Raw genomic sequence first — 72,089 nt, forward strand, 5'->3', positions numbered from 1 at the left:
ATAGAAGTGAATGGGGTTGCGTGACAATCGCAAGCATCCGCAAGCAAGTGCGGATGCGGTGCGATTTTCACGCACGGTTGCTAGGTGACGATCGGGATGGAGACCCGATCATTATTATTATTTTCCCTTATAACATGGTTATAATGGGAAAACATTGAAAACTACACAGAGGTAAATCCGTTTATATATCCGTATTAGCCGTTTATTACACGTAGCATATGGTGCAGTTGCCTCGGTCAACACAATACAAAGACTAAAGCATGTTATTTTTAATTAGTTCACATTATTCAGAGCACTAAACAGATTAACTATATTAGATTGTAGTAGCAGGATGTGTTGCAGATATGAATATTTTATAAAACTCTGGCCTTATTCAATCACTGCTATTAATTGTAATAACAACTCTATGGCCTTGGAGCTGAAGAAAATTCTCAATTGCATTTTCCCTGAATGTGATCATGGGGAATATGGCTACAGAGAATTCAGGCTATTAATAAAGATACCAAATGGTAGGTGGGGTAGGGGGATTCTGAAGTGAAAATTGATCATGATGCTGACAAAAGGGAAAGTAGCAATGTTTTATTTAACCAAGATCTCCTACTTGTAGCAAAGAAACCATAGGGGACATTTATCATGAGGGGCATAATTAAAGTCAATTTCACAGAAGTTTGCATTGCTGTAATTTGGGCCAAATTTATCCGATGTCACATAATGTTTGATGAATATAGTGTCCTTTAAGTATAACACTTCTGTCTCGAGATGATACTCCACTTTCTAGTCCATCGCTCTACTGGAGTGTAGTCTATGGTGGCCGATTGCATGCAGGAATGGTAAGACAGCGAACAGGCGAGTTACATTTTCTTTGATTGGGTGCAGGTTACAACCATTTTGGTTGTCAGCTCCTAGGCAGGACAACCCCTTTAAACCTACTAACTCTAACATGTAGCAAGATATTTGACTATTTTTCTCATAGGTATGTTGTGGTAAACCTACTTGTATACTATATACTTCTTAAAAGAAATGTGCCATCAGAAAATTATATTGTTTAAATTACGTTCTTATGTGAAACCGGTTTTATTTTATGAGTTTGTCTAATTTTCCATGCCTCTATGTATTTTTAAAAATGTATATAATCATGCAATGTTTCCACTTGCCGCTAGACTTAATAATAGGTCATGATTTCCTGTTCTATACAGGTAATTTTTTATTAGCTATGACATTATCATCACAAGCATGATTACAATGACAGATAACACCTCTGTATAGATAACATAAGATCCACCATTCACAATAGGTGATATCACAGCTTATCTACTGCTTCCTTCCTGACCTCTGCCTATGTCACAGAGAATGCCTAGAAAAAGAGATCCCAGAGAAATCTATGAGGCTCCTTCCTATCCATTGTGTCTATGGCCCATGTGGCTGCCCTTAAAGAGCAGGAAGTCTTGACATATTTTAATTCTAGTGGCCAGTGTTAAAACTGCATGATTTTAGGATTTGTATTTAAATATGTAAAGTGACAAGGAAAAATAAAAACGAAATCAGTAAAAAGTTCCTTAAATATATGTTTAACGTAAAAGCTTTATTTAACCCTTTAATGAACAAGCCAGATTTTAGAAATCTGGCATATGTGACTTTATCAGAGAATAACTCATTAAAGGTATTAGGGCTGCAACGATTAATCAAAGTTATCGATAATATTCAATAACGGGATTCGTTGTCGACGAATCCCGTTATCGAATAATAGGCCGATTCGTTGCTATGCGGGAGCGGGCGGTCAGGCGCTATGCCTGCGGGTCCTTAACCGGCAGTAACTTTTACTTGAACTTTAAATCAGCGCATCTTTATTACCTTACAATGAATCTCCGGTAACAGGCAGAGCGGGCGGCTGCGTAACGTCACTTACTCACGTGATGCGCCTGCTTCATTCATAAAGTGCGCGGAGCAGGCGCGTCACGTGAGTGAGTGAAGTTACGCCGCCGCCCACTCTGCCTGTTACCGGAGCTTCATTGTAAGGTAATAAAGATGCGCTGATTTAAAGTTCAAGTAAAAGTTACTGCCGGTTAAGGAATACTCTTTAGATATGAATAATGATGTGAGCGGCTGGGCCGATGTATTGGGAGACACTGTTATGGGGGAGATCTGTGGATGACACATATAGCATAAGATGCTATATAGTGTCATTCATAGATCCCCCCATAGCAGTGTCATCCACAGATCCCCCTCCCGATAACAGTGCCATCCACAGATCCCCCTCCCCATAACAGTACCACTGCCATCCACAGATCCCCCTCCCCATAGCAGTGCACAGATCCCCCTCCCCATAACAGTGCCATCCACAGATCCCCTCCATAACAGTACCATCCATAGATCCCCCCATAACAGCGCCATCCACAGATCCTCCATAATAGTGTCATCCACAGATCCCCCATAACAGTGTCATCCACAGATCCTCCACAATAGTGTGTCATCCACAGATCCCCCATAACAGTGTCATCCACAGATCCGCCATAACAGTGTCATCCACAGATCCCCCAGAACAGTGTCATCCACAGATCCCCCATAACAGTGTCACCCACAGATCCCCCATAACAGTGTGTCATCCACAGATCCCCACCATAGCAGTGCCATCCTCAGATTCTCTCCATAGCAGTGCCATCCACAGATCCCCCATAATGGTGTCATCCACAGATCCCCAATAATTTGTCTTTTTTTTACATTGTACTGCAAATTTTGTTATATTTATGTAACTCCTAAATTTGTTTTAGTATGGCCTTTGAACATAATTTTTCAAGTAAAATCATATAAACCCCTTTTTTTTGTTATTTTGGTGTTTTTTTGAAATGATCGACAACTAATTGATTATTTAAATAATAGCTGCAGCCCTAAAAGATATTGTGGGGGATTAGCTCTTTTCCAGGGTCATTCTCATAGATACCTTGCCAGACAACAGATTCTCGTGTCCAAACAGCGCTTTTATTTGGCACCTCAGCAAAACAAACATAATACAAGACAAACACCTGCCCGGCTGGGCTCTAACTAAACATAAATAATTTCCCTACATCAGCTAAAGCGCCGTTCACACCCTGTAAACCAACATGTGACTTTTCCAGCCTCTCAGGTAGTGGCGAGTGGAGTTGATACCAAAAAGTTCTATTTTCGTCTCATCTGACCACATCACCTTCTCCCATGCCTCCTTTGGATCATCCAGATGGTCATTGGCGAACTTCAAATGGGCCTGGACATGTGCTGGCATGAACAGGGGGACTTTGCGTGCCCTGCAGGATTTTAATTCATGACAGCATAGTGTGTTACTAACAGTAATCTTTGAGACTGTGGTCCCAGCTCTCTTCAGGTCAATGACCAATGACCAGGTCCTCTTATGTGGTTCTGGGCTGATTCCTGACCTTTCTTAGAACCATCCTTACCCCACGAGGTGAGATCTTGTATGGAGCCCCAGAAAGAGGAAGATTAACAGTCATCTTGTGTTTCTTCCATTTTCTAATAATTGCACCAACATTTGTTGCCTTCTCACCAAGCTGCTTGCCTATTGTCCTGTAGCCCATCCCAGCCTTGTGCAGGTCTACAATGTTGTCCCTTAGACAGCTCTTTGGTCTTGGCCATGGTGGAGAGGTTGGAGTGTGATTGATTGAGTGTGTGGACAGGTGTCTTTTATATAGGTAACAAGTTCAAACAGGTGCAATTGATACAGGTAATGAGTGCAGAGTAGGAGGGTTCCTTAATCCCTTAGTGCTATATGACGTGTAAACTCGTCATGGAGCACTGCTTAGTGCTTCATGACGAGTATACACATCATGGCATTAAACTGTCAACTGTTAAATGTCTGCAGACATGGTGACAGTGCTGAGACCCCAGCTGTTACACACAGCCAGGGATCTCAGTTTACCAGGCTGAGGGCGGTCCCAGGCCGGCGAACGCTGTGATTGGCAGGTCTGGCTCTCACAGACCTGTTAGTTTTTCATTAACCCTTTAAGACCTCTTTCACACGAACGTGTGCACTCCATGGCCGTTTTGCGGATCCGCAATATACCAAAAGGTAGTGACATCCAAAACCGTGAGGAAGTGCACAGCCGCAGTAATATATATAAGTAAACAAAACAAGTAGAGAGGGGTACACATGAAAAAACCACAATGTGGTGCACCCCCATAAATCATTCCATGTATCAAAATGTACAGACCCGCATATATGGCACCTCCACGACGGACTCCCTGAGGAAGCATATGCGAAAAACTATTTTTAAACAAATATGCCATTTTACTGCTCAATATGTTGTGCCCATTGTGTTGCAAGTGTGAAAAATTAGGGTCTTATTATTATGCCCTCCTTCCTGATTTTAGAAACACCTTACATGTGGCCCTAATCTTTTGCATGGACATACCATAGGGTTCAGGAGTAAAAGAGCCCCATGAGCATCTGAAGCCCAACATGGTGATTTACACATCTTGTGCTGACAACTGTAGAGGCTCTGGAGTGAAATAGTAAATGGAACCTCGAGCACTGACCCCCTATTTTGGAATCTCCTCCCCTCACAGTATTAAGGGGTGGAGTGAGAATTTTGTAGACATTAATGCATAAAGAACCATAAAACATTAAAATTGCTATTTTTCTATAGGTATGGCATTTCAGCATGTGCCATCTGAGACATACTATTCCTATTAAATTGTTAGGGGGGTTCTACTGGGTAAGTAAAGTGGGAGCAAACTGTTAAACAAGCACACAGAAGGAAAGGAGCGCCATATGGCTTTTGGAGTGCAGATTTTGCTGAAATGGTTTTCATGCGATGCATCACATTTGCAGAGCTCCTGAGGTACAGTGAAAACCTCTAATAAGTGACCCCATTTTGTAAACTACATCTCTCAAGTTATATACAGTCCTGATCAAAAGTTTAAGACCACTTGAAAAATGGCAAAAAATCTTATTTTTCATTGTTGGATCTTAACAAGGTTCCAAGTAGAGCTTCAACATGCAACAAGAAGAAATGGGAGTGAGACAAAACATTTTTTGAGCATTCAATTAATTGAAAATAACGATTAAACTGAAACAGGCTGTTTTTCAGCTGATCCAAATTTTAGGACCACATGCCTTTTAAAGGCCAAATCTGTGCAAAGATGTGGATTCATTGTCATTTTCTGTCAGGTAGTCACACGTTGTGATGGCAAAGGCAAAAAAACTCTCCCTTTTTGAACGTGGTCGGGTTGTTTGACTGCATAAGCAGGGTCTCTCACAGCGTGCCATCGCTGCTGAAGTGGGACGCAGTAAGACAGTCATTTGGAATTTCTTAAATGATCCTGAGGGTTATGGAACAAAAAAGTCAAGTGGAAGACCCAAAAAAATTTCATCAGCACTGAGCCAGAGGATCCAATTGGCTGTCCATCAAGACACTGGATGATCCTCGACCCAAATTAAGGCCCTTACTGGTGCTGACTGCAGCCCCATAACCATCAGACGGCATCTGAGACTGAAGGGCTTCAAAAACAAAAAATGTCTTCAAAGACCTCGTCTCTTTGAACGCCACAGAACTGCTCGTTTGGACTTTGCAAGAGAGCACCAAACATGGGACATTCAACAGGTGGAGGAATTTTTTTTTTCTCTGATGAGAATTTTTTTTACCTTGATGGTCCTGATGGTTTCCAACGTTACTGGCATGACAAGCAGATCCCACCTGAGATGTTTTCTACGTGCCACAGTGGAGGGGGCGCCATAATGGTCTGGGGTGCTTTTTCCTTCAGTGGAAAAATGGAGCTTCAGGAAGTGCAGGGGCGTCAAACGGCCGCTGGCTATGTCCAGATGTTGCAGAGAGCATTCCTCATGACTGAGGGCCCTCGTCTGTGTGGTAACGACTCGGTTTTTCAACAGGACAATGCCCGCAGGACAAGGGACTTCTTCCATGAGAATAACATCGCTATTTTGGCCCATCCTGCGTGTTCCCCTGATCTAAATCGGATTGAGAACCTTTGGGGATGGATGGCAAGGGAAGTTAACAAAAATGGACAACAGTTCCAGACAGTAGATGGCCTTCGTGCGGCCGTCTTCACCACTTGGAGAAATGTTCCCACTCACCTCATGGAAATGTTCTGGTTCTGGCCAAGCTGCCAGTTCGGTTGATGTACTGTTCCAAATTAATTAATGTTAAAGTATACGTATACTGAGAGATCAATACTGAGACAACACACAGCTGGGTTATAACAGGATCTCTGGTTTATTGCAGAACAGTAGACAGTATATAGGACGGAAAGGAGTGGGGGGTGTAAGGTGGCATGTATCTTTTCTATTGGCTATAAACCCTGTATTTTCTGTCACATCGATGACAAGAGGAAGTCCCCCCCCCCCTCCCCCCTTGCTGGTGGGTGAAGCCGTTACTTCTTCTTTCTTTGAAGCTGCTTGCTTGAGCTGAACGGAAACCGTCTTGTGACACATGATAAAGCAAAGAGCAAGATTCTTGTTATAGGCATTGGCTGGGTACCTGGCCGCCATTTTAACTACAGTATAGTTCTCAACAAGCAAGTATCCATTTTGTATCAATAGTCCATAACAGTCCCCCCTTGGAAACTTGATTGTAGACTTTCCCTTACCTAATGAATCCCCTGGCATACCATTCGTATCCTCTTCACCCACAGTGGCGACAACCTATCCCTAATGGATAAGTTCCCGGTTAATCGGACTTGTGGTAATACCTTGGGATTCATCTCACCCTATCTCAGCCAGGCATCTTAGTGAGGAGGGGGAGCTGTGTTGAGCGATATTTCCTTCTGTTCTTCCTCATCGTAGAGAAGCATGATAGGGTGTTCATCAGTTTTCTTCATTCTTTTTAAAAGGCGGGTCACACAAGTAAGAACAAGCTTAATTACTAAATATATATCACCAATATTATTAGGGCTACCTGTAATATTCCTTGGACAATTCCCATGAGCCAACCTCCAATACCTTTAAACCAGTTGTCGGGGTTGAGGAAAGAGAAGGTATCAGACCATCATGTATCTTTATCAGCTTTATGTGAGTCCAGCCATTTGTCCCTTAGATCCGCCATTTTCTCTCTACCCACCTTAACTTGCAAATTACCCTGCGGGTCTATGTAATGGCAGCAAGAGGGTCCCACAACCTGGAACATACCTCCATCTTTGGCCGTAACATAGTCTAGAACTAATGTGTGTTTGTTAATGACAATGATCAACTGGTTTTGCACGATGTTCGAGGTATTCATAAGTCTCATCACTTCCCATATTTGATCATCTAGATAATCAGTTGCCACCATCAAGTGATCCCACATCTGCACTATCATAGGATATATGAAAAGGCTACTAAGAATTTTGTTGGAAATGCTCATCTCTACTACATGTGGCTTGCCATTTGGTCTGGGTGTGTTATCTTTGGCCCTATGATACAAGGTGTGTTTAGATACTGCATTTATGTCAATTTCAGAGTGTGGTACTATGAAGGTGGCAGGAGTAAGCCTGGCGATGGTGCACAGTCCTGTGACATTCTCGGATAACCATTTGTACACTTTGTGTCCACAAATTAAGTATATGTCTTCTGAAACTGCCACTGCTGTGCTATTGAATAATTGGGTAAATAATTTGGCTAATTGTATCCCTTTCGCCAGCTCATATCCTTTTAACTGACCTTCGGTGTTGCTAGCTAATATACCTGTGATAAGGTCCTGTACAGTATGGTTGTTACAGGGTAGGTCTTTTCCGTTCACAGTATCTACACCAATACACTGCACGTGGCTGTCTGTTTTTGAGTCATTGCAACCTGAGTGTATGTGTGGCCACTTCCCTGTCCTTGTGTTTACTGGATTTAACTTGGTATATGCTAGTGAGAAAGATGGTAGAATTAGACAGGTCAATCAGTTCAGAAAGTTCCAGGGGTATTGCAAAATAAGGCATACTGGTCGAACTCACGGGACTGTGGGTACAGATCCAACAATCTCTGAGTTTCAGTCTCTTCCAACCTCTGGACTAGAATTTTATGGTACCGTATCAGTGAATTGTCCCATTCATCACCCAGTGGCGTGAACACTGCTGATATGCCTACAGTCAAAGTTATAAGTAGGTGGACCCTCATGGCTTATTGTTCCAGGGTTGTCGGGACAGCCTTTACTCTTTTACAATGTGAGGCGTGGATCCAGGTAAGCCTCCCTTCGAGTTTCACAGAGGTCGGGATAGTCAGCAACATCTGTTAAGGCCCCTTGTATCGTGGTTCGAGGGTGTTTCTGATGTGTTTCTTGACCACCGCCCACTCTCCAGGTTTGAGAGTGTGGCTTCCCTCTAGGGAGTCAGGATCTGGAATGGAAGAGAAAACTTGTGCACGTATGTTAGACAATTGTTTACTCAGGGCAATCACATATTTTGCAACAGATTCATAATGTATTTGCAATTGCTGTGGGAAGTACTGCCCCATCCTAGGCCCTGTCCAAAACAAAATTTCATATGGAGTCAATTTGTGTGGAGGCCTAGGGGTGTGTCTAACTGAAAATAGTGCTATTGGCAGGCATTGTACCCAACTGAGCCCTGTCTCCCTAGTCATTTTCAGCATCTTGGACTTCAGTACCCCGTTCAGTCGTTTGACTTTGTCGCTGCTTTGGGGTCTGTAGGGTGTGTGATAGGCTAAGTGTGACCCTACCATCTTCCAGACTTCTTGGGTTAATCTAGCAGTGAATGCTGGGCCCTGATCACTTTCAATGACCTCAGGTACTCCGAACCTACAAACAGTTTCCTGCATTAAATTCTTAGCAGTTGTTGTGGCTGTCTAATTTCGGACGGGGTAGGCTTCTGGCCACCCAGAGAACAAGTCTACCACTACTAGCACATATTGAAACCCTTGGCACATTGGCATCTGGATGTGGTCAATTTGACCGTTGTAACGGGTACTGGGCTTTGGGGAGACATTTGGTTGGTGTAGGCTCAGTTCTTCCCGGGTTGCACTGCGCACAGATGAGGCAAGACTGAGTATGCCTCCCCAGGACAGGGGTTATCCCTGGGGCCACCCATATTTTGTCTATTAGTTCTTTCATGATGGTCTTAGATTGGTGGGTGGGCCCATGAGCAATTGAAGCTATCAGAGGATAGAGAGCTTTGGGCAGAGATGCTCTCTTTCCTTGGGTCCACAGTCTAGATTCTTTCTCTTCTTGTGCTGACTCTTTTAGCCAATCCAATTTTTCTTGTGGCGTGGCCTGCTTCTGTAACTGGACTAGCAGATCCCAGGAGACCTCTTTTGATTTCTGTGTTAGGTCTGTTGTGGACTCTGTTGCCATCAAGACTTGTGAGGTCTGTTCTTCTTCCTCTTTCACTGCTACTTGCTTTGCTGCTTGATCAGCTAGGGCCTTTCCTCTGGCTTCAGAGGTGTCAGCTCGAGTGTGCCTGTAGATCAATAAAATCTTCAGATTCTCCAGTATACTCCCCCCTTGGAAGAGGGAGAAGAGCAGCAGGATTGAGGATGTGACATCTTTGAATAGTGACATTATCAGGTAGGAGCAGGCTACCTTGCAACCATAGGTGACGTTGATTAGTCAGATGCCTAGGTTGTGTTTGTTGGAGAATGGCAGAAATGTCATGTGGTGCTAGGATAGTGAGGGGGTGGCCTAGTACCATATCAGAAGTGTTGGCCAGCAGGGCACTGGCTGCATGTACAGCTCTGACACAGGAAGGGGCTTCCCTGGCTACTGGGTCCAGTCTCTTTGTATGGTAGGACTTTGGGGTCCTTCAGGGTCACAGTGACTGGTGGGACATTGAGGCATCCGATATCCTGGGGTCCTCTGGCCCAGAGAGTATCCGGGATGAGGTGCAAAATGGTTTGCAGCGAATCCCCTTGCTCATATAAATGAGTGCAGAATTTTATTGTTAGACATCCGGCAGCTGTGGGTTTCACATAATTTGAGCGAAAACCACAAAGACCAAGAAGCAAGACAGTTTCTTATAAGAAAGAGGATCTTAAACTAACACAGCAGAAACTAACATTTCTGTGAAAAGAAAAAAGGTGGGGTTCAACTGATCCCCCGTAGCTGTCCTGCAATGTGGTGGAATGATCTGCTAATTTTGCTTTTGTCCATTTGTCTGTAAACCGCTGCAAAATATAGTAGCGCTATATAAGTGCATAAAATAAATAAATAAATTATCAGTGAGCAGTATTCAGCAGTCTTATTCTCCACTATACTTTGCAAATCAGACCATGTACATCCATAGGTTTGGTGCACTTGAGACAATTTCCTGTAAAATGGCACTGGGTGGGTCTCAGGGTCAGGCAGTAAATTCACTATGGTGAATAACTGTTGTAGAGTAAAAGACACATAGTTGGGCAAGCCCTGGGGACGTGTTAGTGCCAGGGCTTCCCTAAGGGTTTTGTAATTGCCCCTCTCTAGATCGTGCATATTTCTTTGCAATGCAGTAATCTGAGACTGGCGGTGTTTGGGTTCTGTGCATCAGTGCAACTACCCCCGTTCCATGGTGCCAATTGGGGAAAGGAAGTCCTTGTGCCCGACACAGATTCTAGCGCCTCGTCAGGCTGCGTTTGATCGGGCTCTTCTGTTTGACCTCCCACCATTATGGGTGTGGGGGTCATGATCTAACGGGGAGTCATAAAAGTGCCATCCGGTTTTATCATCGGGTACAGCATAGAGATCACCGGGACACTAGGGGTGACATAGGAGTGACGGGGGGGTCCGGACCGAATGATATTAAAGGTCCGTTCATGGGCGTTGGCTGGGGACAAGATGGCGCTGTAGCTAACACGGGAAGTGATGGGACGTGCTGGGGAGTAGTTACCAAGGTGTGGTTTTGTGGGTGGGGAGCCCCACAGGCAAGGCACATATCACGGGAGGAGGGATTCTGTTGACCACATGTTTTGTAGGTCCACCCACCTGCTTTCTTCCTGGCGCCATTATAGGGCGGTGGCAAGTCATGTATCAATGCAACACCAGGTTTACAGAAATATCTATGTCTTTTCTCATCAAAATTTTGTTCTCCCCCCGTCTGTTCAAATTCTTTACTACAGTCCAACCACACACGGACCATGTCTGTCAATTTATCATCCTCTAACTTCTCTCTTTTCTCATTCAACAATGTCTGCCACATAACAGGGCAGTGTGCCACCTTTTGTTATGTTATACAGATGTAGCAGGGTTAGCACTCAAACTCGTAACTCAAATTTCTTAAATCATCATGTTATCTTGAAACAAAAGCCATTGAAAAGCAATTGAAGGTGTTTGCTTCTCCGGTCCGCCACGTACTGTTCAGGTGAACAGTAGCCCTTCGGGACACTTTCCTCATTTCTCATCTTCTGGATCCTTTACCTTGTTCTGGACAACACAGAAACCCGATATAACACGTTGAGCCTAATGTCCCACACACTCCGGGTAGACACTGGCCGGTCTCCTCCCTTCTGTCGTCTCTCGGTCACAACACCGGGGTGACCGATTGACACAGGCACTTTAGAAGACCTTTGGGTTTCTATCAGTCTGTGTTTCCGTTACAAAGGGTCGCACATTAAAAACAATAAACCACAATACATCAAGGAAGAACCCTTGCGTACTGTCTAATCGTCTCTCGCACCTACTGGAGCCGCCTTAAGACCTCTGTATAGAGTAATCACTGGACGTGAAGACCTTTGAGTCCCGGTCAGCACACTCTGGGCTACCGCGGACCGCTCTCCCCCCTTCTGTGATCGTCCCCTTTATGGAGATTTGAGTCAGACGCCGGCCTGAACTCCGATACAGGCACATAGGAGAACTCCGTGTCTCAGTCAGTGATACTTGTCAACAGGGTCTTCACAACTTATAGGCACAACACAGTACATCAAGACTTTAAAAAACAAATGGGGTTCTTACTTTCATGCCCTCGAGGACGTCCCAGACTGCTGCCGCACCCCTCCCTCAGACGAACTCCAAGAGGCTACACCAGGGGACACTTTATAGGCAAGATGACTAAATTTTCCTACCTCGTATTACGGGTCGCTATCCCGGTGTCCGTTAGTGTGCCTCTCCTCGTCTAGTCTCCGGGGGTACGGGAACAGAGGGTCCAATCCTCGAGCCCCATGATTGGGCGTCAAATTTGTTCTGGTTCTGGCCAAGCTGCCAGTTCGGTTGATGTACTGCTCCAAATTAATTAATGTTAAAGTATACGTATACTGAGAGATCAATACTGAGACAACACACAGCTGGTTTATAACAGGATCTCTGGTTTATTGCGGAACAGTAGACAGTATATAGGACGGAAAGGAGTGGGGGGTGTAAGGTGGCGTGTATCTTTTCTATTGGCTATAAACCCTGTATTTTCTGTCACATCGATGACAAGAGGAAGTCCCCCCCCCCCCTCCCCCCTTGCTGGTGGGTGAAGCCGTTACTTCTTCTTTCTTTGAAGCTGCTTGCTTGAGCTGAACGGAAACCGTCTTGTGACACATGATAAAGCAAAGAGCAAGATTCTTGTTATACGCATTGGCTGGGTACCTGGCCGCCATTTTAACTACAGTATAGTTCTCAACAAGCAAGTATCCATTTTGTATCAGTAGTCCATAACAGAAACGCTTGCATCAATCATGCCGAAACTAATTTCTGAAGTGATAAACAATAACGGCGGAGCTACTCATTACTGAGTTCATGTTTGGAAGTTGGATTTCTGTTTTGGGGGGGTTTAGTTTTTTTTTGGAGGTGTGGTCCTAAACTTTTTATCAGCTGAAAAACAGCCTGTTTCAGTTTATTCGTTGTTTTCATTAAATTGAATGCTCAAAAAATGTTTTGTCTCACTCCCATTTCTTCTTGTTGCATGTTGAAGCTCTTCTTGGAACCTTGTTAAGATCCAGCCATGCAAAATATGATTTTTTGCTATTTTTCAGGTGGTCTTAAACTTTTGATCAGGACTGTATCAAGGGGTGGAGTGAGCATTTTGACATCACAAGTATTTTGCAGAAACTGGAACACTGATCCGTGTCCTTCATCAAGAAATCAAATCCTGGCTTTCTCCGCAACAACTCAAAATTGGAAACATGGTGACCGACAACAGGAAGAACATGGTGTCGGTGCTTCGTCAAGGAGGGCTGAGCCATGCGCCCTGCATGGCACACATGTTCAATCTGGTTGTCAAGCGGTTCCTGAAGTCTTTCACCCATCTGCAAGACATCCTAAAAATGGCCAGGAAACTTTGCATGCACTTCAGCCACTCATACACCGCAAATCACACCCTCCTTGAGCTGCAGCAGCAGAACGGCATCCCCCAACAAAGGCTGATATGGAACATTTTCACCCGTTGGAATTCCACCCTCCATATGTTGGACTGACTATACGAACAGAGAAAGGCCAAAAACAATTTCTTGATGATCCAAGCAGACAGGAGTACTCCCCTGTGTAACTTCGATGTCAGCCAGTGGCAGCTCATGCATAACACCTGACATTTGCTCAGGCCCTTTGAGGAAGCCATGTTATTTGTCAGTCGCCAGGACTATGGGATGAACAACTTCATTCCACTGCTTCATGTCCTGGAACAGATGCTGGTAAATCTAGCTGGTCAGGGGACTGGAGATGTGGTGCCTAGATGTCATGGCCAGATGAGCCCTGTGGGGGCTGAACTGGAGGAGGAGGACATTGGAGCACAAGCAATGTGTAGTGAAATGGGTGGTTTTTATACAAAGGTGACAGGAGAGGAGGAGCAGGAGCAGCCAGAGGAGCTACAGGGCAATGAGGAAGACGAGGCAGAGGACCCAGACACACCGTGGCAGTATGCAGTGGAGATGGAGGCAGGTAGTCCCTCTGAGTCACTTGCACAAATTGCCCGATGCATGATCACTTGCTTGCGTAGTGACAGACGAATTGTCACCATTCGGTAGAGGGATGACTTCTGGCTCTCCACCTTGTTGGACCCTCGCTACCAGTCCAAAATGGGGGCCTTTTTTTACACCCGCTGAGGGAGGAAAAATTGAACTACTATAGAGACATCCTACAGTTGCAAGAAAAAGTATGTGAACCCTTTGGAATGATATGGATTTCTGCACAAATTGGTCATAAAATGTGATCTGATCTTCATCTAAGTCACAACAATAGACAATCACAGTCTGCTTAAACTAATAACACACAAAGAATGAAATGTTACCATGTTTTTATTTAACACACCATGTTAACATTCACAGTGCAGGTGGAAAAAGTATGTGAACCCCTAGACTAATGACATCTCCAAGAGCTAATTGGAGTGAGGTGTCAGCCAACTGGAGTCCAATCAATGAGATGAGATTGGGGGTGTTGGTTACAGCTGCCCTGCCCTATAAAAAACACACACCAGTTCTGGGTTTGCTTTTCGCAAGAAGCATTTCCTGATGTGAATGATGCCTCGCACAAAAGACCTCTCAGAAGACCTACGATTAAGAATTGTTGACTTGCATAAAGCTGGAAACGGTTATAAAAGTATCTCCAAAAGCCTTGCTGTTCATCAGTCCACGGTAAGACAAATTGTCTATAAATGGAGAAAGTTCAGCACTGCTGCTACTCTCCCTAGGAGTGGCCGTCCTGTAAAGATGACTGCAAGAGCACAGCACAGACTGCTCAATGAGGTGAAGAAAAATCATAGAGTGTCAGCTAAAGACTTACAAAAGTCTCTGGCATATGCTAACATCCCTGTTAGCGAATCTACGATACGTAAAACACTAAACAAGAATGGATTTCATGGGAGGATACCACAGAGGAAGCCATTGCTGTACAAAAACAACATTGCTGCACATTTACAGTTTGCACAGTAGCACCTGGATGTTCCACAGCAGTACTGGCAAAATATTCTGTGGACAGATGAAACCAAAGTTAAGTTGTTTGGAAGAAACACACAACACTATGTGTGGAGAAAAAGAGGCACAGCACACCAACATCAAAACCTCATCCCAACTGTGAAGTATGGTGGTGGCGGCATCATGGTTTGGGGCTGCTTTGCTGCGTCACCTGGACGGATTGCTATAATCGAAGGAAAAATTTATTCCCAAGTTTATCAAGACATTTTGCAGGAGAACTTAAAGAGGACCTTTCACCTGTATAAACTATGTGAACTAAGTATGCTGACATATACAGCGGCGCCCGGGGATCTCACTGCACTTACTATTATCCCTGGGCGCCGCTCCGTTCTCCCGTTATGCCCTCTGGTACCTTTGCTCTGTAAGTTATAGTAGGCGGGTCTTCCCTTGTCCTGTGGGCGTCTCCTTCTCCTAGGCTGTAGCACTGGCCAATCGCAGCGCACAGCTCACAGCCTGGGAGAAAAAAAACTCTCAGGCTGTGAGCTGTGCGCTGCGATTGGCCAGCGCTGCAGCCTAGGAGAAGGAGACGCCCACAGGACAAGGGAAGACCCGCCTACTATAACTTAAAAAGCAAAGGTACTGGAGCCTATAACGGGAGAACGAAGCGGCGCCCGGGGATAATAGTAAGTGCAGTGAGATCCCCGGGCGCCGCTCTATATGGCAGCATACTCAGTTCACATAGTTTATACAGGTGAAAGGTCCTCTTTAAGGCCATATGTCCACCAGCTGAAGCTCAACAGAAGATGGGTGTTGCAACAGGACAACGACCCAAAGCATAGAAGTAAATCAACAACAGAATGGCTTAAACAGAAGAAAATACGCCTTCTGGAGTGGCCCAGTCAGAGTCCTGACCTCAACCCGATTGAGATGCTGTGGCATGACCTCAAGAAAGCGATTTACACCAGAAATCCCAAGAATATTGCTGAACTGAAACAGTTCTGTAAAGAGGAATGGTCAAGAATTACTCCTGACCATTGTGCACATCTGATCTACAACTACAGGAAACGTTTGGTTGAAGTTATTGCTGCCAAAGGAGGTTCAACCAGTTATTAAATCCAAGGGTTCACATACTTTTTCCACCTACACTGTGAATGTTTACATGGTGTGTTCAATAAAAACATGGTAACATTTAATTCTTTGTGAGTTATTAGTTTAAGCAGATTGTGATTGTCTATTGTTGTGACTTCGATGAAGATCAGATCACATTTTATGACCAATTTGTGCAGAAATCCATATCATTCCAAAGGGTTCACATACTTTTTCTTGCAACTGTATGTAGTCAGTTGGCCGCTGCCTATCTGCGTCATCGTCCATCCTCTCACAGATCTGACTGGGGGGCCCTCTGCGTTCACATTGAAGATCCGCTGGACTACTGAACAGCCAAACTGGATTTGTGGCCGCAACTGGCAGAGTTTGCACTGGAAAAGCTGTCCTACCCGGCCAGTAGTGTGGCATCAGAGCGGGTGTTTAGTGCGGCGGGGGCCATAGTTACCCCAAGAAGAACTCGCCTGTCCACCCAAAATGTGGAGAGATTGACCTTTGTCAAGATGATTCAGACATGGATCAGCCAGGATTTCCACCCACCAATGCCTGATGCATCAGACTAGGTCATCCATGGTGCCACACCAACACTTTGACAAAAGAGACCGGTTTCTTCTGGCTACCTGCCTCAGCTACTATTCTGATGCTGCCACCTGCCTGATGCCACACATCTGATGCCAAATGCTCCTTCTTTCACCCACCATCTTCAGCTGGTACTGGTATTGCCACCCACCATCGCACTCTGTCACCGGGTCACTCTGTGGCCTCCTGATGCTGATGCCACCTCCACACTATGTCACCTTGCCACTCTGTGGTCTCCTTATGCTGCTGCCACCTTCACACTATCACTTTGCCACTCTGTTGTCTCCTGATGCTGCTGCCACCTTCACACTACGTCATCTTGCCACTCTGTGGCCTCCTGATACTGCCGCCACCTCCACAGTCATTGTGCCACTCTGTGGCCTCCTCCTGATGCTGCCACCACCTCCAGACTCTGTCATAGGGTCACTCTGTGGACTTCTCATGTTGTTCCCACCCTCCCCACTTCATGACTGGGCCACTATTTTGCCTTTCAGCCTGACTGAAATCATTTATTGGACCCTTCTTCTTATCTGTCAGAAGGAATGAAAAATGAGACGCACAATGGATCCTGTCTGTGTAGCAGCTGTAAGGCCTGTATGGTCCCATCAGAAATGGCTTATGATTTGGTAGCCAAACGCAGGAGTGGGTACAAAACACAGAAGACATGCAAATATTCAGTTCATGTGTCATCTCTATTTTAGATCCACTCTGGTTTTTTTTGGGCATTAGCAATACTGATGGATTACTGACCAAATGCTGACCGAGTGAAGGCAGATGCTCCACAGACAGGATCCATTTTTTGGGGGTTATTGTTCTGACGGATCAGACAAAGGGCAAAATAATCAGTGACGTCAACACAAACTTACTGCTGACACCCTCTCCACTCTGTCACGGGGGGCTCTACTTGTATAGTGGCAATACCAAATATATATTTTCTTTAATTTTTTGCTCAGTTTTAAACAAAAGCATTTTGAGAGCCATATTTTTTTATTTGCATGCTGATTGTCTGTGGGGGCTCATTTTTTGAGGATGAGATGACGTTTTCAATAGTAATATTTTCGGGTACATTTGACTTTTGACTTTTTGATTGCTTGATATTATGCTTTCTGTGAGGCCAGGTGACAAAAAACTGACTGTTCTGGCATATTTTTTACAGTTTTTATCAGACGGGGTAGATCATATGAAATCTTTATTGAGCTGGTCCTCATGGATGTGGCAATACCCAATATGTGTAATTTCTTCTTTTTTTTTTCAGTGTAAATGGCTTGATGAGGAGAAAGGAGCACTTTTTTTTTACTTGAAACTTTTTTTTCTAAAATATATATATTTTTTACTTTTTTTATTAGAATTTTTTCCCCACTATGGGACTTTAACTTTTGGCTGTCTGATCCCTTCTACAATACATTAGAACACATGCTGTATTGTAATGCACTACTCTGTCAGTATTACACTGTCAGTGGGCCTATGAGACGTAGCATGGGGGGTGGATCTCACAGGTTTCCGTAGCTGGCAGGCTCTGATGCCTGTGTAAGGCTATGTCTACATGACGACATTTGTCGCGCGACAATAATTTGCGCGACAGATTGGGCACAACTACACTGCAACATTTGTAGCGCAACATTTTGTTGCACCAATGTCGCGCAACAATTTTCATAATGGCAGTCTATGGTGTCGCACTGCAACATGCAACATGCTGCGACTGCGTTGCAACAATCGCAGAAAAATCCATCTCAAATGGATTTTCTGTGACTGTTGCGTCGCAGTCGCAGCATGTTGACTGTTGCAGTGCGACACCATAGACTGCCATTATAAAAATTGTCGCGTGACAAATGTCGTCGTGTAGACGTAGCCTAAGGCATCAGGGCTGCCTTAGCAGCCATCGGCCTCCTGTCACCACAGTGCGAGGGGCCGATGTAGTCGGAGAGGGAGCCCCCATCCCTCTGCAAACACCATATTGATGACTGCGGCATATAAAGGGTTAATCTGTCAGCATCAGTGTTTTCACTGCTGGTGCTGGTGGATACACCACAGGCCTGTGCACGCTGATTGTGCAGGCACATCTACTGTGCACGCCTGTGACCAAGCAATGTACTGTATATATACAGCGCTTGGTCTCTATTGGGTTAAACAATAGGTCATTTTCTGATGGCACATTTCCATAAATAGTAATTTCTTTTAGGCCATTACACAGATGTTCCATTCATGAATAGGAGTGTTCTGATAATAAACAAACATTTCTACTGTATGAACTGTTTACTGACCTTACTTTACATGCATTAATGTTATGTGTATTATATGTGCGCAAAGTGATAGCTGCTTTTCTTTTGGTAGAGGCAATGGACAACTTTGGAGGCATTCTTTATTATTGATTTATAGAGCTGAGTGAAGGTTTGAAAAATTAGATTTGACAGTTTGCCGAAGTTCCCCAAGAAATTAGATTTGTTACAAATTAATTAATCATGAATCGCTATAAATCAGGTATACCCAGGCCACTCTGCCTTATGGTACGGCCACACAGAGCCGCTGTGCTGCAGGCGAGTTGCGGCCATGCTGCGGTGAAGAACCGTGAAGCCAAGTGGCCTGCAACTGCCTTTCATTTAATAATGAAGACTGCACTGTATAGTCCATCTTCATTATTAATAGCCATACGGTACCTTAAATGCACCTTTAAACAGGGGCTGTTGCTGGTATGGGGTTTGGCTGGTTAGGTGCTGACATACCCACTTCTCCAACCTCAGTGCTCTCCTGCCCTACTGGTGGGAGCCCTTGTTCTGCCGTCTGATTTTCCTCTTTGTCCACATCATCTAATATCCATAAGAATATGTCATCGGGAACATCCAGATCCTCCTCTCTCTGCATCTTGCTGACTTTTCTAGGAAGTAAAAACGGCAAAATATGAGGATGGTCATCATTAAGACCTGGCCCCCCTAAAGGGGGGGAGATGGATGTATTGGTTGGCACGCTGCGAACTGGAATAATAAAGGCTTCCATCTTATTGGTATTGAATTCTTCTATTAATTGTTTTCAGCAACACTGTCCCTAGCGCAAAAGCGCTTGCCACGTATCTCCCTATGCTCAGCTCACAGGACAATGGCAGAGACCGCGTAGGATGATCTCTGGATCCATGTGAGGTGCAGGGCTGGTTCTAGCTTTGTTAAAAAGAGGTTGTTATGTACTATATGATGTCTGAATTAAATTTTTTACTTTAGTCATGGGATATCCCCTTTAACCACTTAAGGACCACAGGTTTATACCCCCCTAGTGACCAGGCACTTTTTTACAAATCGGCACTTCACAACTTTAACGGTTTATTGCTTGGTAATGCAACTTGGTACCCAAATTAATTTTACCTCCTTTTCTTCTCACAAATACAGCTTTCTTTGGTGGTATTTGATTGCTGCTGACATTTTTTGTTGTTCATGGAAGATTTTTTTTTTTTTGGCACAAGTTAGCGGAAAATGATTATTTTTTCATTTTTTTTCTTACAAAGTCTCATATTCCACTAACTTGTGACAAAAAATAAAATTTTACATGAACTCGCCATGCCCCTCACTGAATACCTTGGGGTGTCTTCTTTCCAAAGTGGGGTCACTTGTGGGGTATTTATACTGCCCTGGCATTTTAGGGGCCCTAAAGCGTGAGAAGTAGTTTGGAATCCAAATGCGTAAAAAATGCCCTGTGAAATCCTAAAGGTACTCATTGGAATATGGGCCCCTTTGTGCACCTAGGCTGCAAAAAAGTGTCACACATGTGGTATATCCGTACTCAGAAGAAGTAGGGCAATGTGTTTTGGGGTGTATTTTTACATATACCCATACTGTGTGTGAGAAATATCTCTGTAAATGACAACTTTTTACAATATTTTTATACAAAGTTGTCAATTTACAGAGATATTTCTCTCACCCAGCATGGGTATATGTAAAAATACACCCCAAAACACATTGCCCTACTTCTTCTGAGTACGGCGATACCACATGTGTGACACTTTCTTGCAGCCTAGGTGCGCAAAAGGGCCCAAATTCCAATGAGTACCTTTTAGGAGGGCATTTTTAGACATTTGGATTGCAGACTTCTTCTCACGCATTAGGGCCCCTAAAATTCCAGGGCAGTATAAATACCCCACATGTGACCCCATTTTGGAAAGAAGACACCCCAAGGTATTCCGTGAGGGGCATGGCGAGTTAATAGAAGATTTATTTTTTTTATTTTATTTAGTTTTTTCTCACAAAGTCTCCCTTTCCGCTAATTTGTGACAAAAAGTTCAATCTTTCATGGACTCAATATGCCGCTCAGCGAATACATTGGGGTGTCTTCTTTCCAAAATGGGGTGTTTCTACTGCCCTGGCATTTGAGGGTCTCCACAATCATTACATGTATGGCCAGCATTAGGAGTTTCTGCTATTCTCCTTATATTGAGCATACGGGTAATGAGATATTTTTTTCCGTTCAGCCTCTGAGCTGAAAGAAAAAATGAACGGCACAGATTTCTTCATTCGCATCAATCAATGTGGATGAAAAAATCTCTGCCAGGACATAGGAGCTCCGCCTAACATCCAAACCCACTTCAGCTCGTATGCCCTGGCAAACCCGATTTCTCCATTCACATCAATCGATGTGGATGAATAAATCATTGCCAGAATTTATTGAACATAACAACAGCATATGAACACCGCCCCTCAGCTCATAAGCCTCGGCAAACGTATCTTTTTTACTGCAGAGGAGAAATCTCGTCTTGCAGCGCCGCATACACCGACTTTGTGTAATCTGACAGCAGCTCAATGCTTCTGTCAGAATGCACATCAGTGCTGCAGCTGGTTGATCGCTTGGTCCACCTAGAAGGTAAAAAAAAAAAAAACAGGCAGCAACGCAATAAATTTATTAACATCAACTTTTATAAACTTTATATAACATTTGAAACAGAACATTAACTTTTTTGCTTACCTGTGATTTTATTTTATTTTTTACCTTTAGAGGACAAACCTCTCCTTCCCCATGGGACAATGTGCAAAGCGCAAATCGCCCAGAGATGTGGCGAAGTACATTATGCACTTTGTCCCAGGTGAAAGGAGAGGTTTGTAGCAGCTCTGTGTGAAAGGGCCCTAAGACCCCTGTGTACCTGTCCTGTGTCACGCGATCCCTACACTAAAAGTGTACCTGTGTGAGGTACTTGCGGAAACACTCCTCTATGCATAGGGCAGGCTGGTCAGGACAGTCAGGACAAAAAACGGTGGTGTCACGCCTTATTCCAGCCCTGCTACAGACACAACATCTTTTTCTTGGGGAACGCTGAGTTGGGGTACCAGGATAGACACTCGGGAAGTGTCTGTCTTGTAGCCGGCTAACTACATCAGGGACTTGGGGCACGGACCCTCCTGGATACAGGAGTTCCGAAATGATCTCTTCCTGGAATTTTAGGAAGGATCCCGTTCTCCCAGCCTTACTGTAGAGAACAAAACTATTATAGACAGCCAATTGAATTAAATAAACAGACACCTTCTTATACCAGCGTCTGGTGCGGCGGGACACTAAATAGGGAGCCATCATCTGGTTATTGAAGTCCACCCCTCCCATGTGAAGGTTATAGTCGTGGACAGAGAGGGGTTTCTCAATGACTCCAGTTGCCCTTTCAATTTGTACTGTCGTGTCTGCGTGAATGGTGGACAGAAGGTAAACGTCCCTCTTGTCCCTCCACTTCACCGCGAGCAGTTCTTGGTCACACAAGGCAGCCCTCTCCCCCCGTGCAAGTCGGGTATTAACGAGCCGTTGGGGGAAGCCCCGGCAACTAGGTCGCGTGGTGCCACAGCATTGAATTCCGACTATATGTAAGTGCCGAAAGAGGGCCACGCTTGTGTAATAATTGTCCACGTATAAGTGGTACCCCTTGTGGAGTAAGGGTGACACCAAGTCATAGACAATCTTGCCACTGCTCCCCAGGTAGTCAGGACATCCGACCGGCTCCAGTTTTGAGTCTTTTCCCTCATAGACCCTAAAACGATATGTATAGCCCGTGGCCCTTTCACAGTTTGACCCCATACCGGGCGCGCTTGCTGGGGATGTAATGTTTGATGCCAAGGCGCCCGGTAAAATGTACAAGGGACTCGTCTATGCAGATGTTCTGATTGGGGCTATACACATCTGCAAACCTGGATGACAAACGGTCTATGAGGGGCTGAATTTTGTGAAGGCGGTCATAAGCAGGGTGGCCTCTTGGATGACAGGTTTTATTGTCAGTAAAATGCATAAAGCGCATGATGCCCTCAAAACGTGCCCTGGACATAGCAGCAGAGAACATGGGCATGTAATGTATTGGGTCTTTAGACCAATAGGACTGCAATACATTTTTTTTTTGTTAGACCCATGCTGAGGATAAGGCCCAAAAATATTTTAAATTCGGAAACTGTGGCTGGTTTCCACCGGAAAGGCTGGGCATAGACGCTTTCCGGATTGGCGGTTATATACTGTGTGGCATAGCGGTTGGTTTCTGCCACAACAAAGTCATAAAGATCCGCGGTGAAGAACAGCTCAAAAAACTCGAGGGCTGATCCTAAATGAGCTGTCTCCACGCGAACTCCAGACTGGGCGGTGAAAGGGGGCAATACAGGTGCGGCGGAAGCAGGGGAGTGCCAATTTGGGTTGCCAGCACCTCTAGGAGACTAAGGGCTCTACAGGCCTGTGAACGTGGTGGCTGCGACGGGGGAGTTACTGCATGTGCCGCCATACCAGCTTGAACTGCCCTTCTGGTGCTCGCCACTTCACCAGGGAATACGGCAGTGCTGGTAGAAGGTCCAGGATGTGCTGCGCTGCTGGTGTATGCCGCACCATAAAAAAATCAGCGCTAGCACCACTCTGCTGCAAATGAGGCTCATCATGCGGGGTATGCAGAACACTGACATGGGGTCGGGTACGCCTGACCATAGCAGGGACCTCAACCTCGTCATCTTCACTAGCGGTTAGAGTGCCACTGCTGTCTACAGGTTCATATTCTGCACCACTGGATTCAGCGGGTGAGGCGTCCCCATCGCTTTCATCCATCAGGGCCAGAATCCTGTAGGCCTCTTCAGCGGAATACCCCTTTGACATTTTGGGCTAACTAAATTTAGGGGGTATTCCTCTGAGACTACCCAGGAAAAAGAGCACACCTGCCTAGTAAAAAGGAGTGCTTGCGAAGTAAAGCTGTGATCTCTAATAAAGATCCAGAAAGCTCAAAAGTGATCTTTATAGTGCCGCAGCGATTTTACAGTGTTTTTGCAGTGATCAGAAAAAAAAAAATTCTGTCACTGCGGTGGGGCGGACTGAACGCAAGTGTGCGCACAAGATCAGGCCTGATCGGGCGAACACTGCGTTTTTTGTAGAGCCTAAGGTGACCCTAATGTACTGATATAGATCTGATTGCGATCAGTCTTGATCACTTACAGATACTATATAGTACTAGTGCTGATTAGCGACAGCGATGACGCTAATCAGTGACTGTGGTGCGGTGGGCTGGGCGCTAAATACCTAACAAGTAGCTAAGTAACTGGCGGTGATAAGGGACCCTTACAGGGGGGCGATCAATGACAGGGGGGTGACAGGGGGTGATCAGGGAGTATATATGGGGTGATCAGGGGTTAATAAGGGGTTAATAAGTGACAGGGGGGTGTAATGTGTGTGTGTGGTGATTGGTGCTACTTACAGAGCTGCCTGTGTCCTCTGGTGGTCGATCCAAGCAAAAGGGACCACCAGAGGAGCAGGTAGCAGGTATATCAGACGCTATTTACAAAATAGCGTCTGACATACCCATTTGATTGGTTATTTTAAAAATCTACAGCCTGCCAGCCAATGATCGCTGCTGGCAGGCTGTAGTTGAAATTGTGAACTGCGCGATCCTGTGAACTCTCAGGTCTCACGAGATGACGCCAATAGGCGTCGCTGAGGCCTGAGAGCGTTGCCGCCCGGACGCCTATCGCCGTTACGTGTGTGGCAAGCGGTTAAGCAAGTGTAACGCATGTTCGATCGGGGTGAGCTCTGGTGATTGACTCAACCATTGCAGAATATTCCAGTTCTTTGCCATAAGAAACTCCTGGGTTGCTTTCTCTGTATGTTTTTGGTCATTGTCCATTTGTACTCTGAAGTGCCGTCCAATTAACCTTGCTGCATGTGGTTGAATCTGAGCAGTTTATCCTTGTAAGGCCTCATGCACACGACCGTTGTTGTGTTCCATTCCGCAAAATGGGGTTCCGTTGTTCCGTGATCTGTTTCCGTTTTTGTTTCCGTGTGTCTTCCTTTATTTTTGGAGGATCACCAGACATGAAGGAAAGTAAAAAAAAAGTCTAAGTCGGACGCGTATGACAATCTTGTGTGCCTCCGCATTTTTTCACGGTCCCATTGACTTGAATGGGTCAGCGAACTGTTTTTGGTGAAAAAAATAGGACAGGTTATATTTTTTTGACGGACTAGAACCACGGATCACGGACGCAGGATGACAAACGGTGCTTTAGCCGAGTTTTCAATGGACCCATTGAAAGTCAATGGGTCCGCCGAAAATCACGAAAAACGGAATAACGGACACGGAATAAAACAACGGTCGTGTGCATGAGGCCTAAACATCAGAATTTATCTGGCTGCTTCTGTCTTCAGTCACATCATCAATAAACATTAGTGACCCAGTGCCATTGGAAGCCAAGCATGCCCATGCCATCATACTGCCTCCATCATATTTTACAGAGGATGTGGTGTGCTTTGGATCATGAACCGTTCCAAGTCTGGATGTTGTGAAGAGGTTTTTCTTCACCATGGTAAAGCTTCTGTGATCATCCACCACTGTTGTCTTCCGTGGACGTCCAGGCCTTTTTGAGTTCTTGAGCTCACTAGTGTACTCTTTTTTACCAGAACATTTCCGCTTTCTGATGGATTTCTCCTTTTTTTCAGCCTAATGATGGTCTATTGCACTTCCACTGAGCGCTCATTTGACCACATGTTGTGGGTTCAGTAACAGCTTCCAAATGCAAATGCCACACCTACAATCAACTCCGGATCTTTTACCTGCTTAATTGATGATAGATTAGTGAATAGCTTATGCAGCCCATGAAATAGCTTTTGAGATAATTGGCCAATTACCTCTGGTCCCTTGAAAAAGAGGCAGACATATTAAAGAGCTGTAATTCCTAAACCCTTCCTTCAATTAAAATGTGAATACCCTCAAATTAAGGCCTCTTGCACACGACCATATGGCTTTTTCAGTATTTTGCAGTCTGTTTTTAACGCATCCGTTTTTCCATTTTTTTGTTTCAGTAGTTTTCCGCTTCCATTCCATTATGACGTTCCGTATTACCGTTTGGTTTCCATTTGTGATCCATTTTTTGCAGATCGCAAATGAAAACGGAAGCATACTGTTGAGGAAGGGTGGCAGGTATACATAAATATATATGCATGCCTACTGGGCATGCATATATATATGTATATGTTAGCCCCTCAGAGGACGATGTGCGCAGATGTGCCCAGCACCTGCGCCCATCTGCCTCTGGTATTCCCCAGGGGCTCATTCATGCCCCTGTGGGAATTCATATAATGTGATATATGCATGTGCCCCCTTAATAGATATGTATGTATATGTTAGCCCCTCAGAGGGCGATGTGCGCAGATGTGCCCAGCACCTGCGCCCATCTGCCTCTGATATTCCCCAGGGGCTCATTCATGCCCCTGTGGGAATTCATATATGTATGTGCCCCCTTTAATATCTATAATGCCCCCTGTATCCTATAATGCCCCCTGTATATCATATATATATATATATATATATATATATATATATATCCCCATACCATATAAACCCCCCCCTACATGGACACAGATGCATCAATGTAAATGTGCCCCAAGCATTTACATTGATGTAATCTGGGTGAAGGCGCCAGAATGACCGAACAAGGTCCGGTCATTCTGGTGACCTCAAAAGGATTCAAATTCAATAGAATTTGAATCCTTTTGTTCTGAAGATAATTAAGCATAATAGAGGGAGAGGAGATACCTCCGCTCACTCTATTATGTGCATTCTGGCATCGCAATTACCATTGCGATGTCCAGAATGCTAAGAGCTACAGACGGGAGATCAAAGTCATCTCACCGCGCCGGCCCACGTGTCCTGCACTGTGGTGCGCGCTCGCGCGCCGCTGTGTGGGCGGTACGGCAGTGCGGGCGGCCGGACATATAAGTCCGGCAGGCCTGCACTAGTGAGGAGAGAGCCGGCCGCCCACCCACCCTGAAGGAAGGAGACCCCCTTGGACTGACGAGCACCCCTAGACGAACGAGCGACCCCTGGACAACGAGCATTAACCCTAAGTATCGCTATATTCCCCCCCTGCACTCTCTATACCCTCCGGACCCCCCCCTGCACTATCTATATACCCTCCGGACCCCCCTGCACTCTATATACCCTCCGGACCCCCCCTGCCCTCTATATACCCTCCGGACCCCCCCTGCACTATCTATATACCCTCTATATACCCTCCGGACCCCCCCTGCACTATCTATATACCCTCTATATACCCTCCGGTCCCTCCTGCACAATCTATATACCCTCTATATACCCTCCGGTCCCCCCCTGCACAATCTATATACCCTCCGGCCCCCCCTGCACTATCTATATACCCCCCGGACCCCCCCTGTACGATCTCACTCCCCTGGTAACCCTCACTATATACCCTGCGGCTATCCCCTGGTATATATCCCCTGGACACTATAACCCTACCCCACATACCCCTGGTAACCCTCTGTATCCCTACCCCTTTACCCCTATTACCCCTGATCCTGGTAACCTTTTATACTCTAATCCCCTCCCGTGGTATTTGTGCTTGGTGGTCGGCTTGTAAGACCACCGTCTACCTTCGTCTACCCCGTAGGGATAGTATACAGTACTAGGTGGGTGGGCTGTTAATATTGAATGTGTGTATCATATAGTTAGTTTATGGGTGGAATTGGGAACGTGTAGTGTAGATGAGTACTGTATAATTAGTGCTGTAATGTTAGTGTATTGCGTAGTGTATTGTTAATAAATACTGTTATATTTGTATCTGTGTAACGTGTAATTATTGGCGATAGTTAGTTAGTAAGGCGCATGCAGCTAGCATAGTGATTAGTGTAAAGCATAGCAAAGGTATTGTTATTAGTATATAAAGGTATAAATAGGCGGAGTTATCAATAGACGGTTCCTCCTATTTATGAATATTAATTACCGATATTTGCATAAATATTGGTGATTAATATTCCCCCTTTACATTGGCGAGCCAGGCCCACTGCGTGGATTTTGCGTTTATTTTTGGTCTTAAGGTTGAGGGTCGCTAGTACTGTGAATTAGCGGGCAGGAGAGACGCGGTCAGCAGAGTGTCTGAGCGTCTAGGACCCGATAATTCGTACAGGAGAAGCGATACCTCCCTTACAGTACCAGAAATAGAACAAAATCTTTTGCAGAGAATCTATAATTGTTCTGTGAATTTATATTTTTGTATTTGCTTTACACGGTCACCGTCGCTGGGGTAAGAGAAGAAGGATACGTCACGGAAAGAGATCCATCTTCGTTGGAGGTACATAAAAGTCCAGCTGGTCGGAAAGAAGCGATCCGGAAGAAAAGGACTTCTTTCAAGCAGCTGCAAGGGACAAGAAAGTACAGCACCAACAAGAAGATGGACGCTCAGCAAACGGTGAGTATGAACTTCTCCACACTCCAACACTTAGCCAAAAACAGCACTTTTAATCCCATTGTTCCTACTACATATAAATCCGCTGAGCTGCTGTGGTCTGCTTTACTGGACCAGGTGTACGCTCATGACCGGGTTTGTATTAGTAGGAGTGTCTTTAACAAGACCACCAAACGCCTCCAAATGCTAGCCAAATTGGTTCTTTCCTATGAGGATACCATTTGGAGGGCGGAACACACAGAGATACTTGCCAGCACAAGAAAGGCAGGGGAGGCTGCGGACAAAGCAAACTTCCACTGCAATTGTTGTGTTGATAACTATAGAAGAATTCACACACTAGAGGTTCAATTACAAGACGAAGCCCAGTGTACAGTCGAGAGGGGCAGAGAAATCTGTGTGTTAGAGTCGAGACTCTCGGATAAGGACAGTCTCTACTCTGACATGGACAGAGAGCTACTCCGGCTGTACACTGAGATTAATCAGTACAGGAACAATATAGTATCTACGGATTCCCTGATTGTTCAGATGAGGGAGGACCTGGCTGCAAAGACGCAAACCATTGCAGATTTGCAGCGGGCAATCTCCAATTTGTCCAGGCCTAGTACCAACGGTATGGTGCCCACGAAACAAGTTTGTGTTTCGGAAATGGCACAGGGGGAGACAGCGGCGGCAACGCCAGGGTCTTCGACGGATAATACATCCGCATTGGTAGACACTAGGGGACAGGTGGAACGGTCTCTACAATTCACCCCGTCATCCGGGGAGAATAGGGGTAGCAACCGTTACCAGGACAACTGTTGGGGAGAGGAAAGTGGAGGGGTATATTCCACTTCCAATCCGCCAACACGTCCGGAGAAACAGGAAGAGGTGTATCCTAACCATTCCAGTATGGAAAGGATAAACTTCCTGTTACGGATCTGCAAGGAGATCCCGAAATATGATCCCCATGTAGATCCGTTCGCTTCATGCGATATTTTTGAAGGTCACTGTAACAAATATTCAGTGGCTCCGGAATATCGCATGGAGCTGTTCAGATTATGGTTACCAACACACCTTAATCAAAGGTATGAGGTAACGGGGAGGATGCGACCCACGAATGGCCAGTTTCATGATAAGGAGGAGCGCCTCTCCATACTCACGAGACTGGCCACGGGTCATTGGGATGTCACTCCAGAGGTCCTGTCAAAGTTTAAGCCTACTATACATGATGAACCCTTGTCATTGTGTAGTCGGTTTGAAGCGATGTACAGGAGGGTTACCAAAGATCAGGGTATTGGGATTCCACAAGGCATGGTGCGCATGTTTGTGGAAAAATTCCCATATCTTGATACTGCAATCCGGCTGAGTGCAGCTAGGGAGCCATCCCTCACGGATGCAGCCATGATTATTGAGCAGTGTAGACAAGACATACTGCTCAGTAAGAAGTCTGTGAAAGTGAGGGAGCGTGTGCCTGTATACGGTAGGTCGCAAGACGACCGGGTACAACACACGAGGTATGCATCAACTGTCCGCCCCACGGCCCCACCGCTGGAAAGGGCAGGAAACTTTCGTTGTTTCCTGTGCTTACAAGAGGGGCACATAAAAAGAAATTGTCCACAGTGGTTAAAGATTAACCGGACAAATTCGGAGAAAAACGGCAATAATAACGGTTTCAGGATGAAGCCTAATTATGCCAGACCTGTGGGAGAACAGGTTGATATGAATCTGGGACATTCATCAGGACAAGCACCAAAATGCGTGGCGGTCATGAATGTCCCAGGGGGCATGGAATCAAGAGATTCCACACCTAAGGATCAGGAACAGAGCGCAAGAGTGGCAGTATGTACCACACAAATACCTACTGGGAGTCTGGTGGATATCGATTGAAGATTAGGGGTCCCTAAAGAATTGGCACCAGTATGTCCAATCATACTGGATCCTTCAGGGAGACCCCATATAAAAGCCACGATAAAAGATAAAGAAACGGAAATCATGCTTGATACTGGGGCGGAAATATCCATTACCAATATCAAACATGATCTACTCCCCAACAGCCCCCAGTGTGTGGTGATCGGATTTGATCACCAACAAGGGGGGGTGAAGGCCCACAGAATTGATGAGGTAATCGTTCAGATTACCAGGTGCACTAACCTCAGGATACCCATGTGGTATTACCCCGGTTCTGATAACATTATCGGAACCGATGTAATGACACAAAATGGGTGGATCCTGGATCTGGCAAATTGCATTGTGTGGAAGGGTCCCAGACGAGCCAAGGTGTTTGTCATTCAACGCCAGTGTCTGGGACCACCTTTGCCAGCAGTAGATAACTCTACTGATGTGCTGGAACACAAGTGGCCTGAGGTCTCGCACAATCCAGACCTTTAGCCTATTGTGTATGAGCACCCTGATCTGTGGGCCCAAAATAAGAATGACTGTGGCAGATTGATTGGCGTTTTGGTGGACATACAGGGTCCTGACCCTCCACCTCAAAGCCAATATCGATTTCCACCAGAGGCCACCCATTCAATTATGGACACTGTCCTTGAATTGAAGACTAGGGGTGTGGTCATTGAGGGCAACTCGAAGTGCAACAATGCCCTCTGGCCAGTTAGGAAAAAGGACACAAACGCATGGAGGCTGACCATAGACCTCCGTGTCCTTAATAAATACACCCCAATGTCAGCCCCAGTGGTGGCCCAAACTCCCGACATCATGGCCAGAATAAGTGGCGAAAGCCGCGTATTCTCGACCATCGATGTTTCCAACGGGTTCTTCTCCATCGAACTCACGGAGTCGTGTCGGTACAAATTCGCTTTTACGGTGGGGGACAAACAGTACATGTTTGCTGTACTGCCCCAGGGGTTCCATAGCAGCCCCACGTATTTCCATCAGGCATTGGCGGCTGTGCTGATTGTGTTCTCACGGCCAGAATGCCTCCTGCAATACGTGGATGACCTGCTTTTGCATACAGAAACCTTGGAGGAACACTTGGTTCTGTTGAAAGAGCTGCTGGGACTCCTGGCAAAGTCAGGACTCAAACTGAGTCCCCATAAGGCAAATTTGGCTAAAGCGGAGGTAACTTTCCTTGGGGTCCAAATTTCCTGTGGAACCAAAGGAATCATGACGTCCCGGGTGGAAGCCATGGTAAAGTTACCCAGGCCTGGCACCCTTCAGGATTTGAGAAAATTCCTGGGGGTTGCCAACTTCATGAGTGAATTCATAGAGGATTTCGCGGCCAAAGCGAAACCTCTCTACGAACTCCTTCGAGGAGAGGAACCCTCAATCAAAGGGTGGTCCGATGCGCAGGAGGAGGCCTTTTCAACCCTGAAAAGGGACCTCTCCTCGGCGCCTGTGTTGGCCACTCCACATTCAGATGGGGATATGGCCATACAGGCGCATGCAGGGATGGAGTCTATCTCAGCTGTCCTGGTACAGAAAGTAGGTTACGAGACCAGACCGCTGGGATATTTCTCCAGGCTGCTTTCGCCCGTCGAACGAGGGTTCGATGAATGCGCCAAGCAATTGGCAGCCATACACTATGCTGTTAAGACCACAGAGCATATTGTTGGCTTCCGGCCCCTCACTTTGCAGACTCCACATTCACCGCTGACCCTTTTGCTCCGTGATACTCTCCCTGGAGTCTCCCAACAGAGATTCGGGAGATGGATCATGGATCTCAGCGGCCGGAATCTGCAGGTGGACCACAAGGCCAAGTATGTTTTGTCCCAGTTGCTGAACCTGACTGGAACTGAACATGACTGTGGCCCTCCAGTAATGGATGACTCTCCACAGATGTTCAGGACTGACAAGCATCCAGATGACAGAGTCATCTTTGTTGATGGCTCTCGGTTTTATCTGGATGGGGAATATGTCACAGGTTTTGCTGTGCTGGATGAGACCACTGGTACCCAGAGTCTTGTCCGGTTACCAGGTCACATGTCAGCACAGCGGGCAGAACTGGAGGCTGTTAAAGAGGCCCTGCTTCTTCACCCTCCAGGGAAACGAGTTATATATAGCGACAGCGCATATGTAGTTCGCTCCCTCACATTGCACCTGGACGTTTGGAAGAGAAGAGGATTTGTGGACAGCCAAAACAAACCTCTGGCTCATGTGTCAGTCCTGAAGGAGCTGTGGGAATGGGGTATGGCACACGTGGCGGAAGCAGCCATCATAAAAATCCCGGCGCATCAAAAAGGGGACGAACCTTTGACAGCAGGTAACAACCAGGCAGACGAACTGGCAAAACTAGCAGCAGTGTCTGGGACCTTTAGGGAACCAGGCACTGAGCCACTGTCCGCATACCAGATTGCTGCGCATACCCATCTGAGTGACAGCCCGGTGTCATTCGAGGAGGAACAAGCTAAGGATCCTCTTCTAATGACACACATCCAAGTACCACAGCATCCCTGGTCCTTACAACAGGGGATCCTGTGCTACGACACCGGTACTCAGTCGCTTCCTCTCCCGGTGGTTCCACAGCATCTGCAAACAGAGCTGACGCGGTTGAACCACCAAATGTTTGGACATCTTGGCCGGAATAAGCTCTTGCCTCTCCTGAGAGACAAATTGTACTGGCCTGGAATGTCCAACACAGTAGAGGACGTTACGCAACAGTGCCTGGTGTGCGCTCAGGTTAACCCAAGGGCGTCAGCCCTGAAGCCATCGCCAGAGACTTGTTTCTTCAACAGGTTCAGCAGAACCTGAAGGAGTTACTGCCTCATGCAGCTATACGGTTACACAAACCGTATCTACAGGGGGAAACGCCTATGCCCTCTGTAGGCGAAATGGTAATGGTGAAAGTCTTTCGTCGGGTCGGCCCATGGGACGCAAACTGGGAGGGACCGTACAAGGTCCTTGAAGCAATGGGGGACACCATGCTGAAGGTACAAAGGCCTATCACGAGCAAGAAGAAATCCCGTAGACGCCAGGAAGTTTTTTGGATTCACATCGACCAGGCCAAAGCCACCCGAGCCTCCCCAACTCAATAACGCATACCGTTCCGAGTTGGGTGAGGGGGGGAGAAAGGGCTTGGTGGGTCGAGTGTGAATCCAATCCACTTAACACATCCCATCTCATTTCAGAACACAAGAGGGAGACACTCCATGGGACCACACTGCCAGGGAAGAGCTAGGCATCCTCTGAATGAGATACGTACCCAGCTTGTGACACTAGTGGTAAGCATGTTGATGGCGGGCTCAGCCTCTTCAGGGGAGGACCTGGGGACTAATATTGGTATGGCCAGCATATCACTTGATGGACCCGGCCTTTTAATGGTGGAATGTTTGGATGGCAAAATCCTGGAACCATACAAGAACGTTACCTTTACACCAGGTCAATGGTATCTGTATGGTTTCCAGAGAGAGGGTTTTGCCAATGGTGTAATTCAGCATTATACCCCGGTGGAGAATGTGTCTGCCATACAACATGACTTGCACGCCCTCTGTCTCAAGGAATACAGGCATTTTCAGGACTTGGACCCTGTACCTAGCAAATCCTTGAGATGGGTGTCTAGGAATCCACACTTGCACCCTTACCAGCAAGTGAGAGCCAACACTACCACAGTGTTGTATACCAAGGAGGGTTTGCTGAGTCCTGAAGATGTCACTGGGGCAGAGTACAGCGGTTGGTATATCCTGAAAGCTACCTTCCTAGGGAAGGATAGCAGAGACGGGTTGAGGGTTAGGACATATTTTGATAGGCCCATTCCGGTAAAAGGCACCCTGAAGGCTTATTGTATGTTGAGGGATTCCCAGATGATTATCACCAGGGAATCCAGTTATGTACAGGGCCATGTATCCACAGATTACGTGCGAACCAGCATAATGATGTTAAAGTTAAACTGCAGTGACTCTGATCAGGCCATTTGGAATGATCAGAGTGGTCCGGTAAAACTGGAGGGTTTGTATCGAGCCACAGTTTTAAAAGTACGGACCGATGCCAAGGACCCAAGGTATGCGCAGTTAAAGGGGTCTCCATCCATACGGTCTTTCATGATCACGATCATGAGAGACAACTGCGTTCCTGAGGTGACGGGATACTATTTCGTCACCTATGCCCACTGGGAACAGGATACCCAGATGGTGATGTTGGACACTAATCCCTGGAGGTGGGATTTAGTGTGCAATGGGGTGGACACCCCTACAGTGGATGTATGGATGGATGGTACCCCTATGACTGAGGAATACCGGGGTAGGTATGTGTCTTCCGATTGGACAGACCCCAGGGGCAGGGACATTAACTTTGACATCAATATAGATGGTTCATTCAAGTGGCCTTTTTGCGAGGCAGCCGACGAAGGGTGCTGGACCTTTACTCAATGGGTCTATCTGTCTCAAACCAAACCCGTAGGGAAACTAGTGTTACAGGCTGGAGAAGACGATCAATGGTATCCATTCAAAGGACGGGGACGGGTCTGTGTTACTATAGTAAGGGTCCCCTACGAAACAGAAGGTCTCCAACCAGTAAGACCACATTCAGACTCTTGCACCACCCCTATCCATCAATTGGCAGACCCTGTAGCTCCTCAACTATCATCCCCCTGGAAGATCATCACGGATGCAAAATTCATCCTGTTTACCTGGAGAATTTCCGTAGATGACTTCCGAGTTGATCACTGGGATCATAGGTGTGAGGAGTTCGTTAGGAACCAAATTGACATGGTAAGAGGTTGGATAGAGGCGGGGCAAGAGGTCAGGAAAGACGACTCTCGACTCAGGAAGAACAGGGGGAGGAGAGACCTGGTGGCTATGGGACTGGGCGGAGGTCCTTTGGGAGTGGGTGCCCTGAACACTATGGACATGGAAGTCTTGAGAAGTAAGCTTGGGGAGGTTGCGCGACACGCCGGGGAAGGATTCAAGACCCAGATTGATGTAGACCACGTCTTAGAGGGTTTACAACACTCACACATTGATGCCACTACCTCTCTATCTTCTGCTATACGTGAGAAGTTTAGGAGGTTAGTTGTGGGTCTTTTGGAGGAGCAGGATCGGGCTCAGCTTGCTCTGGCGTGTACGCAGGTCCAGAGCGAACTCTCGGACAACCTTAAACATATTGTCACGGCACTTCACAACGGCCACTTCCCATTCAACCTCCGTCAGCGAATAAGTCCACTGATTTCTCCTTTTGCTATTAATCACACCAATTGGTGGGTGGTTCAGTGGCATGGATGTCAAAATTTAACCTGCACTGCTTCGTCCCTGGCACCTGTATCCGGTCGCATCAGACAAGGATACAGTGCCATCAATCTAGGAACGATGATTAACAACCAGACGGTGCTTCATCCCCAGCTCCCCTCGGGCGTTCTAACCTATGAGGAGGGCCATCCCTCTTTGTTTGATACAGAGGGATGTCGGATAAGGGAGAATGTCATCCTCTGTCAGGGTAGTCGGGAGCGGATGCTCAGACACCAGTGTTGGAACACCGAGGGGTCCTGTGAGATGAAGGCCAACCCAATGCCCTCATCCTCTTTGAAATATTTGGGGCAGGGGTATTGGTGTTGGTACCAAGGGAGTGACCCATCGTATGCAATTTTTGGGCTTAACTGTACCGAACGAGGAACACTCCGCCCTGGAGCGTACTGCACCCTTAGTCCCGTTTTAGGTTTGAACGTCGCAGAGCAGCAGGGAAGAACCCCGATTACCCCAGAGAAAAGACTTGACATCCGCCCCGATGTTCCTGTAAGACTTCAGAAGATTCCTCTTGGCTTCGGCAAAGAACTTAGACATCTCCTGATGAATTTCGGCCAAGAGGAAGAGATCATACAACGTCTTCGGGAGACGGAAAAGCAAGCCACCATTCAACTCACCCATGACCGAACAAAGATTATCGCGGTTGCCACCGCATTGGACAAGGACTCAAAGGTTTCGTGGTGGGAGAGTCTTTTCGGATACAGTCCAAAGGCAACGTCATTTTTCAATTTATTGATTCACCCGGTGATAGTGCTTCTGGTTCTGGTTGGACTCATGTACCTTGGACTATGGTGGATGTATCGGAGAGTCAAGAGACTAACGGACCAACTAAACCAGAACCAGACGGCACTTCACGAAAACAACCGCCGAAGGCTCAGGACTTGACGTCACAAAAAGTCCTGAGGCCTAATCGCCCAAAGAACAAGACAATTGGACTGAACTCTTGGATTTAGGGGGGGTTGGGGGTTATTGTGTAAATAGGTGGTGTGAATGGGGATAAGATTAGGGCACGATAGGGACAGGTCCCCTCTGGTTTCCATTTGCCACTTTGACCCCTGAACGGTAAGGATCATAAGGGAATAACCTGGATGTGTAGTGTAACGGAGGTATTCCCGTTGTTAGAATTTAGGTACCGTGACATCACCTCTATTTGAAAGAAAAACCTATATATATATCTGACCTGCCTTGTAAAGACCGATTCAGCTGTCCATGGGAGAACCGCACCCATCCTTCGATCAAGATGGAACAAGACGGGCTTAAGAAGAGTTGGCGCAGAATAGAGACTGAGACTGTAAGGGTGGACCCACTCCAGATTCCTTGGGCGTGGACGACACCTGAAGATCGACAGCAATGCCGAGACAGCGAGGTTGTGGTCATTCTAAACTTATCAGGAGTGACCGACACCGGAAGAGTGAGAGAAAGACAAGTCAAAGACAGCGAGGGTGTGGTCATTCTAAACTTATCAGGAGTGACCGACACCGGAAGAGTGAGAGAAAGACAAGTCAAAGACTGCGAGGATCAAGCCACTCCGAAAGTCCAGAAAGAAATGACAATAGGAGGGGCTAACACCTTAACAGTCAAGGCAGAAGAGAGTTCCTGGGAAACAAAGACGACGGTGTATCCTGTGGATGGAGGAGTCGGTTACAGTGAAGGGCAGGTCGGAGGAAGTCGTTGGGTTAGATGATGTCTAGGTACCTAAGAGACAGGGTGCACTCCGGTTTTCCTGGACCATCACCGAGGATGGGGTTGAGGGGGGGCAAAAGATGCCTCCACCCTTCCCCCTAGATATTGTCGTATCACCGACAACAGGGGGATTGTTGAGGAAGGGTGGCAGGTATACATAAATATATATGCATGCCTACTGGGCATGCATATATATATGTATATGTTAGCCCCTCAGAGGACGATGTGCGCAGATGTGCCCAGCACCTGCGCCCATCTGCCTCTGGTATTCCCCAGGGGCTCATTCATGCCCCTGTGGGAATTCATATAATGTGATATATGCATGTGCCCCCTTAATAGATATGTATGTATATGTTAGCCCCTCAGAGGGCGATGTGCGCAGATGTGCCCAGCACCTGCGCCCATCTGCCTCTGATATTCCCCAGGGGCTCATTCATGCCCCTGTGGGAATTCATATATGTATGTGCCCCCTTTAATATCTATAATGCCCCCTGTATCCTATAATGCCCCCTGTATATCATATATATATATATATATCCCCATACCATATAAACCCCCCCCTACATGGACACAGATGCATCAATGTAAATGTGCCCCAAGCATTTACATTGATGTAATCTGGGTGAAGGCGCCAGAATGACCGAACAAGGTCCGGTCATTCTGGTGACCTCAAAAGGATTCAAATTCAATAGAATTTGAATCCTTTTGTTCTAATTATCTGCAGCCCTGCTGAAGATAATTAAGCATAATAGAGGGAGAGGAGATACCTCCGCTCACTCTATTATGCGCATTCTGGCATCGCAATTACCATTGCGATGTCCAGAATGCTAAGAGCTACAGACGGGAGATCAAAGGATCTCCCGCCTGTCAGCATATGCACGCGGCCCTGCAGTGCGCGTGCAGGGACGCGCGGGCAGGCGCGGTGACGTCATCTCACCGCGCCGGTCCACGTGTCCTGCACTGTGGTGCGCGCTCGCGCGCCGCTGTGTGGGCGGCCTTACGGCAGTGCGGGCGGCCGGACATATAAGTCCGGCAGGCCTGCACTAGTGAGGAGAGAGCCGGCCGCCCACCCACCCTGAAGGAAGGAGACCCCCTTGGACTGACGAGCACCCCTAGACGAACGAGCGACCCCTGGACAACGAGCATTAACCCTAAGTATCGCTATATTCCCCCCCTGCACTCTCTATACCCTCCGGACCCCCCCCCTGCACTATCTATATACCCTCCGGACCCCCCTGCACTCTATATACCCTCCGGACCCCCCCTGCCCTCTATATACCCTCCGGACCCCCCCTGCACTATCTATATACCCTCTATATACCCTCCGGACCCCCCCTGCACTATCTATATACCCTCTATATACCCTCCGGTCCCCCTGCACAATCTATATACCCTCTATATACCCTCCGGTCCCCCCCTGCACAATCTATATACCCTCCGGCCCCCCCTGCACTATCTATATACCCCCCGGACCCCCCCTGTACGATCTCACTCCCCTGGTAACCCTCACTATATACCCTGCGGCTATCCCCTGGTATATATCCCCTGGACACTATAACCCTACCCCACATACCCCTGGTAACCCTCTGTATCCCTACCCCTTTACCCCTATTACCCCTGATCCTGGTAACCTTTTATACTCTAATCCCCTCCCGTGGTATTTGTGCTTGGTGGTCGGCTTGTAAGACCACCGTCTACCTTCGTCTACCCCGTAGGGATAGTATACAGTACTAGGTGGGTGGGCTGTTAATATTGAATGTGTGTATCATATAGTTAGTTTATGGGTGGAATTGGGAACGTGTAGTGTAGATGAGTACTGTATAATTAGTGCTGTAATGTTAGTGTATTGCGTAGTGTATTGTTAATAAATACTGTTATATTTGTATCTGTGTAACGTGTAATTATTGGCGATAGTTAGTTAGTAAGGCGCATGCAGCTAGCATAGTGATTAGTGTAAAGCATAGCAAAGGTATTGTTATTAGTATATAAAGGTATAAATAGGCGGAGTTATCAATAGACGGTTCCTCCTATTTATGAATATTAATTACCGATATTTGCATAAATATTGGTGATTAATATTCCCCCTTTACACATACAATAATGTTTAAACAGTAAGTACATAAAAAAATTGGGCTGGGCATAAAATTTTGAATAGATGGTTCCGCAAAAACGGAACGGATACGGAAGACATACGGATGCATTCCGTATGCATTCCGTATTTTTTACAGAACCATTGACTTAAATGGAGCCACAGAACTTGATTTGCGGGCAATAATAGGATATGTTCTATTTTTGAACGGAATGGAAATACGGAAACGCAATGCATACGGAGTACCTTCCATTGTTTTTGCGGACCCATTGAAATGCATGGTTCCGCATACGGACTGCAAACTAAATCCGCAAAAATGGAACGGAAAAGGAAAAAAAAAGAGGTCTAAAGCTGAGAGTCTGCACTTTAGGCCTCTTTCACACGACCGTATGGCTTTTTCAGTGGTTTGCGGTCCGTTTTAAACTGATCCGTTGTTCCGTTTTTTGTTTCCGTTGTGTTTCCGTTTCCGTTCCATTTTTCTGTTCCGTTTTTCCGTATGGCATACACAGTATACAGTAATTTCATAGAAAAAATTGGGCTGGGCATAACATTTTCAATAGATGGCTCCGCAAAAAACGGAACGGATACGGAAGACATACGGATGCATTTCCGTATGTGTTCCGCTTTTTTTGCGGACCCACTGACTTGAATGGAGCCACGGAACGTGATTTGCGGGCAATAATAGGACATGTTCTATCTTTTAACGGAACCGAAAAACGGAAATACGAAAACGGAATGCATACGGAGTACATTCCGTTTTTTTTGCGGAACCATTGAAATGAATGGTTCCGTATATGGACCGTATACGGAACGCAAAAAACGGCCAGCAAAACGGAACAAAAAAACGGTCGTGTGAAAGAGGCCTTAAGCTCATATTGATTATATAACTGAATCTTGAATATGTTTTGGTAAAATGTTAAAACTTGTCTCACTGTACAAATATTTCTGGACCTAACTGTATGTACTATGGAACACAGACGCTACAAAAGCCAAACAGAGCAAACATTTTTAATAAAAACCTATTACCTTATTTTTTTTTACCCAAAAGTCCATCTACATCAACAAATAAATACAAATGTCTCAAAAAGTCAATCATAAAAACCAGCTCACCACATATCAAGTCTATTTTACAGTTTAGACCCCTTACAACAATTCCCATGAAGGTAGGGGATATGCCAGTAAGGTAACTGAAATATCATTATAATAATTATTGTACAGGTCTCAGAAAGTGAATTTCATAACAACATAAACAGCTCTGCTCAATGGAAACCAAGAAAATTATTTTGGTTTAGCAAGTGGGAATATTTTTCTTACTGTATGTTTATTCTTCATATTTTCTGCAAGAAAATCTGCTTTATATTGAATTCATGTTAACATTAGGTACTGCATAAAATATGTTAACATATCTCTACTTTAAAGTGCATTTTCTTTTGAGCGATATTGAGGCTACGTCTGTGCTTAGTATTCCACTCTTCTTACAATAGCTATGACTCAAAAAAAGAGGAATCCCATGAGGATCACAGGTTATCTGCCAGTCTTTTATTGTCAGTACGACATAGGACAGCATCTTTTAATGAATCCCATCAAATATAATGTCAGCTCCAACAGAACTTCACTGTCAAAACCAAACTTCCTATCACATAATTATACAATTTCTTCCTAAAAGATGATCATTAAGGATATGCTATTCCTAACCTAGCCAAGTTCCAACCTTCTCTGCATGCTAGTAAGTGGAAATGGAAATCATTACTTAAACTGAGTAAAAAGTTATACTAAAGTCCTTTAACTGGATGCCAGACGCTGTAAAACGTCATGAGGCAGATTTACTAAACCAGTCTTACTTTTAGGGCTCATTCAGAAGAGTGATTTTCACATCTTTGAGCTGTCCGAGTGTAGAGCGGAAAGCACATGGACTGTACACTGCCACATTCAAGTCAATGGGCCTGTTCACAAGTCCAGACCGATTTTCTTATTGAGTTCTACAAAAAACGTACACAGGTGGAAAGCGGGTTAAACGGACTCTAAAGTTTGACCTTTCAGAGTCCTCTTTCCTCACTGAACTGAATAGATCCACTAAGGCTACTTTCACACTAGCGTTTCTATTTTCCGGCATTGAAATTCGTCATAGGGTCTCAATACTGGAAAAAAAAAGCTACCGTTTTGTCCCTATACATTGTCAATAGGGACAAAACTGAACTGAACAGAAGGGAATGCTCCAAAATGAATTCCGTTCCGTTTGGTTGTGTTCTCATATCGGAGGACAAACTGCAGCATGCTGCGGTTTTCATTCCGTCATGGGATGCGGAGCAAGACAGATTCGTCATGACCCACAATGCAAGTCATTGGGGACGGATCCGTTTAACTCAATAGAAAATGGATCCGTCCCCCATAGACTTTTAATGGAGTACATGACGGATCCGTCTTGGCAATGTTAAAGATAATACAACCTGATCCGTTTATAATGGACGCAGGTGGTTGTATTATCAGTAACAAAAGCGTTTTTGCTGAGCCCTGCTGGATCCAGCAAAAATGCTAGTGTGAAAGTAGCCTTAACCCCTTAACGCCCAGCGCCGTACATGTACGCCGCTGGCAGGGTGTCACGGGGTTCCGAAGGTGCACTCGGTCCCCCATTGCCCGCAGAACTGTTGCTTAGCTTTTGGAATGAGGTTCTGTGTTTGACCTCATTCCCAGGGCGGCTTTACTAGCTGGGTGGCTCCCTGCTCCTAGTCTGCCTTGAACGCCGAGCTGATCACTCGGTGCTCGACTGGTTGGTCTGTCGGTCATGTGATGCTGGCCACGTCACATGACCCTCACTCCCCACTATAAATACAGGCAGCCTGCTGGCTACAGGTTGCCTGTTAATTTCTAGGTTCCTGGCTATTTGTTGGACTACTGAATATTTACCTGATCCTGTTCCCTGACGATCCTCTGCCTGCTCCTCCTGTACTGCGCATACATCCTGGTATTGTGACCTCGGCTCCCACCTGACTACTCTCTTAGGACTCCTCTTGTACTTCGCTACTCTCCTGGTATTTGACCCCGGCTTCTCCTGACCATTCTTTGCTTAATCCGTTGTACTGCGTAGCTCTCTTGGTTCTGACCCGGTCCGTTCATGTTCCGTATTTTGTCTTGTCTGTCTTCCCTGCACATATCCTAAGTTAGGGATTGCCGTCCAGTTGTCCCCTGTCATCAGGACTCGTGAGGCAAGTAGGCAGGGCCAGGGGTGAGGGTGGAGCGCAGTGGTCACTACCCTTCCCCCTGTGTGTGTGTGGACGTGACCGTTACAGATTAACAGGCCCAATAACCACTGTATCATGAATCCTCTTACTACCCTGACTGACCATGTCTCTAACTTGACACAGAGGGTGCAGGAGCTAGGAGAGAAACTCCGTTCTTGTGAGTTAGGGCAAGGTTCTTCCACTCCTCTGTCCTCCAGTCCATATTTTGAACCCCAGATCAAGCTCCCAGAACCCTTTTCTGGAGACAGGAAGAGGTTTCTCTCCTTTAAGGAGAATTGAAAACTCTACTTCCGTTTGCGCCCCGTGTCCTCCGGTCCCGAGAGTCAACGCGTGGGGATTATAATTTCTCTACTACAGGGTGATCCCCAGGACTGGGCATTTTCGTTACCTCCTGGGTCCAGTTGTCTAACTTCTGTGGAGGGGTTTTTTCAGGCCCTGGGTACCCTCTATGACGAACCATACAGGGCCCTGGTAGCCGAGACAGCTCTTAGGGCACTGGTTCAGGGCCATCTCCCTGCGGAGGAGTATTGCACCCAATTCAGACGGTGGTGTGTCCCCTCAGGATGCAATGAACCAGCCCTGAAGAGTCAGTTGTGTCCTAAGAGGAACCTCTCTGACAAGTCTTCTAAAGCAAGACAACCTAAAGACCAGGTACACCCTGATTTTTCTAAAGGTAAGCTTTTGGTACCCATAACAATTTCTCTGGGGGTTAATAAGTGGCCGGGTAAGGCCTTTATTGACTCCGGTTCAGCGGCCAGCTTTATTGACTTTGAGTTTACTTGTAAATTGGGTATTCCAATGTTTGCTTTACCTACACCTATCCATGTCATGGCTATTGATGCTACTCCCCTGATTGGTGGTACGGTGAGGTCATGTACCTCTGAAATTTCTCTGTCCGTGGGTGTGTGCCACTCTGAGAGATGTTCTCTTCTAGCCCTGGAGAACCTACCGGTTGAGGTGGTACTGGGGTTGCCTTGGCTCAGTTTACATAACCCCACAATTGATTGGTCCAAAGGAGAGTTGGTGAAATGGGGACCTAAGTGTGACTCATGCTTGTCCGTGGTCCAGGCTGGGGTTTCAGTAAGGTCTAATACATTACCCTCTGTTATTAAGGAATATTCTGATGTGTTCTCGTCCCTTACTCCAGAGGTTCTACCCCCCCATAGACCTTATGATTGCGCCATAGAGCTAATTGAGGGTGCGAATTTCCTAAAGGTCGAATTTATAATCTTTCAGGGCCCGAACGCAAGGCTATGGAAGATTATATTAACCCCTTAAGGACACATGACGTATGGGTACGGCATGTTTCCCGAGTCCTTAAGGACACATGACGTACCGGTACGTCATGTGTTGTTCCGATCACTGCCGCCCGGCCGGCTGTGATCGGAACAAGGTGCCTGCTCAAATCATTGAGCAGGCACCTCGGCTAAATGCGCGGGGGGGTCCCGTGACCCCCCCATGTCCGCGATCGCAACAAACCGCAGGTCAATTCAGACCTGCGGTTTGTTGCGCTTTCTGCTGTTTCTGATCGCTGCGGTCCCTGACCGCGGCGATCAGAAACTTTAGTGTGCCGAAAATATATTTTTATCACCCCCCCATGCACCTCTGAATGATTTTAGCCCGGTGGGAGGTGCAGGGGGGGTGTTGCGGGCGGTGGGGGCGGTGCGGGAGGCGGGCGGTGTGCGGCAGGCGGGATCGCGATCCCCCGCCCGCCTCCCATTGAGTAATCGTTGGTGTAGAGTGGGTATACCAGGGTGCCAGCACATTGCTGGCACCCTGGTATAAACGGCTGACATCGGTGATGCGATGTCAGCCGTTTAACCCTTTCCATACAGCGGTCCGTACGGACCGCTGTATGGAAAAAGTTAACAGTAAGAGGGAGCTCCCTCCCTCTCCGATCGGGTGGCTGCTGTGCCTTTGCAGCCCCCCGATGGAGAGGGAGAGAGCTCCCAGACAGCCCCCCGCCAGATCCCATCCTTACCCTTCCCCGTCTGTGCAGTTCTGAGCAGACGGGGAAGGTTCCCATGGCAACAGGACGCCTCTCAGGCGTCCTGCTGTCCATGGTGCTGAACAGATCTGTGCTGAAAGCATAGATCTGTTCAGTGTAAGTAAAATACAGTACAGAACAATATATATTGTACTGTACTGTATTATACAGACATCAGACCCACTGGATCTTCAAGAACCAAGTGGATCTGGGTAAAAAAAAAAGTGAAAAAAAGTGAAAAAAAAGTAAAAATCAAAAAACACATTTATCACTGATTAAAAATTAAAAAAATAACATTCCCTACACATGTTTGGTATCGCCGCGTCCGTAACGACCTGATCTATAAAACGGTCATGTTATTTTACCCGAACGGTGAACGCCATAAAAATAAAAAATAAAAAACTATGATGAAATTGAAATTTTGCTCACCTTACTTCCCAAAAAAAGGTAATAAAAGTGATCAAAAAAGTCGCATGTACGCCAAAATTGTAGCAATCAAACCGTCATCTCATCCCGCAAAAAATGAGACCCTACTTAAGATAATCACCCAAAAACTGAAAAAACTATGGCTCTTAGACTATGGAGACACTAAAACATAATTTTTTTTGTTTCAAAAATGAAATCATTGTGTAAAACTTACATAAATAAAAAAAAAGTATACATATTAGGTATTGCCGCGTCCGTATCGACCGACTCTATAAAAATATCACATGACCTAACCTCTCAGGTGACCACCGTAAAAAAAAAAAAAAAAAACTGTGTAAAAAAAGCAATTTTTTGTCATCTTACATCGCAAAAAGTGTAATAGCAAGCGGTCAAAAAGTCATATGCACCCCAAAATAGTGCCAATCAAACCGTCATCTCCTCCCGCAAAAAATAAGACCCTACTTAAGATAATCGCCCAAAAACTGAAAAAACTATGACTCTTAGACTATGGAGACACTAAAACTTTTTTTTGTTTTAAAAATGAAATCATTGGGTAAAACTTACATAAATTAAAAAAATTTAATACATATTACGTATCGCCGCGTCCGTGACAACCTGCTCTATGAAATTACCACATGATCTAACCTGTCAGATGAATGTTGTAAATAACAAAAAAAAAAAACGGTGCCAAAAAAGCTAATTCTTGTTACCTTGCCGCACAAAAAGTGTAATATAGAGCAACCAAAAATCATATGTACCCTAAACTAGTACCAACAATACTGCCACCCTATCCCGTAGTTTCTAAAATGGGGTCACTTTTCTGGAGTTTCTACTCTAGGGGTGCATCAGGGGGGCTTCAAATGGGACATGGTGTCAAAAAAACAGTCCAGCAAAACCTGCCTTCCAAAAACCGTATGGCATTCCTTTCCTTCTGCGCCCTGCCGTGTGCCCGTACAGCGGTTTACGACCACATATGGGGTGTTTCTGTAAACTACAGAATCAGGGCCATAAATAATGAGTTTTGTTTGGCTGTTAACCCTTGCTTTGTAACTGGAAAAAAAATATTAAAATGGAAAATCTGCCAAAAATGTGAAATTTTGAAATTGTGTCTCTATTTTCCATTAAATCTTGTGCAACACCTAAAGGGTTAACAAAGTTTGTAAAATCAGTTTTGAATACCTTGAGGGGTGTAGTTTCTTAGATGGGGTCACTTTTATGGAGTTTCTACTCAAGGGGTGCATCAGGGGGGCTTCAAATGGGACATGGTGTCAAAAAAACAGTCGGCGCACCTTTCACTCTACGCCCCGCTGTGTGGCCGTACAGTAGTTTACAGCCACATATGGGGTGTTTCTGTGAACAGCAGAGTCAGGGCAATAAAGATACAGTTTTGTTTGGCTGTTAACCCTTGCTTTGTTAGTGAAAAAAATGGGTTAAAATTGAAAATTAGGCAAAAAAATGAAATTCTCAAATTTCATCTCCATTTGCCAATAACTCTTGTGCAACACCTAAAGTGTTAACGACGTATGTAAAATCAGTTTTGAATACCTTGAGGGGTGTAGTTTCTTAGATGGGGTCACTTTTAGGGAGTTTCTCCTCTAGGGGTGCATCAGGGGGCTTCAAATGGGACATGGTGTAAATAAACCAGTCCATAAAAATCAGCCTTCCAAAAACCAAACGGCGCACCTTTCACTCTACGCCCTGCTGTGAGGCCGTACAGTAGTTTACGGCCACATATTGGGTGTTTCTGTAAACAGCAGAGTCAGGGCAATAAAGATACAGTCTTGTTTGGCTGTTAACCCTTGCTTTGTTAGTGGAAAAAATGGGTTAAAATGAAAAATTAGACAAAAAAATCAAATTCTCAAATTTCCTCCCCATTTGCCAATAACTCTTGTGCAACACCTAAAGGGTTAACAATGTATGCAAAATCAGTTTTGAATACCTTGAGGGGTGTAGTTTCTTAGATGGGGTCATTTTTGGGTGGTTTCTATTATGTAAGCCTCGCAAAGTGACTTCAAACCTGAACTGGTCCCTAAAAATTGAGTTTTTGTAAATTTCGGAAAAATTTCAAGATTTGCTTCTAAACTTCTAAGCCTTATAACATCCCCAAAAAATAAAATATCATTCCCAAAACAATTCAAGCATGAAGTAGACATATGGGGAATGTAAAGTCATCACAATTTTTTGGGGTATTACTATGTATTACAGAAGTAGAGAAACTGAAACTTTGAAATTTGCAAATTTTTCCAAATTTTTGGTAAATTAGGTATTTTTTTGTGCAAAAAAAATAATTTTTTTGACTTCATTTTACCAGTGTCATGAAGTACAATATGTGACGAAAAAACAATCTCAGAATGGCCTGGATAAGTCAAAGCGTTTTAAAGTTATTAGCACTTAAAGTGACACTGGTCAGATTTCCAAAAAATGGCCTGGTCCTTAAGGTGAAAATGAGCCCGGTCCTTAAGGGGTTAAGGAGAGCCTTGCTAAAGGGCATATTAGACCTTCAGTCTCTCCTATGGGAGCAGGGTTTTTCTTTGTTAAAAAGAAGGATGGTGGTCTTAGGCCTTGTATTGATTACCGGAGATTAAATAAAATCACTGTCCAAAATAGATACTCTCTCCCATTGATTCCGGATTTATTTAACCAGGTTTTGGGGGCAACCTGGTTTTCCAAGATTGACCTGAAAGGGGCATACAATCTAATCCGAATCAAGGAGGGAGACGAATGGAAGACAGCGTTCAATACTCCGATAGGACACTTTGAATATCAGGTGATGCCTTTTGGACTCAGCAATGCCCCAGCTGTGTTCCAAAACTTAATGAACGATATTCTTAGGGAGTTCTTAGGTAAATTTATTATTGTCTATCTTGACGACATTTTGATATTCTCTCCTGATTTCGAATCTCATGTGTCCCATGTCAAACAAGTATTAGAGGTGTTGAGGGAGAACCACCTATCTGCTAAGCAAGAGAAATGTGTCTTTGGTGTACAGGAGATACTGTTTCTAGGGCATGTTTTGACTCCTCACGCCTTTAAGATGGATCCTGGTAAGGTTTTAGCAATTAAGGAATGGGTAAGGCCTTCATCCTTAAAGGCTTTACAACGGTTTTTGGGTTTCGCTAATTACTACCGTAAATTTATCATGAATTTTTCTGTAATTGCTAAGCCATTGACCGACCTTACTAAGAAAGGGGCGGATTTGGAGAATTGGTCTACCAAGCCCATTTCTTCATTTGAAACATTAAAAAAGGCATTTAGTAGCGCTCCCATTCTGATCCAGCCTGATCAGGAGAGACCCTTTATTGTGGAGGTGGATGCGTCCGAGGACGGCGCAGGAGCAGTCCTTTCACAAGGTCCTGCTAGCCTCACTAACCTGAGACCGTGTGCCTTCTTCTCTAGGAAATTCTCTCCCACGGAGAGAAACTACGACATAGGGAATAGGGAGCTGTTGGCCATTAAATGGGCATTTGAGGAGTGGAGACATTTTTTGGAGGGGGCAAGGCATCGAGTAACTGTTGTCACTGACCATAAAAACCTAATGTTTCTCGAGTCCGCTAAGAGGTTGAATCCCCGACAAGCCCGATGGGCTCTGTTTTTTACCCGTTTTGATTTCTCCATTACGTTCAGGCCGGGAAGTAAAAATGTGAAGACAGACGCATTATCTCGGAGCTTCCATGCTTTTCAACCCACTGAGACGCCGCCTGAATCCATCCTACCAGCAAACATCTTCTTAGCGGCTCTAACCCAGGATATCTCGGCTCGCATTAAGGCTGAACAACATCTGGCACCGGCATCCACCCCAACAGATAAGTTGTTTGTTCCCGTACAATTTCGTCTCCAGCTGTTGGGTGAGTGTCACGATTCTGCCTTTTGTGGACATCCGGGTATTGAGGGCACTAAGGATCTGGTTTCTAGATCTTATTGGTGGCCCACTCTGACCAGGGATGTCAAGTCCTACGTGTCAGCCTGTGAGGTTTGTGCCAGGTCTAAGACACCTAGGACTCGCCCTGCTGGTAACCTACGACCCCTACCCATTCCCAGTAGACCCTGGTCCCATATCTCGATGGACTTTATAACTGACCTACCGCTGGCGGAGGGTAAGACTGTGGTTTGGGTAGTGGTCGATAGGTTTAGCAAGATGGTTCATTTCATTCCCCTGCCTAAACTTCCGAATGCTAAAACCCTGGCGTCTATTTTTGTGAGAGAGATTGTTCGTTTACATGGCATCCCGGAAAATATTGTTTCGGACAGGGGTGTGCAGTTTGTGTCCAAATTCTGGAGGGCCTTCTGTCAAAGATGTAAAATTTTGTTGTCTTTTTCTTCCGCCTACCATCCTGAGAGTAATGGGCAGACTGAACGCCTTAATCAGTCTGTGGAACAATTCCTGAGGTTGTATGTTGCTGATGACCAGCAATTATGGGTCAAATTCCTTCCGTTGGCTGAATTTGCTCTGAATAACCGTGTCAATTCTTCTGCTGGGGTCTCCCCTTTCTTTTGTAACCATGGTTTTCATCCCCGTTTTCATTCTGGGTCGTCCGTCTCCTCCTCTAACCCTGAAGCTGATAAACTCTCCTCCGAACTGTGCACAGTTTGGGCCCGGGTTCAATCGAACCTAGAAAAGGCTCAAAGTTCTCAAAAACTCAAGGCCGATAGGAGACGTTCAAGGGGGGTGAACTTTCAGGTTGCGGATAAAGTATGGTTGTCCTCCAAGAATCTATCTCTCAAGGTAGCTTCTAGAAAATTTGCTCCTCGTTTTATTGGTCCATATAAGATCACGGAGGTGATTAACCCGGTATCATTTAGGTTGGAGCTGCCCGAGTCATTCCACATTCATAATGTGTTCCATAAATCTCTACTTAAAAAATATTTTGAACCGGTAGTACCATCGAAAGCCTCGCCTCCGCCGGTTCTTGTTAATGATGCTGTCGAGTATGTCGTGTCTAAAATAGTGGATGTCAGGAAGGTGCGTAACTCCTTGCAGTATCTGATTCACTGGAAGGGGTATGGACCTGAAGAGAGATCTTGGGTACCTGCCAGGGAGGTTCATGCTCCTAGACTGGTTCGTAAATTTCATCTAGCACACCCTGAAAAGCCATCGCCTGAAGTCTTGGGTCCGGTGGCCCCTCGTAAAAGGGGGGGTACTGTCACGGGGTTCCGAAGGTGCACTCGGTCCCCCATTGCCCGCAGAACTGTTGCTTAGCTTTTGGAATGAGGTTCTGTGTTTGACCTCATTCCCAGGGCGGCTTTACTAGCTGGGTGGCTCCCTGCTCCTAGTCTGCCTTGAGCGCCGAGCTGATCACTCGGTGCTCGACTGGTTGGTCTGTCGGTCATGTGATGCTGGCCACGTCACATGACCCTCACTCCCCACTATAAATACAGGCAGCCTGCTGGCTACAGGTTGCCTGTTAATTTCTAGGCTCCTGGCTATTTGTTGGACTACTGAATATTTACCTGATCCTGTTCCCTGACGATCCTCTGCCTGCTCCTCCTGTACTGCGCATACATCCTGGTATTGTGACCTCGGCTCCCACCTGACTACTCTCTTAGGACTCCTCTTGTACTTCGCTACTCTCCTGGTATTTGACCCCGGCTTCTCCTGACCATTCTTTGCTTAATCCGTTGTACTGCGTAGCTCTCTTGGTTCTGACCCGGTCCGTTCATGTTTCATATTTTGTCTTGTCTGTCTTCCCTGCACATATCCTAAGTTAGAGATTGCCGTCCAGTTGTCCCCTGTCATCAGGACTCGTGAGGCAAGTAGGCAGGGCCAGGGGTGAGTGTGGAGCACAGTGGTCACTACCCTTCCCCCTGTGTGTGTGTGGACGTGACCGTTACACAGGGTCTTTAAAGATGGCGCCCAGTCCTGAGCGCTGCGGGCGCTATAGCTGCTGGTGCCCGCCTGCTTCTTATAGCAGACACCCGCGGCTCATGTCTGCAATCGGCAGTAATGCAGATCGCAGACATTTAACCCCCTCAGATGCCGTGGTCAATCCTGACCACGGCATCTGAGCGTGCTGAAAACCAAAAGCACTCACTTTCGGTTATGCTCCGGCTCCCCCGTGTGGTGATCAGAGGAGTGTGTATGCAGCAGCCCATGTGAATGACAGGAGGCTGCTGCATAGTACAGGTGAAGCTCGAAAAATTAGAATATCGTGCAAAGTTCATTTATTTCAGTAATGCAACTTAAAAGGTGAAACTAACATATGAGATAGACTCATTACATGAAAAGCGAGATATTTCAAGACTTTATTTGTTATAATTTGGATGATTATGGCTTACAGCTTATGAAACCCCAAAGTCACAATTTTGAGGTACCCTTTGCTCAGGGGGTATGGATTAATTAGCTGACTAGAGTGTGACACTTTTAAGCTGCATTAATGCAATTCCTTTTAATTTGCATTACTGAAATAAATGGACTTTTGCACAATATTTACATTTTTCAAGTTTCACCTGTATTTTCTATGGAGCCCTTGCCATAGGAAACTAGTAAAATCATCATAGATTCCAATGCAAATGAATTGGAGTCTATGATAATAGCAATCTAATGACTGCATGTTATAGTTCCCTAAAAAGTGTAAAAAAAAAAGTTCAAAAAAATAAACATTAAAAATAAAAACATAAAAATTTAGATCACTCCCCTTTTTCCCAAAATAAAAATAAAATAACAAAAAAAAAATTTAAAATACACATCATGGATGTCTCGATGTGCAAAAACGCCCATAGTATAAAAATCTAAAAATATATTCCCCATACGGCAAACAGCAAAACAGAAAAAAAGTGTCCAAATGGCCTATTCGCCGTTTTTGGCCGCTTAATTTTCTACAAAAAAATTAAATAAAAAGTGATCAAAAAGTCATACACACCCCAGAATGGTATGAATGAAAAGTTCAGACCGCCCCACAAAAAATGAGCCCCCATACAGCTCCGTACACATAATTACAAAAATGTTATAGGGGTCAAAATATGGCGACAAAAAAATAAAACTGATTTTTTTCCCACTTTTTTATCACTATCAAAACGCAAGAAAAACTATTCATACTGACTTGTAGAATAAAAGTAACTGGTCAGTTTTATCACACATCGAACGTTGTAAATAAAACAAAACTTTAAACTGTGGTGGAATAGCTTTTTTTTTTTTTTGCAATTTTACCCTATTTGGATTTTTTTTCCTGCTTCCCACTACATCATATGCAATATTAAATGGTGGTGTTGGAAAGTACAACTTGTCCCGCAAAAAAACAAGCCCTCATATGGCTATGTGAACAGAAAAATAAAAAAGTTATGGCTTTGGGAAGGTAGGGAGCGCAAAAAATAAATAAAAACCTCCGGTCTGAACGGGTTTGAGATGCACTTTCAGATATTGAAATTTCTCATCTAAAACAGAGAGCTAAATGTGATGCAAACAGATCCTTAACAGATAAATTATTTCCGTTTTACTAGAGAGAAGATTACAACAGACTTTATGAATGAAAGGTAAGAGTGAAAAAGTATAAAAGACAGTAACAAATTATATTTGTTAGGATCTGCAGTTTGCAGAGTGCAGTGTCCTTATCTCTTAATACCTGGCTATATGATACCAATCAATAAGTTTCTACGGAAGACAGAAAGAACAGAGGATATGCGATACAAAGGTTACATTCTGGGAAACATCAGCACATTTATGTAACAGGACATTATCAGTCAAACTGAGGACAGGAAATGGAAGGGCACAATGTACACTAGTATAATAAAGTCTTATGTGAGATAGTGAATAGATACAGAATGTGTCCCAGGCCTCATTTCTGAAAATATTTTCCTGTAATTAAAATTATAAAAGTATAAAAATGAAGCCAAATATTAAACCCAGCTTTAAAGGGGTATTCCAGCCAAAAGCTAGGACCCCCCTCCCAATTGCTAGAATGGGTATAAGGCATGCAGGGGCTGACTTCATCCCCAAGTTGGCTCAGTTCTTGAAGAGACAGAATTTGGCTCTTTCCGCACCATGCCATAAATATACAGCGTGGCAAGCTGAACATTAGGGTTCCACGCCATACATTGTTAACATGGAGATGACAGCAGCACAGGAACTGAGCTGCTGCCATCAGCAGTGGGGGTCAGCTGTAACATACTGCTGACACCCTGCCGAGATAGGTTGTAATACTGATTCCGACAGATTAGCCCTTAGAGGATCTTGTAATTTTAAATTTTTGTGTTTTCATTTTTCACTCCCCACCTTCCGAGAGCCATAACTTTTTTATTTTTCTGTTCACATAGCCTTATGAGGGCTTATTTTTGTGGGACAAGTTTTACTTTCTAAATGGCACCATTTAATATTGCATATGATGTAGTGGAGAGCTGGGGAAAAAAGGTTTATGTTTTTTTTATTTTTTATTTTTTTACTGGAGTTCTTCAGGTCAGTACGATTACGATACGACACTTGTATCATTTTTCTTGCGTTTTAATACTAAGAAAATTAAAACCTTGAAAAAAAATTTTTTTTTTCCTTTCATTGTCATATTTTGACCCCTATAACTTTTTGGTAGTTATGTGTATGGAGGTGTGAAAGGGCTCATTTTCTTTGCGGGGCGATCTGTTATATTTTAATGGCACAGGCATTTTCACACACGGCAATGCCCATAATGTTTATTTTTTTTTATTAGTTATGCTTTTTTTTAGGAAAAGGGGGTGATTTGATCTTTTATATTTTTATATTTTTTAAAACCCTATAACTGGCAATCATTGGAATGCCCAATGTGTTCTGTGATGGCTAGATAGCCATTATAGAACACTCCATTTACAATATAGCAGTACAGTGCTGCCACCTACTGGTCCGTATTGGTATATTCTAGTAATAGCTACTAAAGCCTGCTTGAGCCGGTGACATCTTTAAAATGGCGACACAACGGGTTAAAGGAAATCTCTCACAAGGATTTTGGACTATTGTCCACTATATTATATGAGAACTACTACAGATTGCAGGGGCAATATTCGAATTCATGATATTCCGTGAATTTTCATCATATATTCGCGATTATTTTCTTGAATACGAAAATCGGCAATGTAATATGCCCATATTGCATGTGCAATACAGGCGTGGGTCACTGTTGCTACATTTTTGAAGCTGCTAGAAGTTTCCTGAGAAATGATTGGAACGGCAGAACATTACAATAGCTTTATAAAAACAAAAAGCAGCTCTCACCTTCCCCTCCACCAGCTGAGCACGGATAACGCACCTGGATGCGATGAGATGTATAGCAGAAAAAGTAGAAAAATCCAGCTCCAAGATGATGAAAAAATCATAGCTTTATTTGCGGTATTAAAATCTTCAACATACAGGGCAAGTTCAGTTACGCATTTCAGACCATGAACAATTTGCGGTCCTTCCTCATGGTGTCATGAAGAAGGACCACAAATTATTCATGGTCTGAAACACGTAACTGAACTTGTCCTGTATGTTGAAGATTTTAATACCGCAAATAAAGCTACGATTTTTTCATCATCTTGGAGCTGGATTTTTCTACTTTTTCTATTACAATAGCTTTATATGCAGATAGAGTGCTCCAATATATTCGAGATTGTGCCAACGGCAATTAATGATGCGCATATTTTTGCGCAATACATGCAACTTCCCATTTTAGCAGGTCTGACTACATATTACTGATTGGTGCACTAAGTATTGTTGTGAACTTGTGACATCACAGCACTATGTCTGTAGCACGTATGTATGGACAGCAGAACCTATCACACTACCTAACACCCTGCACTGGAACCTATCAGCTACACTATATCACTATCTAACCTACACTGACTATCTCCCACTAACTATCTGTATTATATATATGAGCTAACTAACTAACTATCTAATGTAATTAAACAGTAAAGCATGGAGCACAGCAATGACACTGCTGTCTCTCTCAGAACTCCATAAAACTACAGAAAATGGCTGCTGGGGAGGTTCTTATATAGTAAGGGGTAGGCTACTTTCCTATTGGTTGCTAGAGATGTTGCTAAGCTCAGACAAAGACATTGCAGCCTTCTCATTGGCCCACAAGCAAGAAGGGAGGTTACTGATGAAAATAAAATCAAAAATTTTCGAGAATACGAATATATAGGACTATATTCTACATCTTTGCGAATTCTCAAAGTGGCGATATTCGCGATTAAAATTCGCGATTCGAATATTCACGCCCAACACTACAGATAAGGAGTCCAGATCACTACATTTTATTTTCCTTCTCCCCACATTCCCCCGTTACTTACATTTAAACCTGCACTGAAATACATTGTCAGGACTGCTGTGGGGTCCTCTCCATTATGAGCAGTAGAAAAATTTAAAGTGGTAATCTGGACTCTTTATTTACACTATTACTCATGTATTTCCTCAGATAATAGACCAATATTATGGTGACAGATTCCCTGTAACACCTTAGATGCCAAGGTTAGTAGCAACCGTGGCATCTAAGTGGTTTACAGGGAGAAGGTGTCCCTCCCTTCTCCATTAGGCCCACTACAATGCAATCGCAGGTTTCTGAAGGTTGCTATCGCAGCCCAAGGCCTTACAAAGGCCCCCTAATCTGGATGTTAGTATATGTAAACTATATAAATTTGCCATTGCTATAATCGTACCAACCTGCAGAATAAAGTTATGAAATCATATATACCGCATGGAGAACCCCATACAAAATTAAAAATTAAAAAACACTGAGAGAATTGCAATTTTTGGCCACCTCAACTCTCAAAAATTGAAATAAAAAGTGAGCAAAAAATAATTTGCACCCCAAAATGGTACCAATAAAAGCTACAGTCACATGAAAAACAAGCCCTCAGCCAGGTACATTGGCATAAAAATAACAATGTTATAGATGTTAATATATGGCGATGAAAAACAACTGATTTTAAGTTTAAAAAAGTGATTTTATGATGCAAAAATAGTAAAACATGAAACAACTCTATTCATTTAGTATCAAGAAAAAGGTATTAACTGAAATGTGTCACGAGAAAACATTCTCTGAATTGCTAGGATAAGTAAAAGCATTCCAAAGTTATTACGGCAAAAAAAGTCACATGTCAGATTTGTAAAATGGGAATTCGTCTAAGTAGGCTTCATCTTTGCTCTATTCCTGGACATTGTCATGCATCTGGGGAGGACTTTGAACTAATTTATACAGTGAAAGGCATAGGGGGAATTAAAGGGGTATTCCCATCATAGACAATGGGGGCATATCGCTAGGATATGCCCCCATTGTCTGATAGGTGCGGGTCCCACCTCTGCAACCTGCACCTACAATGCAAACGGAGCGGGGAAATAAACGGAGCGCGCACTGTGCATGAGCAGCCGCCCTCTATTCATTTCTATGGGGCCGCCAAAAATATCGAGCGCTGGCTCGACTATTTCCGTCTGCTCTATAGAAATGAATAGGAGCAGGGGCCGCGCGTGCGCAGTGCTGTCCCATTCACTTCTATGGGAGCAGCGGGGAGAAGCACTTGGTGGTGGACAGACCCCGGGAAATCCAGGGTCCTCCAGCCACGGCTCTCCCTGCTGCGTTCTCGTTGTAGGTGCAGGTCCCAGGGGTGGGATCCTAGCGATATGCCCCCATTGACTGAGATGGGAATACCCCTTTAAGGTGTTAAAGAGATAAATCTGTAAACTTTCTGATGTACAGGGGGATAGCTATTATGCAAATTATATGGTCAATTGAAAATCTGTGACAGGAAATGTGGTCATGGAGTGATTTTCGCAAAGGGCTTTGAAGAGGTTTCACTGTATTTGAAAAATTAACTACTTCTTGAAGCCTCCATAGACGTGACAGGTTCTCGTTAACAATTTCCCGCACTGCTTGTAGGGTGGGTACCTGGTGCACTACATCATAATGATGGTACAGGCTCATAAGCTGACATCATTCTTGTTTGTCACAATGACTGACACATGTACAGTGAATGCTACAAATTTTGAAAAGTAATAAATCAATGGTGGAATAGGTGTTTACTTAGTAAGTTATACATACACCAAAATGGTGTCACAGAAAAATACCACTCATCCCATAAACAGGAAGCCTCATGCAGTGAGCTACATCAGAGGATAGCTGTCACATTCCAGTAATGAAATTCCAAAAATGACCTTTAAAAAACGTAAAAAAATCCAACAGTGCAGTGTGTTTTTAAAGAGGCTATTTGTTACCACCAGCTATCATGTGTCTATCCATAGCCATGCATGTCCACTGTCCCTTTGGCATTATTATTGATGTTTAGGCATGAAAGATCTTGAAAGGAGTTGCATAGAGTCATAGGAGACCCCAGGAGGTCATCCACGACTTGTAAGGGCAATTGGGGCACTTTTGATTTGAATCAAATCTGAATAAAATTTCAGGAAATTCACTCATCCTCATTGGTGAGCTATCCTCAGAATAGGTCATTACAGATCGGTGGTGGTCCAACACCTCGCATCCCCAGCCATCAGCTGTTTTCGACAACTGTAGGCAGCAGAAAACAATAAAATGGATGGAGCCAGAAGCAGAAAGCTCCGTCCATTGTGTAGTGCCTGCAGGGCCGGTGCAAGGATTTCTGCCAACACAAGCGCAGCTACATTTTGGCACCCCCCCCCCCCCCCCCGCCACCATTCACACTCATCAGGAAATAGAGGGCATACATGTTGCTACATGTGGCTAGTTATTCAGTTTAAAGTTAACCAGCCCAATTGTAGAAATAATCTAGGTGATTTACAACTTCAAGAAAACCTAAGGCTTCAGTAACCCAAAGCCCTAGGTACAAGTGGGGGCATATGGAGGCCTCCACTAGCACGTGCAATTAACATGTCACACGCACTCTTACTTTGGGTCTGAGCATTGGGCAATACCTTGAGTCCTGTGGGTAGTGGAAAATGGAGCCATATTTGTAACACAGCAGTATGCCACACACTTAATGGACTGACTAGTGTTCAGTGTCGGGAGCCTGCATCTCCGCTATACCTGCTCAGCTTTCCCCAGCAGCCGTAGAACAGCGGGGGGTGGGCCAGAGCGGCGCCAATTGGAGAGAGGCCGGGAGGAGCGATGGCAACTGCACAGAAGAGCAGGTAAAGGCTAAGACTGTGACTGCTGGGAATGAAATGTGGGGCAGGAGGGGGACGGAGCCTGGAAGCGGACAGTATTCCGACCATGTAGGCTGTGCTGTACAACATCTGTATACACTGACCATGCAGTGTGGGTGGGTGGGCGGGCGACCGGCGGCGCTAGTGATTTATTTTAAAAAAAATGTAACATTTTTCCGTTCCCCCCCGCGTCTCTGCGCCCTAAGGCAGCCGCTTGGACTGCCTTATTATAGCGCCGGGCCTGAGTGCCTGTGCCAGCTTAAAGGGTTATTCCCACCTTAGACATCGCTAGGATATGCCCCCAATGTCTGAAAGGTGCGGGTGCCACGTCTGGGACCCACACCTATGCTTAGAATGGAGCCTGCAAAGTCCCAGAGGGCTCACCGAGCATGCATGGCCGCTCCCTATTCATTCCTATGAGAGCGCCGAAAATAACTAAGCACTGGCTCAGCTATTTCCGTCAGAAGTGAATGGAGCCGTGGCTGCACTTTCAGCATGCACCTCCCATTCATTTCAATGGGACGTCTGAAAATAGCCAGGTATTTTCGGCGCTCCCATAGAAATGAATAGAGGGTGGCCACGTATGCTTGGTGCGCCCTCCGGGACTGTGCGGGTCCCAGTGGTGGGAACCGCACCTTTCAGACATTGGGGGTATATCCTAACGATATGCCCCCAATGTCTGATTTGGGAATACCCCTTTCATGCAGCATAGCCCCCATTCAAGTGAACATGCTAAGCACATGTCATGTTCTTCCTTTGGCAGTACTGGACTCCCAGTATATAGAGGGTAAAGACCACATACATCACGAGATATGCTCTATATTTAAGACTGACAACCTACAACTATACATTAAAAAACCTAAAGTTATTGCTACTCTGTGAGTCAGCTCTGTCAATTTAAATCATGAAAGTGCGAAACAAGAGATAAGCAGAACATATTGGCAGTGACAGAGGCTTTATTGCATTAGGAAATGGTGAATTACGAAAGATCTAGAAAACAGGAAGAAGACAGAAAGAGCTCTGACACAGTAACATCCCATTCCAGGAACATATAGTCTGTTGCAGCGAACATTATTATTTTCCTAAATTGCAGAATACCAACCATTTTTTAACGGATGGCTCTGCTAGGACAACTATAAGGAATCTAGTGGCTTACATTGTACCCAGTGTAAGATGCTTTCTCTGGAATTAGTCCCACTAATATTTGATGAAAACAGACAGGAAGATGACAGTGAAAAATAATGTAGGAGGTTTGAAGGAACAGAAGTAATAAGCCTCAAGAACACATCTCATGTATTTCCTTTTTCATTTCATTTATTATGTGTAATTTTTTAGAAGATAAAAATGTCTTTTGCATTTTTTTTAAGTTTTGTATTTATTTATTTGAAGGTCACATTAGAGGTACGCGTGCCACGACGGGGAGTGGGGGAAACTCCCACCGTGCGGTGTCAAAGGGTAAAGGGGATCAGCCTGGCCAAAAGGAGTAATAAGGGAGCAGGTCACCTCCTACAACATCCCTATTCCTCTCCCTGACTCCTCACCGTATGAGCGGACCCCGATGGTAGGACGACTCATACTCAGGATTCCTGTAGACCCTAAGTCGCCCTGGTAATCCCTCACCAAGGAGCAGGGAAGAGACGACCTGTTCATCCCAGTCATGGAGGAACAGGAGTCTCTATCTGAGGCCAGGCTGCAAGGAGAGGGGAACACATACAGCATACACCAAAAATAGACATACCAACACCCTGATCAAAACCCACTCCATAATCAAAGGGACAGGAAGGGAAGGAGACACCGTGATAACCTTGATGACCACAAGGGTGGCCCTCACTGGACAGATGGAACAGAGAACCACCAGCATACACCAAGGCTGGAGGAACACTGGGCTACAAGCATCCAGCAGAGACTAAATAGCCCAAGCAGCCACACACACACACACACATAAACCCAGTATTCACAAAACACTAGAAAGGGAGTTAACCCTTCCAACACCAGACTAGGGTATGCTACAACTTAAAGGGGAAGTGCACACACAAGCATACTAAACCACATGTTACCCCCGGCAACAGCATGCATGGCAACCATGTCACAGCAATCACCCAGAAGGCCAAGACACTGCCACTGCATGCTCTCACAGCAACTTGTTGCCGCGGGCAACTGCAAGTGTGGCAACAGTGTCACAGCGCAAACCAAAGGCCGTGACACTCTCACCCCTCAAAGCCCCCCCAACAAAAAAAAGGGAACTAGACAGAACACCCAATAAACAACAGGGCGGGGGGGGGGGAGCAGGATCAGCGTGAGTGCAAGAATGTCTCTCTAAGACTGCCGCCAGCCCCTGGAGCAACACACAGATGGAACAGAGAACCACCAGCATACATCAAGGGTGGAGGAACACTGGGCTACAAGCATCCAGCAGAGACTAAATAGCCCAAGCAGCCACACCCACACCCACAAAAATCCAGTATTCACAAAACACTAGGAAGGGAGTTAACCCTTCCAACACCAGACTAGGGAAGGCTACAACTTAAAGGGGAAGTGCACACACAAGCATACTAAACCACATGTTACCACCGGCAACAGCATGCGTGGCAACCATGTCACGGAAATCACCCAGAAGGCCAAGACACTGCCACTGCATGCTCTCACAGCAACACGTTGCCGTGGGCAACCGCAAGTGTGGCAACAGTGTCACAGCGCAAACCAAAGGCTGTGACAGCATGCTTCCTTTTTGCACTGTCTGTATAGCACTGTCCTGCACTGTCTGTGTACGTTTTATGGCAGCTGCAATGAATGTTTGTTACTGGTCAGAAAAATGTTAATAGGAGCTTAAAATACAGTGTCCAGGAAGATATGGTGTACGGTCCTTTCTCCAGAGACCAAAAGTACCAGACAGCCACCAGGCAGTATAGGGGTCTGAGGCCTAGATGCAAAATAAGGGGCAGATTGTTTCATGCAAGAACAGGCTTAAAGGACTTGAACATGCGATCCTTTGACTGCTTACATAATAGAACTACTCATGTAGTCCAGTATTTCATGTCAGCCTGTATATATTCTAAACACTAGTAACCTATTAGACCTTGCTTCTGGGCCTAATAGGCTTCCATCACTGACAGGCCTACCATAGCATTGCGGGGGTTGGGCAATGATGGAGTTAAAGAGGTTCTGCAGTTTTTTTAAACTGATGATCTATCCTCTGGATAGATCAGCATCTGATTGGCGGGGGTCCGACACCCGGGACCCCTGCCGATCAGCAGTTTGAGAAGGCAGTGGCGCTGGAAGTAGCGCCGCGGCCTTCTCGCTGTTTACCGCAGGCCCAGTGACGTCACGACTAGTATGAATGGCCTGGGCGGGGCTAAGCTCTGTTCATTTGAATGGAGCTTAGCCCTGCCCAGGCCATTGATACTAGTTGTGACGGCACTGGGTTTGGGGTAAACAGCGAGAAGGCCGCTGCACTACTGCCAGCACCACTGCCTTCTCAAACAGCTGATCAGCAGGGGTCCCGGGTGTCGGACCCCCCGCCAATCAGATGCTGATGATCTATCCAGAGGATAAATCATCAGTTTAAAAAAAACTGCAGAACCCTTTTAAGGGAGAGCCCCCATTCCAGCTTTCTAATGACTTCTATGCTGAGAACACCAGCTCTGATACCAGCCATTACAGCAGTAGTCCAACATTACAGCGACATCTCCTGCTGCAGAGTGGACAACTACTCTACTGGTGCCATCACTGCGAAGTACCTGTATGCTAAGGTGCTAGAAGGTAATCCTTACCTTGATGTTCAGTTATGTTAAAGTGCAGGAAAGGGTTAAATGGTATGTACACCTTTGGGGGCATTTTTTTTTTACTAGTGCTTTGTACTTATCATGATCTAAAAATATATATTTTTTCAATTGGTCTTTATTAAAAATATGGAGTCCTTTTCTCTGTACAGAGCAGAGATGCTCTACTAGCAGGATCTGAATTTTCTCAATGCTCCATCAGACAGGGAGCTGACAGGCTCCTTATCTCTGTTCTCAGACCTTAAAAACACTTATCAAAGCTCAATCCTTATTTTACTAATAAATAATATTTTACTGATAATTAATAAGTGTTTATTGATAATAGGTGTTTATGACCACTTAGTAAGTTAGAGATAAGGATAATTAGATGACCAGCACAAAGTGAAAGTAGGATGCACACAGCTAGACAAACAGTTAACCCTTTGTGACAGAACTAGGAATAAGCAAATTTCTGTTTTCAAGTTCGGCGTACAAGGTTTGGGTTCGGGTTATCTAAGAATTCAGTTATGGATCTCGCTACCACAGACCATAAGTTATGATCCATGGTAGCGGAATCCATAACGGAAATCTTAGATATCCCGAACCTTGTACGCCGAACTTGAAAACAGAAGTTGGCTCAAAACTAGACAGAACAACTTAATATTTTTAATAAAGGCCAATTGAAATAAATAATTTTAGCCCCAAATGAGTAAAATGCAATCATAAAATAAATGGTCCCCAAAGGTGTAAATAGCCTTTAATAAACACACATCAAGGTTCTTTAGAGGTTGATGGGAGTCTGTCACCAGTTTTATGGTGTCCTAACTAAGGGCAACATAAACTAGTGATAGGTCTCCTTATCAAAATGCTGTGTCACCTTATTTAATTAACCCAGCCATTTTTGCAAAATCTTGTATTGCTGATTCTGCTACAGATTTATATTGGAAAAAAAACTGTCAATGGGGGCAGGTGGGTAGGGAAGCCGTGAGCTCATGAATATCAGGACTCATTGGCATGCGCTGGAGCTGTTAGGACTTAAAAGTGAAGGCAGCAGAAAACTGGTGACAGATTCCCTTTAATTACACAAAATGTACAACAAGCAAAGAAACCCTCTTCACAAACTTCAAACCCCCAAAGACCATCCCCAGGGGAAAATGCAGATTGCAGAATTAAAAAATACAAACAAATAAAAACTACATATGTGAATGTTTATCCCGAGATTAAAGATGGCCAAATCGATTCCCTGCAAATCAAATTTGCTACAAATTTCCCAAAAGTTTTGGATTTGTGCGAGTCTAAAACATTTGGGATTCTTTCTGCATGAACCAGTCAAAATTGAGGCCTCCAGATCAGAAGACAGTGAAGATGAAGAATGATCACATGACTTCTAGAACAGCCAATCACAAAAGACTATAGCTGTCAGTCACTGATGACAACAGCCCAATCAGGAAATGCTGCTGATTTGTGGGGTTATACGTCTGACAGAGAGACAGTCAAACACAGAATCCAGATAACTTAGTGTCAGTGAGTGTATTTAATAGTAATTTATAATGAAAAAATTGTACAAATTATAACTTGATAGGGACAGATTTTAGAGAGAGACAGGAGTCGCACTCAGTCAGTCAGTGTGTTAGTTAGGCACAGGCAGGCTGGCAGCCATTGTTGTGAGTGCTTCAGCAGCTGGTAGCTATACAATTCAATTTCTTTTAAATGAGAATCACCCCAATCTGCATCACATCATTTACAATCACAGATCTTCGACAATAATATATTAATCCTGGCCCTGATGCTGCTTCCTGTTGAAACGGTTGTGAATGACAGGAAATCACATTACCCATTGTTTTGTATATTATCTTATTGAGCATAGTGCCACCAAAAATTGGCGTATTTATCTGCATCAAGCATTTATACAGCGTCGTTTTATTTCATTCTGCGTACGAGTGAACATTTTGTTCAAACAACTTAAATTTAAATCCTGTTGTTTATTGTGCGCCACTGCCTGCCGATACATAAATGAGTGATGTCATGTCACTCATTGTATTGCATGTTATCTAATATGGTTGTTGTGATGGCAGCCTGTGCCTGTCGCGGTTCTACTCCCCTGGGTGGGCACAGGCGCTTTGTGACTTACCACACTTCTTTATCTGTTCCGGCAGTCAGGACTCACTTGCCCTCTGTTGCAAGTCAGTAGAAGATCCTACCTTTGGCATCCTACATGTCTCATGCAGACCCTGGGCTCTCCTGTAAGGTCTTCAAGCCCTGGCTTTTAAGAGGCCAGCATATGTGCACCATAGTCTCCTCTAGCAAATATCTAGTCACTTCATGGTATTTAAGGCACCTTCCCCTAGGGAAGGGGTGCCAGAGATTCAGGTTGTGTAGCTTGCTAGTTCTCTGCAAAGGTGTGCTGTGCTGTTTTTCTGCCTGTATACTGACCTCTATCTGTTTACTGATTCAGACCATCCCATGCCTTTCCTGACCATTGCCTATTTACCTTATTGACCCATTGCCGTCTGCCCTGACCTTGGACTAGTTTTACAGATTCACATGTACTGACTACAGGTTTTGCCTGACCCCTCGGTGTTTAAAGGCGCTTCTCTGACCACCGTGGGTCAGCTGCCAACTACAATGGGACTATTCAGATCCCTTTATAAGGCCTAAAGACTAAATACCAGTAGACTGCCCGGATAATGCTCTGATTAGCCCTAAGTCAAATTGGTTGGTTGGCACAGTGGAACCATACTCACTGGCTATAACAATAGTGTTACGCAGTGTGGCCAAGTGCTACTGACACCTTTAAGGTTGTGCAGGTCTACGTCCCACATCAGGTGCTTATCCATCTCCTCCATGTCTGAGCCTGAGCAAGAGAAGCCAAACAGTGGATCAGTTGCTTTGCCGCTTGATGTCAACGACAGTAGCAGGAACATTGTGGCTGCATTATATATGGGAATATAGGGGGTCATTTACTAAGCTTAAATACGCCTAAACTAGGTGTATTACAGGTGCAGATGGCGGCACAACGGTTAGTTGCGCCACTATCTGCGACTTCGCCCTGCTCACGCCATTTCTAAAATTGTGGGCGTGGCGTGGAAGTTGACAGGAGAGCAGGCCAGGCTCATTCATCATTTTCTATGTCTGTTTTAGGTGTAGAAAAAGGTCTAAATGTAAGACAGCTCGGAAGCTGTCTTACATTTAGTACTGGCGCTGGATGCGCCGAAGTTATGGAGAGGCTGGCGCCTCTTCATAACTTCGGCGGATCCACCACCAGCACAGGGGCTTCATTAACCAATTCAGCCCCCCTAGCTTAAACACCCTTAATGACCAGGCCACTTTTTACACTTCTGACCTACCCTACTTTCACCGTTTATTGCTCGGTCATGCAACTTACCACCCAAATGAATTTTACCTCCTTTTCTTCTCACTAATAGAGCTTTCATTTGGTGGTATTTCATTGCTACTGACATTTTTACTTTTTTTGTAATTAATCGAAATTTAACGATTTTTTTGCAAAAAAATGTCATTTTTCACTTTCAGTTGTAAAATTTTGCAAAAAAAACGACATCCATAAATAAATTTTTCTCTAAATTTATTGTTCTACATGTCTTTGATAAAAAAAGAAAATGTTTGGGTAAAAAAAAAAATGGTTTGGGTAAAAGTTATAGCGTTTACAAACTATGGTACAAAAATGTGAATTTCCGCTTTTTGAAGCAGCTCTGACTTTCTGAGCACCTGTCATGTTTCCTGAGGTTCTACAATGGCCAGACAGTACAAACACCCCACAAATGACCCCATTTCGGAAAGTAGACACCCTAAGGTATTCGCTGATGGGCATAGTGAGTTCATAGAACTTTTTATTTTTTGTCACAAGTTAGCGGAAATTATGATTTTTTTTATTTTTTTTTTTTTATTACAAAGTCTCATATTCCACTAACTTGCGACAAAAAATAGAAACTTCTATGAACTCACTATGCCCATCAGCGAATACCTTGGGGTGTCTTCTTTCCAAAATGGGGTCACTTGTGGGGTAGTTATACTGCCCTGGCATTCTAGGGGCCCTAATGTGTGGTAAGTAGTTTGAAATCAAAATCTGTAAAAAATGGCCGGTGAAATCCGAAAGGTGCTCTTTGGAATGTGGGCCCCTTTGCCCACCTAGGCTGCAAAAAAGTGTCACACATCTGGTATCTCCGTACTCAGGAGAAGTTGGGCAATGTGTTTTGGGGTGTCATTTTACATAGACCCATGCTGGGTGAGCTAAATTTCTTGGTCAAATGCCAACTTTGTATAAAAAAATGGGAAAAGTTGTTTTTTGCCAAGATATTTCTCTCACCCAGCATGGGTATATGTAAAATGACACCCCAAAACACATTGCCCAACTTCTCCTGAGTACGGAGATACCAGATGTGTGACACTTTTTTGCAGCCTAGGTGGGCAAAGGGGCCCACATTCCAAAGAGCACCTTTCGGATTTCACCGGCCATTTTTTACAGATTTTGATTTCAAACTACTTACCACACATTAGGGCCCCTAGAATGCCAGGGCAGTATAACTACCCCACAAGTGACCCCATTTTGGAAAGAAGACACCCCAAGGTATTCCGTGAGGGGCATGGCGAGTTCCTAGAACTTTTTATTTTTTGTCACAAGTTAGCGGAAAATGATGATTTTTTTCTTTTTTTTTTTCTTACAAAGTCTCATATTCCACTAACTTGTGACAAAAAATAAAAACTTCCATGAACTCACTATGCCCATCACGAAATACCTTGGGGTGTCTTCTTTCTAAAATTGGGTCATTTGTGGGGTAGTTATACTGTCCTGGCATTTTAGGGGGCCAAATGCGTGCAAAGTTGTTTGAAATCAAAATCTGTAAAAAATGGCTGGTGAAATCCGAAAGGTGCTCTTTGGAATGTGGCCCCTTTGCCCACCTAGGCTCCAAAAAAGTGTCACACATCTGGTATTGCCGTACTCAGGAAAAGTTGGGCAATGTGTTTTGGGGTGTCATTTTACATATACCTATGCTGGGTGAGATAAATATCTCGGTCAAATGCCAACTTTGTATAAAAAAATGGGAAAAGTTGTCTTTTGCCAAGATATTTCTCTCACCCAGCATAGGTATATGTAAAAAGACACCCCAAAACACATTGCCCAACTTCTCCTGAGTACAGGGATACCAGATGTGTGACACTTTTTTGCAGCCTAGGTGGGCAAAGGGGCCCACATTCCAAAGAGCACCTTTCAGATTTCACCGGCCATTTTTTACAGATTTTGATTTCAAACCACTTCTCACGCATTCGGCCCCTAAAATGCCAGGGCAGTATAACTACCCCACAAGTGACCCCATTTTGGAAAGAAGACATCCCCAGGTATTTCGTGATGGGCATACTGAGCTCATGGAAGTTTTTATTTTTTGTCACAAGTTAGTGGAATATGAGACTTTGTAAGAAAAAAAAAAATATATAAATAAAAATCATCATTTTCCGCTAACTTGTGACAAAAAATAAAAAATTCTAGGAACTCGCCATGCCCCTCACGGAATACCTTGGGGTGTCTTCTTTCCAAAATGGGGTCACTTGTGGGGTAGTTATACTGCCCTGGCATTCTAGGGGCCCTAATGTGTGGTAAGTAGGTAAATGACCTGTGAAATCCGAAAGGTGCTCTTTGGAATGTGGGCCCCTTTGCCCACCTAGGCTGCAAAAAAGTGTCACACATGTGGTATCGCCGTATTCAGGAGAAGTTGGGCAATGTGTTTTGGGGTGTCTTTTTACATATACCCATGCTGGGTGAGATAAATATCTCGGCAAAAGACAACTTTTCCCATTTTTTATACAAAGTTGGCATTTGACCAAGATATTTATCTCACCCAGCATGGGTATATGTAAAATGACACCCCAAAACACATTGCCCAACTTCTCCTGAGTACGGCGATACCAGATGTGTGACACTTTTTTGCAGCCTAGATGCGCAAAGGGGCCCACATTCCTCTTATGAGGGCATTTTTAGACATTTGGATCCCAGACTTCTTCTCACGCTTTAGGGCCCCTAAAATGCCAGGGCAGTATAAATACCCCACATGTGACCCCATTTTGGAAAGAAGACACCCCAAGGTATTCAATGAGGGGCATGGCGAGTTCATAGAAATTATTTTTTTTTGGCACAAGTTAGAGGAAATTGATTTTTTTTTTTTCTCACAAAGTCTCCCTTCCCGCTAACTTGGGACAAAAATTTCAATCTTTCATGGACTCAATATGCCCCTCAGCGAATACCTTGGGGTGTCTTCTTTCCGAAATGGGGTCACATGTGGGGTATTTATACCTCCCTGGCATTCTAGGGGCCCTAAAGCGTGAGAAGAAGTCTGGAATATAAATGTCTAAAAAATTTTACGCATTTGGATTCCGTGAGGGGTATGGTGAGTTCATGTTAGATTTTATTTTTTGACACAAGTTAGTGGAATATGAGACTTTGTAAGAAAAAAAAAAAAATTCCGCTAACTTGGGCCCAAAAAATGTCTGAATGGAGCCTTACAGGGGGGTGATCAATGACAGGGGAGTGATCAGGGAGTCTATATAGGGTGATCACCACCCTGTCATTGATCACCCCCCTATAAGGCTCCATTCAGATGTCCGTATGTGTTTTGCGGATCCGATCCATGTATCAGTGGATCCGTAAAAATCATACAGACGTCTGAATGGAGCCTTACAAGGGGGTGATCAATGACAGGGGGGTGATCAGGGAGTCTATATGGGGTGATCACCACCCTGTCATTGATCACCCCCCTATAAGGCTCCATTCAGATGTCCGTATGTGTTTTGCGGATCCGATCCATGTATCCGTGGATCCGTAAAAAAACATACGGACATCTGAATGCAGCCTTACAGGGGGGTGATCAATGACAGGGGGGTGATCAATGACAGGGGGGTGATCAGGGAGTCTATATGGGGTGATCCACCCCCTGTAAGGCTCCATTCAGACGTCTGTATGTGTTTTGCGGATCCGATCCATGTATCAGTGGATCCGTAAAAAACATACGGACATCTGAATGGAGCCTTACAGGGGGGTGATCAATGACAGGGGGGTGATCAGGGAGTCTATATGGGGTGATCACCCCCTGTCATTGATCACCCCCCTGTAAGGCTCCATTCAGACGTCCGTATGTGTTTTGCGGATCCGATCCATGTATCAGTGGATCCGTAAAAATCATACGGATGTCTGAATGGAGCCTTACAAGGGGGTGATCAGGGAGTCTATATGTGGTGATCACCCCCCTTTAAGGCTCCATTCAGACGTCTGTATGTGTTTTGCGGATCCGATCCATGTATCCGTAAAAAACATACGGACATCTGAATGCAGCCTTACAGGGGGGTGATCAATGACAGGGGGGTGATCAATGACAGGGGGGTGATCAGGGAGTCTATATGAGGTGATCACCCCCGTCATTGATCACCCCCCTGTAAGGCTCCATTCAGACGTCCGTATGTGTTTTGCGGATCCGATCCATGTATCAGTGGATCCGTAAAAATCATACGGACGTCTGAATGGAGCCTTACGGGGGGTGATCAATGACAGGGGGGTGATCAATGACAGGGGGTGATCAGGGAGTCTATATGGGGTGATCAGGGGTGAATAAGGGGTTAATAAGTGACAGGTGGGGTGTAGTGTAGTGTGGTGCTTGGTGCTACTTATTGCTGAGCTACCTGTGTCCTCTGGTGGTCGATCCAAACAAAAGGGACCACCAGAGGACCAGGTAGCAGGTATATTAGACGCTGTTATCAAAACAGCGTCTAATATACCTGTTAGGGGTTAAAAAAAATCACATCTCCAGCCTGCCATCAAACGATCGTCGCTGGCAGGCTGGAGATCCACTCGCTTACCTTCGTCTCGCGAGATGACGCATATATGCGTGACTCTGCGCAGGGCTGCCGCCTCCGGAACGCGATCCTGCGTTAGGCGGTCCGGAGGCGGTTAAGACCGGTGTCTTAATAAATGTGCCCCATAATACATACTCCCTTAATGGCACACATCATAAATTTGGTGATGCAATGTTTTGTTTTTTATGTATTGTATTGGAATTCACAGAAATTCGGGTTTGGGATCTGTGTTGTGTAGATTGTATTATTTTCCCTTATAACATGGTTATAAGGGAAAATAGCATTCTTAATACAGAATGCTAAGTAAATTAGGGATGGAGGGGTTAAAAAAATTATAATAATTAAACTCACCAACTCGTCTTCTTTCTTCTTCTTTGATGACCTGGGAGGAAAAGGATCTTTGGTGATGTCACTACGCTCATCACATGGTCCATCACCATTGTGATGGACCATGTGATGGATCATGTGATTGACCATGTGATGAGCGCAGTGACATCACCAAAGGTCCTTTTCTCCCAGGTCCTCAAAGAAGAAGAAAGAAGACAAGCCGGGTTGCGTGAACAGGTGGATGAGGTGAGTAAAATTAAAAATGTAAAAAATTTTTAACCCCTCCATTCCTAATTTACTTAGCATTCTGTATTAAGAATGCTATTATTTTCCCTTATAACCATGTTATAAGGGAAAATAATAATAGCAACCATGCGTGAAAATCGCACCTCATCCACACTTGCTTGCGGATGCTTGCGATTTTCACGCAGCCCCATTCACTTCTATGGGGCCTGCGTTGCGTGAAAAACGCACAATATAGAGAAATGAATGGGTCCGGATTAAGTGCGGGTGCAATGCGTTCACCTCACGAAAGAGGCCTAACACTCATTGAGTGACTTTTATCAAGACTGGTGCATAGGAGGTCTGGCCTAGTTGTCCATAACAACCTATCAGATTGATCCTTTTATTTTCCAAAGGAGCTCTGACAAATAAAAGGTGGAATCTAATTGGTTGCTATGGGCAACTAAACCAATTTTCCTTTGAATTTATCTTGAAAAATCTCCATTGTATGCCGACATGATGAAGATGTCCTGGCCATGACCAACCATTGCAGTGTGGGTCAGAGAAAGAAACAACTGGGTACACTGGGGAGCTTGGCAAGATGCATTGGTTGCTTACCTCCTGACAAGCGTATCGTTAGCATCAAGCAAATGGGTATTGGATGCATGACTATAGGATAGCCATGCTTTTAGACACTCGATATAAAATCAGAGTGGGGGAATATTTTCTGCTTCCAAAAGGGACAGTGATTTGCTCCAGTGTTCACATGATAAAGTATAATGGTAGCACTACCGCATCTGATTCCAAAGAGGGGTGCTCACAGTGAACAGATTCCCCCAATTTATAATATAAGCAACAAATTAATAGAGAGCTGGGCACTCACACTTATCTGGAGTAGGTGGTAATTTATTTCAACATAAAATATAGATAAAAATTAAATATGACATATACTTCAAAAATGCATGCATTTACATATAAAAAAGCCCTTAATAAAAGGATGGTCTATTAGTAGTCTGGCTAGACTCTAAAAGGCCTATCAGTCCACCAAAAACAGGGACTAGGCACGGATTTATCACAAACAATCGGTTATACAGTACAGACCAAAAGTTTGGACACACCTTCTCATTCAAAGAGTTTTCTTTATTTTCATGACTATGAAAATTGTAGATTCACACTGAAGGCATCAAAACTATGAATTAACACATGTGGAATTATATACATAACAAACAAGTGTGAAACAACTGAAAATATGTCATATTCTAGGTTCTTCAAAGTAGCCACCTTTTGCTTTGATTACTGCTTTGCACAATTTTGGCATTCTCTTGATGAGCTTCAAGAGGTAGTCCCCTGAAATGGTTTTCACTTCACAGGTGTGCCCTGTCAGGTTTAATAAGTGGGATTTCTTGCCTTATAAATGGGATTGGGACCATCAGTGGCGTTGAGGAGAAGTCAGGTGGATACACAGCTGATAGTCCTACTGAATTGACTGTTAGAATTTGTATTATGGCAAGAAAAAAGCAGCTAAGTAAAGAAAAACGAGTGGCCATCATTACTTTAAGAAATGAAGGTCAGTCAGTCAGCCGAAAAATTGGGAAAACTTTGAAAGTAAGGGCTATTTGACCATGAAGGAGAGTGATGGGGTGCTGCGCCAGATGACCTGGCCTCCACAGTCACCGGACCTGAACCCAATCGAGATGGTTTGGGGTGAGCTGGACCGCAGAGTGAAGGCAAAGGGGCCAACAAGTGCTAAGCATCTCTGGGAACTCCTTCAAGACTGTTGGAAGACCATTTCAGGGGACTACCTCTTGAAGCTCATCAAGAGAATGCCAAGAGTGTGCAAAGCAGTAATCAAAGCAAAAGGTGGCTACTTTGAGGAACCTAGAATATGACATATTTTCAGTTGTTTCACACTTGTTTGTTATGTATATAATTCCACATGTGTTAATTCATAGTTTTGATGCCTTCAGTGTGAATCTACAATTTTCATAGTCATGAAAATAAAGAAAACTCTTTGAATGAGAAGGTGTGTCCAAACTTTTGGTCTGTACTGTATGTCCAAACCAGTCCACCGTGTGACGAATCACACTGATCTAAAATTGAAATAATTCATATAGTTCGTCCATCCAGCTAATGCAAAATCGCAACTCAGAAAATAAATCGCATGTGATAAGTCAGTCTATCAATTACGCTTCCACAATACTTGT

The 72,089-nt window shown here is 44.8% G+C and overlaps 1 long non-coding RNA gene across 1 annotated transcript; it reads left to right on the forward strand.

The window, feature by feature from the left end:
- Positions 1-8,011: 8,011 nt before the first annotated feature.
- Positions 8,012-30,025, forward strand: LOC120992562. The gene is made up of 3 exons (XR_005777001.1): positions 8,012-8,199; positions 24,711-24,715; positions 30,014-30,025. It is a non-coding gene; the product is annotated as an uncharacterized LOC120992562 (long non-coding RNA).
- The last annotated feature ends 42,064 nt before the right edge of the window (positions 30,026-72,089 follow it).

Source organism: Bufo bufo, chromosome 2, assembly GCF_905171765.1.
Source record: "Bufo bufo chromosome 2, aBufBuf1.1, whole genome shotgun sequence".
NCBI classification, from domain to species: domain Eukaryota; kingdom Metazoa; phylum Chordata; class Amphibia; order Anura; family Bufonidae; genus Bufo; species Bufo bufo.